Source organism: Pleurodeles waltl, chromosome 6 (genome assembly GCF_031143425.1).
Source record: "Pleurodeles waltl isolate 20211129_DDA chromosome 6, aPleWal1.hap1.20221129, whole genome shotgun sequence".
NCBI classification, from domain to species: Eukaryota; Metazoa; Chordata; class Amphibia; order Caudata; family Salamandridae; genus Pleurodeles; species Pleurodeles waltl.
Genome location: NC_090445.1, coordinates 773112256 through 773184344, shown reverse-complemented (window position 1 = coordinate 773184344; position 72089 = coordinate 773112256).

The window sequence follows — 72089 nt, the reverse complement described above, 5'->3', positions numbered from 1 at the left end:
GCGATAATTTTGACACAAATTCAGCTCAAACCTTACACCATATTTATACTATGTCGCCCGACCCCACAAACGTCAAAATTCCTCCGTGTGCGTCATTTTCTGGATGCGGGAAACAGCCTTGCGTTAATGACATGCAAGGTAGGCGTTCCCATCCAAAAAATTACTTTAAAGCCTGTGCGCCTTATTTATACTCAAGCGTCATTTTGACGCACAGGAGGGGGCGGACCTTAAAAAACATCACCCAGCCTGATGTGTGCCGTTTTGTAACGCCTGATTAAGGGACCTGTGGGATCCACAGGCGCCCTTCCCTGCCCCCAGGGACACCCCCTGACACCCCCACCCACCCCTGGAAGACACCCATGGATGGGGGACCCATTCCAGGTAAGTACAGGTAAGTTGAGGTAAGTATATTTATATTTTTTTTTAAGTGACATAGGGGGGACTCACTTGGGCCCCCCTACATGCCACTGTGCCAAATGGCCATGCCCAGGGGACAGAAGTCCCCTGGGCATGGTCATTGGGCGGGGGGGCATGACTCCTGTCTTTGCTAAGACAGGAGTCATTTCAATGCTGGTTGTGTGTCAATAAATGGCGCAAGTCCGGTTTGAGCCATGATTTTTTACTCTAACCTGACTTGCACCATTTTTTGACGCGCAACCCCCATTTTTCCCTACGCCGGCGTTGCCTGGTTAGAGTAATTTTTTTTTACTCTGACCAGCCCGCAGCGCCGGCTAATGTCAATCCATTAATAAGGCGCCCACCTAGTGCGTTGGAATGGCGTTAGCCGGCGTTAACATTTTTTACTCAAACCAGCGCCGGCGCTGGTTTGCGTCAAAAAGTAGAAATATGGGCCTTAATGTTTTCTAGTGCATGGAAACTAAGGGCCAGATGTATCAAGCTCCAGGTTTGCATTTCTCAAATAGCAAATTTTATGAAATCGCTATTTAAGTAATGCAAAATGGGATGTATGAAAATTGCGAGTCGGTAATAGCGATTTCTTAAAATTCACAATCGCAATTTGCGGGTTGCAAATACTGAATCGCAAAAAATATTGAATAGGTATTTGCAAATCGCAAATTGCGTAACCGGCAACCTGGAACAGCCTGCTGACATCACAACCAGGAAGTGAGTCAGTCCATGCTGTTTCCAGAAGTTCCACCCACGGGAGCAGGCAGGGAGACCCAGCCAAGCACCAGTCTTGAGAGCCAGCCAGGACCATGTAGGATAGTGGCCACTAATGGGAATGTGAAGGAGAAAGAAGAGAGGAAGAGCAAACTCAAATTTAGTGAGCAGGAACTGGAGGTGCTCACTGAGGAGGTGGTCAGGAACAACGACAAACTATTTGGAAAACACTCATTACAGGTACTTGAAAGTAAGAAAAGAAAACTGTTTTCAGACATCCAGACCAAAATATGCGCAGTGGGTGTTGCACAGTGCTCCATCGAGGAGATATGCAAGCAATGGTATGACTTGCGTTCACATGCCAAATAGAGGGTAGCAAGCAGGCTGAAGGAGGAAAGGAGCCTCGGAGGAGGACCACGCACCCAGCACCATCAACACCAATTAAAGACATGGTGGAGTCCATACTGCGTCCTGAAGCTGTCAGTGGTGTCACTGACAGCACAAGCAGTGGTGTCGCTGACATTGACGCCTCAGGCACACCCAGCACCAGCAAAGGTAAGGGCAGTAATGATGTGTTTCCCCATGTATGCATGTACAAATGACCCTTAGAAAATAGATATGGCACTATGCAGTGTGATAAGTAGTCCATGCCACATCTTACATACCACTGGTGGGAGAGGAGTAGAGGAAACTCTGAGAGGAAAGCTTTCTGTGACACAAAGAGATGGTCATGGCAAAAGGGTTTGGGTGTGGAAAAGGAGACATCATCTGAGTTGTTTTGGTGGATGTTTGGAGTGCATGTGTGTGTGCAAGGTATACTTGTGGGTGTTGGGTGTCTGTTGGGTGGGTAAGTGTGGGCATTTATGCATCTTGGGAAGAGGGGTGTGGAGATGCTGGAGAAGCCAGGGATGGATGGGTGACAGTCTGCTGGCGTGGTGAATCCAGGCATGGTGTATGTGCTGCATGTAGGTGTGTCTGTGGTTGTGGTGTCTGCATATGTGGTGACTGGGGTGGATGTCTGAGGGTCTGCTATTGTGCTGGTTGTTGGTAGGATAGGTGTTGTGGCTGGATCGGTGATTGTTGGTGTGGTGTCCGCAGGTATGTCAGATGCAGTGTCTGTGATGATGGGGGAGTCAGAGCAGGTAGTGACTGTTGATGTGTCTGCAGTTGGATGTAGCATGTGTGCATGCCTATAGTGGGTCTTGTGGTGCTTGTGTTTGTCACCACTACCCTTAGATGTTGAGGTGGATACATGCTTGTCTGTTTGTGTGCTGTGGCTGGGTCGGGGAAGAAATGTTTGGGTTTGGGAAGAGGAAGGTGGAGGAGGGACGGAGACATTGGGTGACTGGCTGCCGTCAGTGTGGAGGCCAGAGCCTGAATGGTCTCTGTAGGCCAGCCAGTGCACTGTGAATGTTCTCCAGGAACGCATTACTGTTGGAAAGTGTATTATTGGTAAGGGCAGGTAAGTACCTACACTTAGCAATAGGCCACCAACCCCCACTAGGTTCAGTTAGGTCTCAATAAATTAACTCCAGCTCAACCCTTGGTAGCTTAGCAACAAGCAAAAAGGCTTAACTTAGGAGAACATGTGTGTAAAGCATTCAAGTATCACAAAACAGTAATACAATAAAACACAGGAAACAGTTTAAAAAACCACAACCAATTTATAAAGATAGGAAATATTTTTATCTTTAATTTGACAACAAAACAAATAAAATTAGATACAGGAAACCGGGGATATTCATTTTTTTTAAGAATTAGGGGCATATTTATACTCAGTTTGCGCCAAATTTGCGATAATTTTGACACAAATTCAGCTCAAACCTTACACCATATTTATACTATGTCGCCCGACCCCACAAACGTCAAAATTCCTCCGTGTGCGTCATTTTCTGGATGCGGGAAACAGCCGCATACATACAACACAACAATGCATTATGGGAGTTGTAGTCCACACCCTTAAAGTGCAACTACCACATAAATAGCAAGATAGAGTAAAACCAAACACATACACAACACAAAAGACTCTCAGAGATACTATGCCAGGGTAAAAATGTAATCCTATTACACAACTGTGTGAGTACATATCCAAGAATGACATGCTGCACATTGTTGTTGCAGATGTTCTGGGCCCTGACACAGCAGAAGGTGGAAATGTGGGGGACAGCAAAAGCCAGCCACTGTCCGACTCAAACACCAGTGAGTCCTTCATACAAGCACCAACTAGACGCAGGACAAGAGTGCTACCCCTCCCTGAGTATAACCTGGACTCTGATGAAATGCCAGATGAAGTACCCACACCACCCCCAGAGGCTAGATGCACCGACAGACAACAGTACCTGCCCCAGCATCAGTCCACTCCCCTCAGGAGGCATCACGAAGAAGACAGACAGTGCACAGAGGGAGGTGAGGGCCCATCACTGTTTAGTGGCCTTGAGTTTTCCATGCTGAAAGTGCAGCGCCTGCAATGTAAACACAGGAGGTCAATGCACAGGTAGTTGGTGTCAATAGATCATAATATGGGAGCAATGCATAGGCAGTCTGAGTCTCACAATGAAAACATGGGATCAGTGCACAAGCAGATGGAGTCTCTCAATGAAAACGTGCAAGCTGCATGAGGGACAGCAAACAGCAGCAGAACATGCAAAGGAGATGACAAATGCCATTAGGAAACTCTGCAGCAGGAGCATGTCAGCCACCGTAGGTGCCATCACCAATTGATGGGCAGGTTGGATGGGTTCTGCAAATCTGTCAATCGGCTCACTACCACAACTGCTTGGTATCACAACGTGCTGTGGGCATGCTAGTGGAGATGGCACATTGCAGTCGGGACGTTGCACAAGGACTGGTGCAAGTCACCAATGTTTTTGAGATAATGCAGACAGCACGGAGTGCTACAAACAGCGAACTGGGTGGTGGGGATATTGAGGAGCTCTCTAGCCTCAGCAGTCTCACAGCCCCTGTGATGGATCCTAGGCGTCACAGTTCCTGACACAGTACTGTCTTGGAACCCGCAACAAGAGATGCCTTGGAGACCACTGAGCACTCAAGTGGAGTGCTTGGACGTAGAAAGTAATGTTGAGAGGTACAGGGGACTTGCATATCATGTAGCAATGCATTGATACTATGATGCTAATAGTGTGACACTGTAACTAACACCTGTTTCTGTATAGTCCTTACCTATGTCCTAATAACACATGTATTACCTGAAGTCAAGGCAATAAAGATGCAACCTACAGCAATACATAAATGTTGGGGTGGTGTTGTCATTACTTACAGCAAAAATAGTGGTGCATGATCCCAGCACGTCTTTGTCTGCCCTATGCTGCACTGCTTCTGTCTGCTGGCTGAAGAGGTGGCAAGGGATCATCATCCTCATCTTAGTCAGGCTCTGTGGCTTCCACTGGTATGCCCCTCGTTGTTGCGATGTTGTGCAACATAGCACAGGTAGCCACTATTTTGCAGGTGTTTTCAGGGCTGTATATTGCAGTGCACCACCACTTTTGTGCAGGCATCGGAAATGGCTCTTCAACAGGCAAAAAGGTCCTCTCTACAACACTGCATGTCATCCTGGGAGCTGCATTATACCTCCCTTTGCCTGGCTTGGCAGGATTCAGATAGGGAGTAAGTATGAACGCTCTCCTAGAATGACAGGAGAGTAAAATAAGTATTTGTTATCCGTTACATCACATATACATCAATGCAACATTGTCAACTATTACATTACCAAGAAGGTATCCGTCGTCAAACTCCCCAGAAGTAGTCTTGTGTGTATTCCACTGTGCCTGAAGATGTAGGAGTCATGTGTGCTACCTGGGTATCTGGCCACAAGATCCGTTATAAAGTTGGAGGCATTGCTTATGACTTGTATGTTAATGGAATGTGTACTCTTACTGTTCCGATAAACATACTCTGTGGCCGATGGTGGTCAGATAGCTACATTTGTCCCATCAATGCAGCCAATGACGTGTGGCAATTGGGCAATCTGTTTGAAATTGTATTTGGTTTGAAGCAATTCCTATTGTATTGGGGAATATTATGTGCTGATGGATTTTGCTAAGCATTGCATTGAGGAATGCATTGAAGAAGTGAGAAAGCACACTCTATGAGACACCTCCAGCTGCTGCTATGACCCCTTGATAGCTCCCTTAGGCTAAGAGGTGCAGGGAGCATAATACCTGCACATGGGTGGATATGCTATTGGTCCTGTGTGTGTTTCGCTGCAGTAGGGGTTGTAGATCAGCCATCAGTTCAAGTATCATGGTTGAGTACAACATGTACATATATCTCCTCCTCTGTCGAGTCAAAAATGGTTATGCACACTCTGAAAATGCGCTCCTGTCTCCTCCTTCTTCTCCTCAAACCTGACAGGATCCTCGTCTTCCTCACCATGACGAAGAGTGCAGCCATTGTGGAAAAGAGGCTGAGTCATTTGTATAGGTTGCACCTGTTTACCACCTGATTTCAATTCATGGTAAATTGCACGTGCAAAAAGCCATTCTGCGAATACTCGCAATTTGCGATTTGTTGGTGCATTGCATTGCGATACAGGATTTGCGAATTGCAGAATGCGATTCACAAATTCACATCACTATTTGCGACTCACAGATGTCGATTCACAAATTTACGTTACAGTTGCAAGGAATCGCTAATTTAGCGATTCTTTAAATTTGAACTGCGAATGCCTTTCATACATCGTTAAGGGCGATTTTGAATTCGCAAATGGTGTAATTTACCAATTCGCACTGTTTGTGAATGCAAAATCATTTGATACATCTGGCCCCAAAAGTGCAAATCTGGTCATCTGGTCCCACCTCAACCGTTATTCAAAGTTTCAGGCTGATAGTGATGGAGCCCTGCTTGGCTACAGCAAGCAGGAGGCCTCAGTCAAAAGTTTACCTTCGGACTTAATTGTTTTCTTGAAGATTTTATTCAGCGGGACAAAGTCACCACATCGATACAACCTCCCTGGAGCCCTCTTCAGATAAGAGTTGCAGGAGACCTAGGTGACCTGAAAAATCAGGGCAAAAATCTTTGTCCAGGCCAAAGTGAATCTTGATCCGACATCCCTCGAGCCCTCCTCAGATATGCTGCGCTTGAAGTCTGGGTTAACTTTTACCTTCGGACTCATTCACATTTTTGGAGCTTTTTCCCTCAGACGTCGGACGACCCTCCACACCAAGCCAATTTAGAGTCAACATCGTTGGATTACCTTTCCAAGAGCTACTGGTGAAATCCTGGACGTCCGGGGCTCCGGAGCGGGATGAACCTGCAAGTAAGATGTGCCCCTCCTCATGCCTTGGTGGCTAGCATTATAACTGGTAGCGCAATGCATACTGCGTAGGGCTGTTCCCCGTGTGTGACGGTGGTGTGCACACCAACGGTGGTGTTGGTACAGCCATTGACCCAGTGTATCCTTTTTCTCTCCCCCCCCCTTTTTGTTTTGTCACCCTGTCCTTATGTGCATTAGCATCATTTGGCCTAGGAGCAGAGGCACCGGCGATAGCGGGAGCTGCATCCCACAGGACCCAGGAGGCAGAGTCCTCCGACGCTTAGGACACCAGTGGGACAGAGGGCAAGGGGAACACCACGGCGGGGACAGGTGGGGACAGTTCGGACACAGATACCTTCTCCGATGGAAGCTCCCTGGTGGTGGCGGACACCTCTGTGTCCACCCCAGCTACAGGTACAGCTGCCACCCCCAAACCAGCACCACCCTCCCAGCTACCCCTCAGCGAGTTGCCCGTGCCCACTCACCCAGGAGGGTGGGCATCTCCTTCACCCCAGGCACCACAGACCCTGCCCCAGTTAGCCCAGCTGCCCTGAGTGAGGAGGCTATTGACCTTCTGAGATCCATCTCTGTAGGGCAGTCAAGCATTGTGAATGCGAACCAGATGCAACAGACTAATGCATTCCTGGAGGGCATTCACACTGGCTTGGCAGCCCAACAGAGATCAACCCAGGCTCTAGCCTCCTCTCTGATGGCAGCCATTGTCCCTGTTTCCACCCTCCCCCCTCCAACTGCCTCTTCCCAATACCATTCCCCTCAACCCCAACCTATCCCAAGCACACAGGCAGACGAGCATGCACACAAGACAACACACAAGAGTGGCACAAGCAAACACAAGCACCACACTTCATCCCACAGACACTCACACAAACTCCATCCAGATGCAGGCATACCAACATCCACTATTTCCACTGTGTCCCCTTGCTCCTTCTCCTCCACCTCCCTCCCAGTTGTGTCTACACTCGCACCTGCATGCACTACATCCTCATTCACTACCAGCATCACCACCATACCTAGCAGAGCACACACCTCACTGGTAGACACCTCCAGAACAGCAATGCACACGTCCCTTGTGTCCTCTACCACTGTGTCTGTACCCCCTCCCAAGGTACACAAACGAAAGCACTCAGACACCCAACAGCCATCCACCTCACAACAGCATCCAGCCCATGCACCTACACCCAAACATAGCAGACAGACACCTCCTACAACCACTCCCTCTTCCGCCACTCCCAAACTTTCTCCCTCTTCCCGCCCCAATGTCCCTAAGAAGTTTGTCCTCTCCACCATTGACCTCTCCCCTACCCCTTCTCCCCGTCCTTCACATCTGGCCAGGGTGGCAAAAACCCAGGCAATCACCTCAGCCACCCAGTCCATGGGCTGAGTAGTCTCCACACCCACTCGTGGTGGGAAAGGATCCAGGGCACCGGGCAGCCGCAAGAAAAGCTGCCTGCCCCAGCTGCTGCCCAGAAGGGCATGGAGCCATCCGCAGCTGTTGCCAGGAAGGGCAAGGAGCCATCCCCAGCTTCTGCCAGGAACGGCAAGGAGCCATCCCCAGCTGCTGCCAGAAAGGGCAAGGTGCCTGCCCCAGCTGCTTCTAGGAAGGGTAAGGAGCCAGCACTATCAGGCAGGAAGGATAAGAGCTCTGGTGCAGGGACCCAGACGGAGCCTCCACCACCACCAGAGGGGAGCCATCCAAGGCTACAGGTGATGGGCTTGAGCCACCCCCCACCACCACCAGCAGCAGCAGCACCACCACCGGTGGGCAGCCGTCTGAGGCTGCAGGGGATGGGCTGGAGCTTCCCTTCATCACCACCAGCAGCAGCACCACCACCAGTGGGCAGCCATCCAAGGCTGCAGGGGATGGTCTGGAGCTCCCCCCCACCACTACCAGCAGCAGCACCACCATCACCAGTGGGCAGCCATCCAAGGCTGAAGGGGATGGGCTGGAGCCTACCCCCACCACCAGCAGTAGCAGCAGCACCACCACCAGTTGGCAGCCATCTAAGGCTGCAGGGGATGGGCTGGAGCGTCCCCTCACCAGCAGCAGCCCCACCACCACTGAGCTGCCGTCACCGCCGGTGGATGGTATGTAGTCCTGCTTCCATGGGCTGCTGTGCAGCCTGTCCCTTGCAAATCTTTTGTGTATGACACCCAGCTGAGAGACTGTGACCTTGCACTCCCCAGGATGAAGAGCACAGGGCGTGATGCCCCCTCCAGAACCAGTGGGGAAGACATCCACCTGAGAGACTGTGGCCTTGCACTCCCCAGGACCGAGCACAGGGCATGTTGCCCCCTCCAGATCATGTGGGCAAGTCACCCACTTGAGAGACTGTGGCCTTGCCCTCCCCAGGACCAAGCACAGGGCATGTTGCCCCCTTTAGAGCATGTGGGCAAGGCACCCACTTAAGAGACTGTGTCCTTGTACTCCCCAGGACCAAGCACAGGGCATGTTGCCCCCTCCAGATCATGTGGGCAAGTCACCCACTTGAAAGACTGTGGCCTTGCACTTCCTAGGACCAATCACAGGGCGTGTTGCTCCCCCCAGAGCATGTAGGCAAGTCACCCACTTGAGAGACTGTGGCCTTGCGCTCCCCAGGACCAAGCATAGGGCATGTTGACCCCTCCAGAACCAGTGGTCTTCTTCCATCTGCCAGCTGAGGTGTCCCCCTGTTCCCCGTCCCCCTGAGGTGCCTGCCTATTTTCCAACTGATGCCCCTGCAGTGTTCTCTCCGTGTTGATGCAGGTGACAAGTGGGGCCTTGGACTTTGGCCTTGGGCCCTGTGGTGCATGCACAATATGGACAGGGTAGTGTCCGTTGAACTGTACATATGTATGTACCATTACATTGCATTTTTGTATTTCTACTGTGTTGTTTTTATTACACTCATTTTTGCACAATCCTGTTGTTCTTGCATTATTCCTCAGGGGTATGGGGTAAATATGTTTTATTATTGCAGCTGATTGTGTGTATGGTGTTGGGGTGGGGGTGTGTGTTGTGCGTGTGTGTGTCACTCTCTTTTTCCTCCCTGCCTCCCCTGTGTGCTGTACTCACTGTGGTTGTCTTCGTCGTCGTTGGTGTTCGTGGTGGAGCAGGACATAGAAAATAATTGGAAATATTGAAGTTCTGGTTCCATGGCAGTCTGGTTGTTCCCTGTGTCTCCAATGGTGAGTCCTTTCCCTTCTGATCTCTGTTTCCGCCAGGCTTTTGATGTTGCTGGTACTGCCCCGGAAAAGGTGGCGGTTTCCAGGGTCTTAATATGGTGGGCAGAACATTGACTTTCGCCTGGCTGTAGGCGGCTACCGCCGGTGTGGCTGTTGTATCTGCCCTGGCAGTTGGTGTGGTAAAGTGGCTGTCTATCTGAGTTCTCACCGCCATGGTCATAATTTGGCGGTAGTTACTGCCAGCCTGTTGGTGGTATTACCGGCACTTTATCACCGACCACGAGGGTTGTAATGAGGGCCTTAATCTTTAAAGATTCATATGTCCGGTTTCCCTTATCTGATTTTATTCATTTTATTGTCAGTTTAAGGATAAAAATATAGTCCCTCATTATGTCATTGGCGGTAACGACTGCCTACCACCTCAGCGACGGCCGCCAAAACACCGTTGCCATGGCTACCTACTGTTCGCCATATTATGACCATAGCCAGAATTCCACCAGAAGGCTGGGGGAATTCTGCCTGCTGCCATGGTGGTGGATGACGGTAAGGTGGCGCTGCTGCCAGAAGCAGCGCCACACCAGTAGACCGCCGCAGAGCATATCATGACACATGATATGGCCTGGCAGTGTTCTGCTGGTGGACGCTGCTGCTGACAGCAGCACCACGTCCCATCTCCTGCCGGAGGACCCCCTGCAAGCTGGTTAGACTGGTGCTCCGACAGGGGAGGGGGATGGGGTGTGTTGTGTGTGTGTGGGGGGTGTGGGTGTATGTTTGTGTGTGCGTGCATGTGGGTGTGTGGCGTGTGGAATGCGTGTGTGCGTGCATGGTTGTGAGTGTGCATGTATGTTGTGTTGTTTGAATGCTTGGGTGCTTGTATGTATGTCAGTGTGTGTGGATGTGTGTGTGAATGTATGTATGCATGCGTGCGTGTGTTGGTCCGTGAATGTCCGATGTATGTCGTGGGGGGGTTGGGAGGGGGAGGGTTGGGGAGGACTCTGGGGAAGGGGGAGGGGAAGACCCTTATCAGTGTCAGGGAAGGAATTCCCTGGCACTGATAGTGCCTACTGCCATGGTTTTCATGGCAGTAAGAAAGCCACAAAAACCATGGTGGTAGGCGGGGTCATAGTCCCACGGTTGGGACAGTGACAGCCGCCTGGCTGGAGACTGAAGTCTCCAGCCTGGCGGCTGTTACTGCCCTGGCAGACGGAGTGGTACATTGGAAGTTTGGCTTGAGCCAAACCGTCAATGTCATATTTTGGGGAGAGGTACCGCCAGCCTGTTGGCAGTACCTTTCCCCAAAATATCACTGTCCACCAGGGTCATGATGAGGGGCATAATCAATTTTTATAAATTGGTGTTGGATTTTTACTGTGTTTGTGTTTTACTTATTTAGTGTTTTGTGATTTTTAAATGCTTCACACACCTGTCTCCTAAGTTAAGCCTAACTGCTCATTGCCAAGCTACCAAGGGTTGAGCTGGGATAAAAAATTTGAGACCTGATTTGGACCTAGTGGTGGTTAGAGGCCAATTGCTAAGTGTAGGTACTGGCCTGCCCTTACAAATAATCTGTTTTCCAACAACCCCCTGCATTCAAATGTCACAATACCTCTGAAACTTGATGACTCATAGTTGAGTATATGATTTGTGGCACCTGGCACATCCAAATGACAGTGAAATCTCGTTTTACTCATCGGTACATGGCATACATACCAGATTAGACCTGTTCCTATGTGGTGAGATGCTGGGCGTGCAGATTGTCGGAACACAGTTTTTGGCATGTACCCTGTCAGAGCACTGTCCATTGCAACTGACACTGAGCTTGGGGAAATCGCGCCCTGGCGTACCAACATGGAACTTCCAGACTAATGCATTTTTAGACCCTCCCTTCAGGGAATCCCTTTTGACACATTTCAATCAATACTATCCTCAACAAGGACTGTACTCATTTCAGAGCAACACAATGGGATGCCCAAAAAGTGTGCATCCCATTGTCTACTAAATGGGGACCCCACCGAGTATTGAATAAGGAACTGTTAGCCCTTGAACAGGAGATGTGACTTCTCAAGCCTGGAGTGCTTGAATGACCAGTTGATCATGAAAGGCTTCAGCATTTGAGGAAGGAGCATAAGAAATCGGAGAAGTGACTGGGGAGCCATGATTATACATGCCAATTTGCCATCCGACATGCAGAGGGTGACCGTTCTGGAAGACTTTTGCATGGCTAGTGAAAGGGGAGCAACAGCACCCACCGATAGGAGCCATTAGATTAGAAAATAGCACAACTGCTAATTCACATACTTCCATCATCACTGCCTTCTGAGAGTATTAATAAACCCTATATGTGGTTGTTGATGCGCCACCCCTTGATGGGGTGTTAGGTTTCCTGAGTGGACTACCACTTACCAAGCAGACTCCACTTCAGTGATCTGAAATGCAGAATAAAACTCCGGGAACAGATGGTCTGCCAATCAAATATTATGCTACATTTAGCTCATACCTCTCCCAGAAACTTCTTGAAGTATTTAATGAGGCCAGGGTGCTGAGACCGGTCTTGGATTTGTTCTGTGAAGCGTTAATTGTGGTCCTCCCCAAGCTAGTCCGAGAACTCCTAGATGTTCGTTCCTTACACCCATTGTCTCTCTTAAATACAGACTATAAAATATTGGGAAAGGTACTGTCCAATAGGGTACTTCCCATAATTAGCACACTGCTGCACGAAAGCCAATCTGGGTTATAACTTGACGCAGCCCCTTTCTAAATATCTGTAGGTTATTACACCTGGTGAAAGATACACCTACTAAGACTCGAGGGCAAATTGCAGTGTCACTTGATATCAAAAAAGCGTTGGATACGTTGGGGTGGGATTACGTACTGAGGACTCTGGAGAGCATGGGTGTGAGGCCTGGATACGTCAGTTGGATTCAACCCGTGTACAAAAACCAAGCATAGGTCCGGATGGGTCAGCTGATCTCATATTGTTTTGCTAAACAGAGAGACACCAGGCAGTGCTTCTGTTGTCCCCACTAATCTTTGCCCTGGCCATGGAGCTCCTGGCCTGCTGCCTGCTCTTACATGCACAGCAATGGGTATTACTGTCACATGGTGAACACCACCTTATCTCACTCTAGGTAGACGATAACCTTGTTTTCCTGCAAGACATGACTGCCTCTCTTCCAATTCTGACGGCTGTGCTGGAGGAATTTGGAACTGTGGCAGGTCTCCCAAAGAATTGGGTCAAATCATGCATATTCCCCCTGTCCCTGATAGGGGAACTCTGCCAGAATATAAGCTCAAATGGTGTTATGACAAATTCAAGTACTTGGTTGTCCAGATTTATCAAGCTGATAGGGACCTTGAGGCAATGTACATAGGGAGCCAGCACAATTTGTAAATCCCTAACTTTTTGTGTGTTGCTTCCTCATTAAGATGCATGGCAAAATTCTAAATGCTCTTATTACCTTGTCTCCTCTATTTCTTTGTGCCACTACCACTCTCGCTTCCTAAGTGATTTGTCTGGGACCTTTGTGGCCTTTTGTTGGAACTGATCTGGCCAGCAGGAAGGCGGCAGGTGGCACTCCCCATACTTCAGTTGCCCTTGTTTGAGGGCGGACTCAGTGAACTATGAATTATGCTATGCAGCAGTACAGCTACAATGGCCAATGCAGTGACTAGGCAAGGATGGTAGCCCTAAAAGAACGACCATCAGTAGGATCCTTGGGGAGACTTGGGTATACAAGCGACTGTTGGATCCCAGTGTCCACCAGTGTCATGAGACACATAAGATAGCAGTGGCTCACCTCTGCTGGTGGAGAGATGTACACAACAAAGGGCCCTATTTACCATATCCCCATATCATTTCATTATGGCAACTACCGGAGCTCCAACAGGTGACCCGTGGGATTGATGTGGAACCTTCAAGGGAGGCGGAAATTGCACATTTGGGCGACCTATTCAACCATAAGACCTTCCTGTCCTTCCAGGACATCATGGATACTTACAACGTGTTGGTAGGGCAATTCTTGATTTATTGTGCATTACAAAATGCTATTCATACTACAGGGGAGCATCGGGGAGGGGAACTGCCCAAATCATTGACATTGCAGCCACTTCTGTCCTGTGGTGGCACACAACACGCTATATCTGTTTTGTACGCTACATCGAATTCAGGGCAGGAGGAAGCAACTGCTAAACCACGGCCCAAATGGACTGGTGACTAACCATTGACAGACATGCTATGGGACCAAGTGCTTTGACAAGTTAAGGAAGTGTCCCGTAACCCATGATTTTGTTTTACCCAGATTGGCATTTTGCATAATTTCACGGATTTACATGTAAGTTAATTTTGCACACCACTAATTCCAACCCATTATTTTTCATTCACTACAAAACTTTAGACAGATGTCCAGCAAATGGCAAACAGTACTGACCCTGTTCATCATGTGAACAGTCCATTCTGAACCTTGGCCCTCTCAACCGCCAAGCCTGAGACCCATCGCTATTTTAGTTGGGAAATAGGAGATTCACCCACACTCCCCCACGATGCACAAACTCCTGAATCTCACTGACCAAGCTAGGCCCTGTTAGTACCTCGCTGGTGACTCTGACCTGCAGACCCTTTGTCGCAGGATCTGTACAACATTGCAGGAGCAGCCCCTCCATGAGAGCGGAGGAGCGTCGTCCTGCTTAAAAAATGCACCTAAAACTGAATAATAAAACGGTAATAAACTTTATTTATTATTATTTTATTTTTCCGCACCCTGTCATGAACAGAGTGTCTGGATGGGGCAGAGTAATTGCTGCTGATTGGCAGCAGGGAGCTGTACACTGTATTTAAAGTGCACATGTTCTTTTGGCCGGCCGTCTTGTGACGGCCAGCCTGATATGCGCACTTTAAACTTCTATAACTCAGCTGTCTTCAGACAGCAGAGTTAAAGAAAGCACAGGCCTCCAGTGCTCTTGTGAGCACTGAAAGAGGCCACTCCCTCCAATCCTGTTGCTTCTTTCATGCTGGGTACCAGCATGAAAGCAGCACCAGGATTGGTTAGTGGAGTTTTCTGGGTCCCACGTTGGTGCTTCCAGTAGATAAGAGACGACGAGAGGACACCATAAGTTAAGTGCATTTTTTTTAGTATTACTACTGTATCACCCAGCTCCCACACCCATTGTAAATACAAGCCAGCCGCCATTGAACATTTCCCATCATGTGAAAGGAGTTACATCAACAAGACAGGTATCAGAAATTATATTATTGAGCAAGCAGGAAACTATCAAGAAGCAGGTTATTTGTGAATTTCTGTTCATAGGACAAGTCAGGAACAAATCACACCTGGACATGCAGCTCCATCTTCTTCACTTCCATGATACCCTGTACCACATGCTCAGAATAAAAGAAGAAAGAGTCTTTTAGAAAACGGTTTCACAAACCTTCAACCCGGAGCGCTTTTAACTTTTGTTGTGAAACGTTTTCACTGTTGTAGCTCCAGTCTTTCTGAAAACTCTCATTAGACCCAGTGACAAGCCTAAAAGCCTAATGATGCAGATTTTTATTATGAATATGCTTTCAAATCCCTTCGACAAACTACCACTGATGGCCATCTGCATCGTCCACACTGTCTGGCAATGCTTTAAGATTTGACTTTGCTGAAAAAGAATTCTAATGTGAGGATACATCGAGTATTATGGCATATTTCAAAGAACCAGTCGCGGCAAACCTGTGATCAACAGAAAGTCAACAAAAGCTTTTAGCTCTGCAATTTGAGCCTCAATGCTCAATGGTGTTTGCAAGGCGGTAATCGCCATCTGCCGGAGAATCTCTTCTGATGTTCCGTGTTCTTGAATCCCTGTGGTCGACTAAACCTCTTTAAAAAAAAATTCTCATGGGAAGATAAAAAGCACCAGCTCTAGTCGCTGGCTTCATGTAATAATATTTGGATCCCTAATGAGAAATTGATGACTCGTTGGAGGATTTAAGAATGTTGATTCCTCACAGAATCATTAAAGAGAGCGGGTAAGTGCCTGAATCCCTGGCATTATTGATTTTACAGCTAATACGCACTGTATGGCTTGCTTGCTGGTGGGATGGGTGATGGTTAATTATCCAAGCTTGCATCAGTTTAATAATGCATGCTTCGGTCGCTGCAGTCCTTCCTAGAGGGCTTAGTACACACTTCGATGCTACCATCGAAAGAAATGGACCAAATGTCATCAAATTAGCCTCTGACTCTTTGTATAAGGTAGCAATTTATGGTAAATTTGGCAAAGGAGCCCTACATTCTGTTTCTTGGAACTAGAACTAGAAACTTTATGCATGTTCACCCCCATGTGGTGGTAACTAATGCTGACTGTGCCCTGGCACTGCTAGCCAGGCCAGTGGTCTGATCAAAAGGTATATGATAATGTGATACAATTACAATTGGCAATGACAGACTCCTGTACGTCCCTAGTATATTATAGGGCAAGGGAGATTCAAACTACCTATGTGTCCTGTTATAAATGGAGTGCCTGGTGGGCTAGGGTAGACAACCACCACTCTAGCCAGGGCAAGGAGCTACATGCCCATGATAAACCCTGTTCACCCCCTTGGTAGCTTGGCACTAGCAGTCAGGCTTATCCCAGAGGCAATGTGTAAAACGTTTGCACAGCACACACATACACACTAGTGACACAATAAATATATCACAAAAAAGAGACTTCATAACAAGCTATATAAAAATTGACTGTATTGCATATACATAAACTGCAGACAAAAACAACATTAATCAGCACTACTCTACTGAACAAGCAGTTGTCAGAACTCCATCATTATGAATGCACATAGCAAGGAACTTTCCCATTTGTGTAGGTGATAGCTAAGCAAGCTATTGCCAGACCAACATAGTGCAACTCTAGCGAAATATTTATAAATACCCATGTCACATAAAACATTAGAAACCACACCCTCCCTATGCATGAAAAGCCAATCCTGAAAGTATGCATGTCACCCCCACCAAGGCAAATACAACATGCAACAAAAATCAAGTCATAAAAATTATTCAGCACAGCAAGGAGGGCAGAAATATAGTGGAAAGATGTCCCATCTGTCCCATCTCGCTATTAGCTAAGCAATTGTCCCCCACACAAGATGGCCCTCAACTCAGACCTGTCCCCTCTCAGGATGGCTGGGACACACACTTCTCCCATGATGGCAGGGAGGCCTCTCGGGATCTTCCCCACAGACAACAAACTACTGGACAGCAGCTAACAAACAGGTGGGGCCACAGCTGACACACATGTGGCCCGGCCTTCCTTACAACAGCCGGGCTGCTTGAGAAGGATTGTGGCAGGTGACCCGGTTCACTGGTCCCACAGTACCTCACATCGTCCTGGCCTGATGTAGGCTGCTACTTCAGCTGTGGCTTCTCTCCATGCTCCAGCACTGAAGGGGATGCCTGCTTTTCCCCCAGAGGCACCAAGGAGAGCACGTTTTCCCGTGCACATCAGGGATGACGGACGGCCTTCGTCGCACTTCTCCTTTCTCCTCTGACCCTCCTTGGGGGAGAAAGACAGCTTTGAACTTGCCCCGTTGCTGCCAAGAGGGACAAAATCGCAGGGGAGACAGGTACGCCCACCACGCGCTCCTGTCAAAGGAAATTACAGTGCTCTCCAAGCGCTACGAAGTAAAAAACAGGGGCAAAAGGGTGCACACCACCCAGCCCCCTGGACAACTGTTAGATCACAAGACAGGGGCAAGCGGCAGGCCAGCATGTCAGGGCCTTTGGAGTCCAATGGCAGTCCTTATTGTGACCTACCAGGTCAGCACAGCATCAGAGCAGTACCAATGGAGGTTTCCTGGAAAGTTCCTCCAGGAGCGTCTGGTGATAAATCCATGCAGTGTCCCCCAACATGGGGAACAACCCCTAAACGTCTACTTCTTTTCTCTTTCATCTCAGGGTGGGGCACTTCAAAGGACCTTCAGAAGTGCACAACATCCCCCTTCAGCCCCAACCCTGGTTCTAGAAATCAGTAGGGGGTAAACAAGCTTTTTGTGAGAGGGCATGGCACAGCCTATACGAATGTAAGGGCATTCCACCTCTCCCGTTCTCAGTCCAGGAAGACCATTTAGTGTGCAGATGTCATCTTATCACAACTCCACCCTCCCTGTATGATGGCTGTCTGGAAAGTAAACACAAAGCCCAGCTGTCATGCTATCCCAGGTGTGGATTGGAGTCAAGATGCAAAGCACAGGAGTCATAAGCACAGACAAATGCCCACTCTCTAAAAGTGGCATTTCAACAATGGTGATAAAAAATCCACTCACATCCATAAGCAGCATTTCTCACTACCATCCCAAACATACCAAACATGCCCACGCTGCTCCACATAGATCAGACGATTCCACTTAGACATATGGAAGGGCATTTCCTAAGCAGTCCTACGAGGGAGGCAACACTCACAGCAGTAAGAAACCAAATAGTCTGTTTGTCACTTCTAGGACAGGCCACACAATAAGGTACATGACCCACCTTTTACATAAGCACCACCCTGCCATAGGGTTAGCTAGGGCCTACCTTAGGGGTGCCCTATATGTAGCAAAAAGGGAGTTTAAGGCCTGGCAGGTACATTTAGATGCCAAGCCGTCGTGGCAGTAAACTGCACACACAGGCCCTGTGGTGGCAGGCTTGAGACAGGTTTGAAAGGCTACTTCTGTGGGTGGCACCAGCTGCGCTTAAGGCCCACTCTTAGCATTAAATTTACAGGCCCTAGGTATAAGGGATACAACTGTACAAGGGACTTACAAGTAAAATAAATGTGCCAATCAGGTGTTAGCCAATCATACCAAGTTTGGAAGGGACAGCACATGAATATTAGCACTGATCAGCACTAACAAAGTACCTAGAGCCAACAAAAAGAGGTCAGAAAAACAGAAGAAGGGAAAAAAAGTTTGGGAATGACCCTGCAAAAAGGACCAGGTCCAACAAGTCCCTAACATATAATAGAGCAGGGAGGTTTAGAGGCCCAGCAGAGTTCCTGCATTGGAGTGTGCACTGCTGTGTTGCATGCGGTCATTTTCAAAGTAAGCCCTGCCTTCCAGACTATCTTTAGTAAAATGTGTGCAACTTCGACTTTGGAATTAAAGGTACTTCCAAAGTGATAATCTACCTTATTTTTACATATGTCACCCCCTAAGGTCTCCCCTAGGTGCCCCAGGGGTGGAGTACCATGTAACTATATGCAGGGACATTATAAAAGGTTTTTAATATGCTGTGGGGGAGACTGACCATTTATTTTTTCCCTGTTAAAGTTACTTAGCTCCATAGGCTAAGATTTGAATATTTCATACAAGCATAAATATTGCTAGAAAGGAGCTAACTGGGTCCTTCAAGGGATCAACATATTGCTCATGATAAATCCGACAACGTGCACTGTTTGATTTATCCTACTAATACAGAAGAGAAGCTACAGGACTTTCATTTCTGTAACCCAAAATCCAGCATGCTACTAGCCTCTCCTGATTGGTCAGCCTTAACAGGACTAGCCAGGCCGCTTTGATTAGGTGATAAGTAGCCTGAAAAGAGCAGAGGTTATCTGGGGGAGGGAGTGCTGCAGCTGCAGGGCTCACGCCAGGAGGAGGCTGTGTAACTCAAACTGGGCTTCCAAGAAAGTAGGACAGCTCGGAATGCCAGCCAAGCCTAACCCCTCTTCCTGTACCACACAGACTGATGGCAGGCCCAGGAAAGGAATTTGCATAGGATCTGGAAGGGAGTGCTAATTAAAATGAGCCACACCAGTAGGTTGGTTTAGCCAGGTCTTGCTCTACTGGAGAGAAATCATCCATCTTGGATTTTAAAGACTATGCCACACTTTGGAGGTAGCTGTCATGTTTTTGGGAGGCACCCTGCATCTCATTGAACAGGGATGTCCACCTCCTTGTTCCCCAAAATGTTTGAATAAATATGTCAGAGCTACATTGCAACTCAGATCTCCTGCCTGAAGCCACAAGTTGAAGAAGAACTGCCTTGATGGAACCCTGGTCTGCAACCTAAAGGATTGCACTCTGAAGGACTGCTCCAGTTGCACACTGGAAGCACAGCCTTAAGGGCTTTTCCTTGCTTCCAAAATGACTAAGAAGTGGACTCACTGAAAGCAACAGGTTAACAGAGATTGCCTGCACCAACTGTCACAACATTCCCCAGCCTGGAGTGCGTTCAGGGGACTTTTAAGGATTTGGTAAGGTGTATTGTGGGGATTGAAGTCCCAAACTTCCAAGGACCATCTCAGTGCTGCTAGACCCTTGGATTTGTATTTTGGATACTTTGAGACCCAAAGGAGAACTTCTCTATGGAGATCCAGAAGTTTGGAGAACTTTTGTGAAAAAGCTCCATAAGGTGACCGACCTGACAACGAGAATCAAGCCAAACCGCGACCCAGCCTGAATTTTAAATTGACAAGACTACCAGGATTCTACCGGGCCTCACTGAAAATTAAGCTGATGATGTTGCTTGGGATCCTGTCCTGATGAGGAGTATCACCTGACAACGACTCAGGAGAAACCACTAGGTCCAAAGGTAACATTTTGAACGAGGTCTCCCGCTGAGTGTATCCAGGCAAGGTACCATCACGGTCATCCTCAAATTGTGACTTGGCCCGATCTAGCGTAACCACATGTCCCAGGTTGGCAGTTTTGAATTCTAAGCACTAGAAAGCACATTTTTTTATTTAATCTTTAAAAATTCATATCTTTGGTTTCCTATTTTAGATTTCTGGAATTGGATTGGGATTTTTATTGTGTGTTGGTTCTTGCTAATTTACTGTATTGGTGTATTTAAATGCTTTACAGACCTATCTCCTAAGTTAAGCCTGCCTGCTCGTTGCAAAGCTACCAGGGGTTGAGCCAGAGACTGATGTTCTGAGACCTTGACTTCACCTTACAGTGGTTAGTGGCCTTATTGCTAGTGGTAGGTTTCTTGCAATAATATTTTTCTCCCTAATGAGAAATTGATGACACTTTGGAAGAATTTAAGAATGTTGATGCCTCACAGAATCATTAAAGAGAGCAGAAAAGTGCCTGAATCTCTGACATTATTGCTTTTACAGACAAAATGTACTGTATGGCCTGCTGCTGGTAGGATGGGTCATCGGTAATTATCCAAGCATGCATCAGTTTCATAATGCATGCTTCGGTCCGCTATAGTCCTTCCTTTAGGGCTTAGAACTCACTTTTTTATGTTATCATTGAAAGAAATGGACCAAGGATGACAAATGTCATCAAATTATTCTCTGGCTCTTGGTATAAGGCAGCAATTTATAGACAATTTGGATAAAGAGCCTTAAAATCTCTAAGTATGTTGCTCATTTATTTCTTTTTAAAAATAACTAGAACTAGAATCACTTTTGCAAGGGGAAGTGGTCAAATGATTTTCATTAGCACAGCAAAATTGTCATAGAACAGGGCTGGAATTATTACAAATACTCAGTAAACATCATAGCCGGTTCCCTAGTACTTACTAAACAGGGTGCTTTGGATTTGCAATGGTCCACCAATATTGCAAGATCATTAATAAAAAGTGAAAAAGGGAGGTGCAAGGATACAGCCCTGCCTGACCCCCCTATTTACAGGAAATGGATTTGTCAGTTTCCCCTTATGCCAACATCTTACTTGGGCAAAGTTATTTTCATGCAACCTCATTATAATTTTCAGCAAATTGGAAAGGAACCTCCATGTCAAATAGAGCCTGCCAAAGTTTGGATGGAGGTACGAGGTCAAACGCAGACTTCATTCGACAAACACCACATAGAAATCCCCCCACACGAACTGAACAAACTTTCAGTATAGAAACTGAAGGCATAAAACCTGGTAAATGGTGCTGGTTCTCTCTCTAAAACCAGCTCCCAAGTGGGTTTGTATTTCTGCAGTTTTCATCTTTCCTTCAATTTGGGCAAAATTACCCTTGTGAAAAGTTTTTGGGTGCTGTCAATTAGGCTAATACGCTTATAATGGGCTGGATGATCACAATCACCCTTATTGAAAATAGGAATGATCTCAGCCCCAGCCCAAGATGGTGGGGTAGCAGCCGCTTTCATTATGGCACTAAACATTAAAGCAAGGTAGGGATAGCACACCTCTATTTTATCCAAGAAGAGATCCCCAGCAACTTTATCAAGCCCGGGGACTTTGTGAGGAATAATTTTATGTGTGGTTTGTGCAACCTCCTCAATGCTAATAACCAATAAATCAGAATGATCACCAAGCGACCCTTTTAGGTCAAGAGGCAGCACAAGGACTTCGATCAGCTCTGCAGTAAAATAGAAACTTGAAAAATGGTGAACCCAATCAGGCAATAAAATATGATTTTCAATAGGACAAAAGCCCTCCAGGCTGCCAGTTGCTATTATATTCCAAAAATAATTATGTTCACCTTGCCTTGCAGCTGCAAGCAATCCCTCCTATTTCCTCCTTTCCCACTCTTTCTTAGCTTCCTGGATGGCAAGCCCATAGGCCCTTCTGGAATCTTGGATAATCCAACTATCTTGTAGTTTCATGGCACTTGATAACGCTCTTCTTGCATCCCAACAATGGCTTGTGTGCCATGTGGGGGGTCCCCATATTTTACCAATGACTAGATTCCACATAGAACATCTGTTCCAAGTTTTGGAACAGTTCTGAGAGTATGCTTCTGCATTTGATAAGAGCCTGCTCCTCCAAGTCAGACTGGTCAAATATCTGCACCAGTTCCCCTAATCCGTCTGCAACCAGGTTATGTATTTGACCAACTGTGTACTTAGATTGAGTAACAAGGCTCCATTTAACCCTGCATCTATTAGTAGACAGGAAAAGCCCTATGTCAAAGGGTTCATTGCCATTATCCCTCGCAGTAGGGATGGGCATCTTTATCTTAAGGCCAGGGCATTATGGTTACTGTGTGACATGCTAAAACAATCATATTGGTTCAATTCCTCCACAGCCGGACATCAAGCATAAAATAATCAATAAGGCTTGTACTCTGCGGCTGATTAAACTGGTGAAATTACCAGTGTTCTCAGAGAATGCCCTCCCATTACAGGTTCTTAAACCATGATTCAATGTAAGCGCATTGAGTTGAACTGTTAAGGGGGACCATTTTCTTATAGGGGGAATGGTAAGCTCTGGTACAGACCAATAATGGTCTTCTTTGGATGTATCCAGCCTAAAATGGGCATCTAGGGGCTCAAACTGACAGTTAAGGCTGTCCCCGATTATCCTAATCACTTCAACCGAGTGTGTCGCCAGATGCGAAGACAGCAAACTAATGACCTCTGACTCTGGTTTGTTCCCAAATGCCTTTCAGTAAACATTGTATACATTACATGACATGTTACTTTGCATGGTGAGGTAAATACACACTAAATCTGGTGAGCCTAATTTGAGTTCCTTGATTTTACACATTAAGGAGGTTTTAGCCCAAGTTATTACACCTCCTGAGGGTCTGCCTCTCCCACAAGAAGTTGCAGCCAGACAGTATGTAACAAACCCAGTGCGAGGGGTGAAGGATCAAGTCTCTTGAAACAGACTTATATCAAAAGCATCTTTAAAAGCACCCCACACTGTGTTGGACAACTTGGACAAAAGACATTCCAAGATATGAACTTAAAGGTGAAATTAATGACTGCAGATTAATTACTGGGGCCAATATCACAATGGGGTCACTCCCTGCCTCATTAAGTCAGTCAATGTCAGCCAAAATATCAAAGCGATTATGGGTAGATGATCCAAGAGTTAGGGCAGGCAGGGGGCTCTAGGTAGACTCAGGGGGAGTCCCACTAGGTTACATATTACTAACTCTCAAAATACGGGGATTAGGCTTATACAAATACCCCAGTGACAATGCCACAATACTCAAGTTGACATTATGCTTACTCATAGAGCGAAAGTGAAGCTGTTGGTTAGGTGGGGCAGAAAAGTTTTGTAGCAAATCAGCCAATTCAGAGTCTTATTAAATAGACTGTCCTGGTATTCCTGTTTATCCAAACACAAAAGTGGTGCACCAGTCAACATAATTACATAAGGGTAGGAGGCATGAAGAATATTGATCACAGCTTGTGATACCAATTGGTCATTGTAAGGAAATTCCTTCCTTGGCATGGTTACCCCCTGACGTTTTGCCTTTTGTTGACGCCAGTTATGATTGAAAGTGTGCTGGGACCCTGCTAACCAGGCCCCAGCACCAGTGTTCTTTCCCTAAACTGTACCTTTGTTCCCACAATTGGAACAGCCCTGGCACACAGATAAGTCCCTTGTAAATGGTACCCCTAGTACCAAGGGCCCTGTTGCCAGGTAAGGTCTCTAAGGGCTGCAGCATGTCTTATGCCACCCTGGGGACTCCTCACTCAGCACATGAACACTGCCTCACAGCTTGTGTGTGCTGGTGGGGACTCCCCTCAGAGTGCCATGCCCACCTCACACTGCCTGTGGCATGGTACATCGACAGGAACACCAGCAACACTAGCAACAGCATCCCTCATTTGGCCACTTACCTCCTCCCCCTGGTCTTGCTGAGCCAAGGCCTCCACCCACATTGGCCAGTGGCCAACAAAGATGGCAAGATAGCAAAAATAGTGCAAGGTGAAAAGAGGCTGGTCTCTCTAAACCGTCCTCAATAATTGTAATACAAGTGCTGTATTCTGCCTCGTTATTGCAGACTGGAGAAAATCAGGGCAAACCAGAGTCCAAAAACAGAGTCCAAACAAAGTCAGAGAGGTTTTTGTAGACCAACAGAGGATACCAGAGGATACCAGGGGCTATGGAAGTCAGTGGGCAACACTGGTTAGAGCTCCACAGCACGGCCAGAAAAAAATGAATTGCATTTGCTGCAACCACACACACTACCCCCCAAGCTATCAACCCTGCCGTACACCCAGGACTGCCCGCCACCACTAGTGGGCCAGGTACAGTGGCAGCAAGCAGGGGCAGCAACTGCAGCAGTAACAGCACACATGCTGACAATTCTGCAAAACGCTGTGAAGAAATGAAAATAGAAGAAGAAAGTCAGCCCAGTTAGCCTTGGATAATTGGCTAAAAATAAAATAGTGTACAGCTTGCACCAACCTGACGTCCTTGGCTTTTGGGAGCTTCAACTCATGCACTGCAGCACACCATGGCGTGACTTCAAAGTGAGCTCCCACTGTTGGACCCACTGTCGATCCCCTGGCTGTCACTAAATGGCCCCAAAGTGCCTCGACACCCCATCACATGACAAACTCCAGTTGACTAGAGTTAGAGTGGGCCCCCTGGTGCTTTCTTCGGAAAGCTGTGCAGAAGGTAATCATGACTGCCTCCCATGGCTCCTACTCTGCTGACGGCGTGTGAGTGGGCACAAGCACAGCATCAGGGGGAGAGTCCTGAGACAGAGGAAGATTACAAACACAGGAGCAAAATACAATTGATGTTGCTTTCTCAACCTCTGTCGTCAATACTCTTATCAAAATGGTGACACAAGAGAATTTAGTTGCACTAATAGGGACATTAAAAAATATATTTACCCCTCACCCAAGTTAGTTGTCCTGAGCCGAAGGGAAGTGCACATAGTGAGGGCGAAGGGAAATTATTTTAATAATAATGCCCTATATGGTATTTATTAATGATATTATCACATGCTAACTGAAATCAGCAGTAATGTAAAAAACTCTACGCGTGGGTTTCATTTAAAAGAAACTTACATTACCTGTGTTCTCTCTGCAACTCAACATGCTAAAAATTGTTGGTTAATGGTCATCATGGGGCGTTATAGTGAGTACCTTAAGAGTTAAACAGTAGTGGTCCCTAAAGTTGAGGAGCACACTCTGATTGGCTTGCGGAACATTTCTATGATTCAAGTGTCAGAGGAGGGGCTGGAGAACAAACAGAAATAAGTTCTAAATCGTGGCCATATTTCTGAAACCACCTCACAAGGCAGTGGGAGTGATTTAGAGTTTTGCAGATGGATTGCTCCGTCACAAAGATGATGGATATCCCTTCCACCTTATTAGAAATTAAAAGTGCCATTAGATACAATGCACTTATAAGGCACATGGGATAGCCGTCACGTTTGTGATGGTTTAACCAGTCCACGAAACTATAAATCCATCCTTTCAGCCAAACTGGAAATGAGACTTATAGTGTCACTACAGAAAATGTCTAATTAGCATGCAGGTAGGGTGGGGGATGTAATAGTTAAGATTTTACTTACCATACCCCACCCTCACCCTCACCCCCATCACTCTAACACCTCACAAAGGTCCCACTATCACAACCCACCCATCCCAACACCAAGCCCTGCATGCAACACCAAAGCATGGACACCCATCACCAAAGCATGTCCACTACAGATACCCACACAGACCCCAAACCAATTATCACAAAAGGTCCAAGACAAGAATGCAAGCACTGGAGTACATGGTCACCCACCCATTGCACACAATGGCACACACAGATGCAATAATCATGCCTTTACACCCCTGCAGGACCCCTACCCAACGTCACCGGACAGGAGGTTCCAGACATGTCCACTCCCCCCACAGAGGAGGCCCACAGTGATGACAGCAGCCCTGTCCAACTGGATCAAGATGACCAGCCCGGCCCATCTGGGACCTCGGGACAGTCGGTTCCCCTGACACTGGCACATGCCACTAAAGAGCCTTCCCCTCAGGAAACACCAGCACAGCACCCACCCAGCGGGCCCATCCCTCTGTCCCCAGGACACGTCAAGCAGCAGTGTGTCCACCACTACAGGGAACCCAGGCAAACCCACCACCCCAAGAAAATCAGGGACCTAGGGGCAGTGGCAGTGGGCACACGGTTCAGGGGACAGAGGAACAGGAAAACAGGGGAACTGGGAGGACTGCTGTGCGACAGGGGGAGGACAGACCCAGGGAACCCACTCTCCACGAGGCCCTCTCCAACATCATGGTAGCGTACCATCATTCCCAGGAGACAATGGCAACGATACTGGCCACATTTCAGGAGACCCAGCGGCTGCAGGAGGAACAGTATCTGGGGATCAGGGAGGAACTCAGGTCCATCAACACCACCCTGGTCACCATTGTAGGGGTGTTGAAGGACCTTGTTAACACCAGGAGGGACACTGAGGCACAACAAGGGCCCCCTGATGCTAGCCTGGACGATGAACAGCCCACCACCTCCACCGACAATAGTGGACAGGAGGCACTGCCACAGGAACACGACACCAGCACCCCACCCCCTGCAGATGGAGAACCACCCCGCGAGCCGTCCCTGAGATCCAGGACAAAGACAGAGACCAATGCCAAGACCCCCCCCCCAGGAAATGAGACCCCCCTGAATGTCATCCTTCTGTCCCACTTCATCACCCTGTCCATCCATCAACTGCCCTAGCTCCACTTCCTATTCCCCTTTGGACAATGCACCTGTGAAAAAAATAGACTTGACTCATGGGCAATTCTCCACCATCACCCCTGCCCATTTTACAACCCCCTCCACTAATTTGCACTAAAATAAACACCCTTGAATCACAAAACAATCTGGAGTCAGTCTGTTCTTTCACAAATGTGTATTTGCAATAACTATGGAAAATAGCAATGTCAATTGTATTGTCAACATACCGATGTAACACAGCTCTAGTCAATGAGGTAATATAGCAGAGGTCACACAGTGGGACCCGCATCTGTGAAATGGAAAGGCAAAGTGACAAGTCAGGCTCCATACACGGGGTGAAAGTGACAGACATATGATAGGTCTAATAATTGTATGAGATGTGTGAGGCAGTGACATCTTCTTACCTGTGTCTCCCTGGAAGTATTGCTGTATAACGTTGTTTCTGTTGTTGATATTCTCTTCTTCTGCCTCCTCTTCTTCACTGTTCACAGGCTCCACAGTTGCCACAAGACCTCCTTCTGGACCATCCTCCTGCAGAAAAAACACCTGTCGTCGCAAAGCAAGGTTGTGCAGCATACAGCAGGCCATGATTATCTGGCTCACCTTCTTTGGTGAGTAGTAGAGAGAACCACCTGTCATATGGAGGCACCTGAAACTTGCCTTCAGGAGGCCGAAGGTCCTTTCTATCACTCTCCTAGTTCACCCATGTGCCTCATTGTAGCGTTCCTCTGCCCTTGTCCTGGGATTTCTCACTGGGGTTAGTAGCCATGACAGGTTGGGGTACCCAGAGTCACCTGCAAATGCACTAACCCTTAGGGACAACCCCAGACAACTTTTCACAAGTTATAGGGTCCTTGTCCTCACCTATTAGCCACACACGGTGCCTCTGGAGTTGCCCCATCACATAAGGAATGCTGCTATTCCTCAGAATGTAAGCGTCATGCACTGAGCCAGGAAACTTGGCATTCACATGGGAGATGTACTGGTCGGCCAAACACACCATCTGCACATTCATTGAATGGTAGCTCTTCCAGTTTCTGTTCACCTGTTCACTCCTGCGGGGGGTACCAAGGCCACATGTGTCCCATCAATGGCACCTATGATGTTGGGGATATGTCCCAGGGCATAGAAGCCACCTGAGGGAACACGATGTAGCTGCGCATGTGTTTCAGCAGTGCAGACAACACTCTGGACAACACGTTTGAGAACATAGGCTGGGACATCCCTGATGCAATGGCCACTGTAGTTTAAAAAAAAGCACTTGCCAGTAAAAGGAGTACTGACAGGACCTGCACTAGAGGAGGGATCCCTGTGGGATGGCGGATTGCTGACATCAGGTCGAGCTCCAACTGGGCACACAGTTCATGGATTGTTGCACGATCAAGTCTGTAGGTGACTATTACGTGTCTCTCTTCCATTGTCGAGAGGTCCACCAGCGGTCTGTACACCGGAGGATGCCGCCATCTCCTCACCTGCCACAGCGGACGTGCCCTATGGAGGAGAACAGCGAGCAGAGAGTCAGCCAACACTGAGGTATTCCAAAATGTCATTACCACACATTTGTAAATCTGCAATGTGCCTCTTACTGTGTTTATGCAAGGCCTAGATAGGTGTAACACAGTTATTATTAATGCCATGTGGCCCCCTGAAATGGCGGCTGCCTGACCTGTAAGGTGGGACAAGGGGATATGATGTAACTGTGCTGGTGTTCTACACCGTTGTGGTAGGCGGTCGAAGACCGCTGCGCAATCCTGCATTGGTTACCATTGGATCCTATGGGTCACAGCAGCCAATGACGATGTACGCCGGCGGTGACAATATGCACCGCCGTGGACGTGACCGCCATTTTCTCTCTGTTCACTCACTTGATACCTGACCTTCGACAGGAGAGGACGTACACTGCAAGTCCTGCTGTGACCTCAGTCTGGAAGCGATGATGGCTCATGCGTCTGGGGAAAGAGCCCCTGCCTTCACTTCAGAGGAGTTGGAGAAGTTAGTGGATGGGGTCCTCCCCCAGTACACACTACTCTACGGTCCTCCAGACAAACAGGTGAGTATACTGTGAGCATGCTGCATGGGCAATGCCTGTTTTGAGTGGTGTGGATGGAAGATACATGGGGGGATGGGACTGAGCCCTGCATGAGCGGACGGTGAGTGTATGTGCGTCAGGCAAGGGTGGGAACGTGTGCCAATGACTGTGATGGTCCGGACAGTTAAAGTTTTTCATTTTCCCCTGTACTAATCCTGTAGGTCAGCGCCCACCAGAAGAAGGATATTTGGCGTGCCATCGCCAAAGACGTCCGGACCCTGGGGGTCCACCAAAGACGGAGAACCCACTGCCGGAAAAGATGGGAGGACATTCGCCCCTGGAGCACGAAGACGGCGGAGGCGCAGCTGGGCATGGCTTCCCAACGTGGAAGGGGTGCCCGTTGCACCATGACCCCCCTGATGTTCCGGATCCTGGCGGTGGCATATCCAGAGTTGGAAGGGCGCTGGAGGCATCACAGCAGCCACAAGGGGGTGAGTACCGTCACATCCATCTGACTCTGCGCGCATTACGAGGTGTCAGGGTGGGGGAGGTGGACAGTGGGTTACCCTAGGCCAGGGCGAGCTTTGTAGGCAAGGACCCTTTGTGAGGCAGGCTATGTGGCACCCCAACCCCACCAGTGGTAAGAGTCATCTACACCTAGTCAGGCTCCTGTGACGTCCATGTGTGCAGCAATCGGGCATAGGCCTTGTACCCCATGGGCATGTGATTAGCTAGGAACTATAAGTGCATGACGTAGGGCAGAGGGCTGCTGTGTCTGTAGTGTCCGCCAATGGTAGTGGTGTTGCATGCACTGAACATGTCTTCCTTCTGTCCCCCCCCCCTTTTGTGGTCTCCCTGTCCTTGTGTGCAATAGCATCATGAGGCAGAGGAGCTGTGGCACCGGAGCAGGAAGGAGCTGCATCCCACTTGGCACTGGAGGGCGAGACAACGGAGTCTGAAGCCACCAGTGGGACAGAGGGCGAGGGGAGCTCCACGGCGGGGACAGGAGGTGACAGCAGCGACAGCAACTCCTCCTCTGATGGGAGCTCACTTGCGGTGGCGGGCCCCTCTGTGCCCCCGCATCAACAGGTACAGACGCCAACCCCCCTACCAGCACCGCCCTCCCAGCAGCCCCTCAGCGTGTGTCCCGTGGCCGCTCACCCAGGAGGGTGGGCATCTCCTTCGCCCCAGGCACCTCAGCCCCTGCCCCAGACAGCCATGCTGCCCTAAGTGATGAGGCTATTGACCTCCTGAGAGCCCTCACTGTTGGGCAGTCTACCATTTTGAATGCCATCCAGGGTGTTGAGAGGCAGTTGCAACAAACAAATGCATACGTGGAGGGCATTCATTCTGGCCAGGCAGCCCAACAGAGAGCATTTCAGCCTCTAGCCTCAGCACTGATGGCAGCCATTCTCCCTGTGTCTAGCCTCCCCCTCCAACTTCCTAAACCAGACCCAATCCCCTGTACCTCAGCCTATCACAAGCACACCATCAGACCAGCATGCACACACATCAACACACAAGAGTGGCCCAGGCAAACATAAGCACCACACATCTCACAGGCACTCACACAAGCATCATACCCATGCACACATACCAACATCCACTGCCTCCACTGTGTCCCCCTCCTCCACGTCTCCCTCCTCCCACCCTGTCTCGTCTCCACTCACTCCTGCATGCACTACATCCTCAGCCACTACCTCCATCACCAGCACGCCCATCACCACACACCACTCATGTGCACTCACCACCCCACTACCATTCACACATCCCATGTGTCCTCTCCCAGTGTTTCTGTGAGCCCTCCTCCCAAAGTACACAAAAGCAGGCACACACCCACCCAACAGCCATCCACCTCACAACAGCCTCCAACCCATTCACCTTCACCCAAATTCAGCACATGTACACCTCCAACAGCCACTACCTCTTCCTCCACTCCCAAACCCACTCCATCTACCCGTCCCAGTGTGTCAAAAAAACTTTTCCTGGCTAATATTGACCTCTTCCCTACACCTCCCCCGTCCGTCCCCTATGGCCAGGCTTTCCAGGTCCCAACCCTGCACCTCAGCCACCGCATCACCGGGCACAGTGGTGCCAGCAACTGCGGGCTTTTGGAGTGCGCCAAGCATCAGAGCTGCCAGTGTGCCACGGAGCAAGGGCAGGCACATTCCGCCACCTGCCAAAGTTAAAAAGTTGCCCACATCCCAGAGAGAGAAGGTGAAAACACCTGCCACCAAGGGCTCCGGGAAAACAAAAGGGGATAGTGACAAGACAGCTGCGCCACCATCCAAGGTGGGGAAGGGCCAGAAAATCAAGGGCAGGTAACGAGAGGGCATGGTGGCTCCGACAATGGGACCAGTGTCACACCTTCTGTCCACGTCAACACCAACATGTATGGCGGAGAAGATCACCACCTGCACCGCCACATGCACCGCCCCCAGCACCTCAGTCACTGAGCCCGCCACCAGCACCACAGTCACTGAGCCCGCCACCAGCACCGCAGTCACTGAGCCCACCACCAGCACCACTGCCACAGAGCCCACCGCAAGCACCGCTGCCACAGAGCCTGCTGCAAGCACCGCTGCCACAGAGTCCGCCGCCAACCCCGATGCCACAGAGCCCGCCGCAAGCACCGCTGCCACAGAGTCCGCCGCCAGCACCGATGCCACAGAGTCCACCGCCAGCACCGATGCCACAGAGCCCGCTGCAAGCACCGCAGTGACTGACACCGCCGCAAGCACGGCCAGCGGCCCCGCGACATCCTGAGCCTGTGGCACCAGCGCAGACATGGCTGCCATCCCCAGTGGTCAGTCTTCCGAGCCTGGTGGTCAGTTCCAGGAGCCTAGGCAGCCTTCAAATGCACCACCTTCAGTGGAGAAAGGCATCCACTCCCTCAGTCCTTGACAGGATGAAGCACTCTGGGCACCAGGCCCCCTCAAGAACCAGTGGAGAGATGCATCCACTACCTCTGTCCTTGGCAGGATGAAGCACTCTGGGCACAAAGGCCCCTCCAGACCCAGTGGAGAATCACATCCACTCCCTCTGTCCTTGGCAGGATGATGTACTCTGGACACAAAGCCCCCTCCAGAACCAGTGGAGAAAGGCATCCACTACCTCTGTCCTTGCCAGGATGAAGCACTCTGGGCACAAAGCCCCCTCCAGAACCAGTCGAGAATCACATCCACTACCTCTGTCCTTGGCAGGATGAAGCACTCTGGGCACAAAGCCCCCTCCAGAACCAGTGGAGAGTCTCATCCACTACCTCTGTCCTTGGCAGGATGATGCACTCAGGGCACAAAGCCCCCTCCAGAACCAGTGGAGAAAGACATCCACTACCTCTGTCCTTGGCAGGATGATGCACTCCGGGCACAAAACCCACTCCAGAACCAGTGGAGATCACATCCACTACCTCTGTCTTTGGCAGGATGAAGCACTCTGGGCCTAAGCCCCCTCCAGAACCAGTGGAGTATCACATCCACCTGAGAGACTGTGGCTTTTACTCCCCAGGATAATGCAGTGGGCAAACCACCCACTGGAGAGACCTGAGAGACTGTGGTTTTGCACTCCCCAGGATAATACAGTGGACAAACCACCCATTGGAGAGACTTGAGAGACTGTAGCTTTGCACTCCCCAGGATAATGCAGTGGGCAAACCACCCACAGGAGAGACTTGAGAGACTGTGGCTTTGCACTCCCCATGATACATCAATGGGCATGGAGCCCCCTCGTGCAGCAGTGGCGTTGTGCACTCATCCGGCTGAGGTGCCCTCCCTTCCCTTCCCCCTGAGGTGCCTATTTCATTTCGATCTGATGCCCCTGCAGTGTTCTCTCCATTTGAAGTGTGGTATCTAGTGTGGGCCTCGCCCATGCATTTTGGGCCCAGTGGTCCACGGACAAAAATTGGAGCACTATCCGGACTTGTGTAGTTGGTGTACATAATTGTATATACTGTATTCCGAGTTTTGACTACTGTTTTTTTCATGAATACAATTGTTCAACTCATTTCCTTTTGTCCTTGCGTTCTTCCAGGGGGTGGTGGGGGGTGTAAATGTAATGTTGCAGCATGTATTTGTGTGTATGTTGTTGTGTGTGAGGGTGGGGGTGGGAGTTTTGCGTGTTGAGTGTGTGTGTCACTCTCTTTTCCCTCCCCCCTCCCCTGTTTTGTAGATGCAGTACTCACCGTGGTCGTTGCCGCCGTCTTTGGTGCTCCTGATAGAGGAGCAGGAATACCATTGCAGGGAGTATCTTGAGTTCTGGCTCCATGGCGTCCTGGTTTCTCGTGGGGTGTGGAGAGGTGAGTGCTTTTCTTTCCAAGTCCTGTATCGGCCTTGTTTTTGTTTGCGTTGGTTCCGCCCCGGAAAAGGTGGCGGATTGGCCTCTTATAATACTGTGGGCGGTACATTGTCTTCCGCCTGTCTGTTGGCGGGGACCGCTGCGCTGTTTGTTTGTACCACCCTGGCGGTCGGAGTGTTAAAGTGGCTGTCTATGTTGGCGGTTTCCGCCACGGTCGTAATTCCATTTATTTTTTCCGCCGGCCTGTTTGCGGTATTACTGCCGCTTTAACACCGACTGCCAGGGTTTTAATGAGGGCCTTTATCTGCTAAAAGCAGGTGAAGTGGATAAGTGAAAATAAATAAGCTGATAATTAAATAGATGAAATAATCAGATCAGAAGCAAAGATCCCACATGACTTTCCCCCTTAACGACGGGTCAACTTGCAATGCACTATTATTCCTGCCTCTCAGGTGTAGAAATTCCATTGTAGGAGTTGTAATCGAGGCCTAAAAATAGACTGCAGCAAGTGAACGATCAATGCAACTTTCATGGTTGCAAGTGTGACAGGAATACCCTTTCTGTATTACTGAACCAGAACCTATAGATACCACAGACACAGGTACCTTTGAAGTACTTGAAACCTGCTATTACCTACATTCCTGGAAATTGGGCTGAATCAAATATTGCTCAAACCTTAGAATGGGTAGCTGTGAGGGCATCTCAAACATACATTCCTAGTTCACTGGCAAACTCTGCTGAAGTTAGATAATTTAATGGCTCACTTACTTAGTGGTAATCTTCATTACTCTTAGTCCTACTTATCCTTCTCCCAGTCATCAGCATGAGGTTTGCTCCACTCAGTACAGGAAACAAAAATAGGAAACACTAGCCCTTGACCACACAACTACCCTGGTTGGAAGCCATAAAAGGGCTAGCATACCCTTAGAACATCCTATATTACCGAGCCATGTCAAAGCCTGTTCCGGGGAGGGTGGATGGATTGTGTTGACTGGGATGTGGATGAGTAGGACTAAAAGTAATGAAGTTTACCAGTAAGTAATTGGCTCATTACCTCTATGTCCAACATCCTCTACCCTGTGATCATTGCATGAGATATAACAAAGCCCAAAAAGGCCTTTCACAACATAAAATATAATTTTCATGTTGCATTTTTTAATGAACTTATATTTTACATGTGCTGTTGAATATTAATGCAGTGAATAACCCACAAAATATACACATAACCTGATATGATGCTGCACTCATGGATTTCACCACCATTTATGTAAAATCAACTGAAAATAAATGAGAAAGGATGTGAAACTTGAAAGATTCCCAATTCCATATTAACATCAAGCATTACAAAAGTATTATTTTTTAAACAGAACGTAACACTCCTTCACTAAAACCTTTCTCTTCGAGGCAAATGTTCTGCAAACGATAGTGCTTAGAAAACATGTGTCCACATGCCCAGGTTCCAGTTCTCCATTTTCCTCCAATGGAACCCCTTGAAACTCTGCCCAAGAGACAGCCATTCCCCTGGCAAAGCGACTCTGAACCTCATTTGGGTATTGAAGATTGACTTGAATAAGTCATCGTAATTGTCTCTTTAATCTATTTGCTTATAGTTATTTTTTAAGTCTTTTTACATTGATCAAGTAAACCATAAGTAACAAAAAGAGAGTAAATTTTTCTGTACTTACTGGATCTGTCAATGTAAACAGGTAAGGCAAGTTTAGGGTATTCAACAAATGAAACAGTTTTTGACCATTAGACACAGGCATGGGAAAGAAAGAAGGAAAACTACTTTCTGAGATAAGTGAAATTTAGACTGTACCCTGGGTAGAAAGGCAGGATCAGTTTTCAGACCTACTGCATCCTCTAAAAATCTCAGAAAGGGAGGATGACACAATAGAGCCAAACGTTCCCATAAACAGCATGCAGATATGATCACCACAAGAAAAGAATCCTTGAGAGAAAGAAATTTCAGATCCACTGTGTCTAAAGATTCAAAAGAATGGTGTTGCAAACATGTTAAAACTAAAGGAAGATCCTAAGAAGAAGCCATATCCCAAGAAAAAGGTCTAGAAATAGAAAATCTTTCAAAAAGTCTAGAAATTAAAAAATCTGAATCAAAAGAAGAGAACTCATTCCCATCAAAGACTTTAAAAGAAAACCACTGTAACTTCAAGGTTGCTAAAAATATGCCTTGTGACATTCCTTCACCAAATCATTAGAATAGAAGGAGGATCATAGGAAACTGCAGAGATATTTTGAGATATACACCATGTATTAAATTTGGACCAGTGCCTGGAATAGGACTTTAAAGTTGAAGCTCTCCTTGAAATTTGCACAGCAGGAACTACTTTTGAGGGGAAACCTCTCTGCAGCAGGTTCAGTCTCTGAACCTCTAGACTGATCTTTAGTTAGCCGGCAAAGCTCTGTACCCTCAAAAGCCAAGGAACACTAGGAGAATCCAAGTAGGATACATAGCAATCCTTTTCAAGAAAAGGAACTAAGCACTGCGAGGCCAAACAGGAACCACCAGGATCACATTTGCTTTTTCTTTCAGACTTCTCAGGAATACCTTTGGCACCATACAAAAGAAGGTTGTTTGGCCATTTGATAAAAAATGCATCTGTTCCCCAAGAGTCTTTCTCTGGAAACCTGTAACAGACCTGTGGAAGCAGAGGATCCTTCCTTGAGGTGTAGACATCCAGATATGGTGCCTAGAACCTCACGCATATCCTCTCAAAAAGTTCCTTCCAGAGATGAAGATTCTGTGAAGAAGAAAATACTCTGCCTTGCTACTGTCTCCCCCTTTGATAGGAATTACTGATGTTAGATAGATGTTTCTCCACACAGTCTCACAAAGTGCATGCAACTTTGTTGAGGGAATAAGAATGTGTGCTGCCCTGGTGATTTATATATGCCACATTAACAGTATTGTCAGATCTTATCAATGCATTGCTGCTGCTATAAAATGATTGGAACTTTAAAAGAGTGCACAACACCCCTGTTAATTCTTTGCAGTTGAAAGACCTAACAGCTTCTAGCTTACTCCACCTTCCCTGTACTGAAAGGTTTTCCAGAGTCGTCCCCCACTCTATCTTGCTTGCATCTGGTGTTAGCACCGTTAGGGAAGGTGTATCAGGACACCACAGTCCAGATTGTTTGACTGCAACCACAATTTCAGATTGTTCTCGAGACCCGGAGGAAGCAGAATATTCAGATTTAAATCTTCACCTTTTAACTGCCAATAGTTTTTCAGATGCCACACCAAGGAAGGGAGATGGAGCCTTTCCCAAGGAACCGTGAACACACAAGGGCCATATGCCCTAGACTCTGCATCCATTTCCTCATGGGAACTTGTTTCTAATGAAGAACAGTAAGCAACAAGTGTTGCAAATGTAACATACGTTCCTTTCGCAGAAATGCCTAGTACAAGTCTGTTTGGAACCTTGTTCCTATAAATATCAGATGCTTTATGGGAGGCAACTGACATTTTGCAGATTTAAGAATAAACCATGGAGATTTTGCATAAGAATGGTCTCTTGCAATGCTTGTAATACCAAAACATGTGACTGGGCATGAATCAGCCAGTAGTCCATGTATAGGTAGACTGAAATGCCTTTGCTGTGCAGAGAAGCCAACTTTTGTAAACACTGTTGGAACTGAGCGAAGACAAAAGAGCAGAACTCAGACTTGCCAGTACCTCTTCTGGATGCAAACCTGAGGAAATATTGCTGATCTTCTGCCATAGGCGCTTGAAGATAGGCATCTGTCAAATTAATTGCGGTCATATATATTATAATGACAATTTTGAATCAAAGGAATAATTCTCTGCAATGTCTCCATTTTGAACAGGATCTTCTTGACAAACTTGTTCAGACATTTTAGGTAGATCACTAAGCGGAATCACCCGGACCATGAAGATGATTGGGTATGCCGCCTTCAGAAGAGGTGGTACTCGGACAGTTGTCCCCCTTTTCTGCAATTTCTGACTCCTGTTCAATATGGTGAACATCTTTTCTGAAGACTTTAGACCACAAGTTGAAATCATTCCAGTGTCCAGGGGAGTAGTAGTGAACACTATCTGGTACCCTTGCCTCACAACTTTGAGAACCAATGCATCTGTTGTGGTCAGAGACTACACATCTAGGAAATTACAGATCCTTCCCTCAACTGACCAATCCTGTCCAATCATCTCCTGCAACCCGGTATAGTCAGGATCACTGGTCCTTGACATTTCCACATTAATCCTGTTTCCTGGGTTATATCTCAAAAGGCTCTGAGTGTTTTCAACCATATGGCTATCATCTCAATTGCTGAGAAAAAGGAATTCCTGCCTTTCAAAAATAAAAAAGCACCATATGAACTATTTACTTTAGAATGCTGCCTTCTGAAAGAATAGGAATGTTTTCTTTGATTAAACAGTCTATGTAGTTTCTCTTCCAGAGACGAACCAAACAACCTTTTACCTTCAAAAGACATCCTTAATGCATTGCCTTTTGGAACCACATCCATATTCCATTCTTTCAGAAACAAATTACAATGAGTGACCACAGAAGCTCCACAGGCCAAGGCAGATGCTCTAACAGTATCAAAGGAAATTTCAACCTGTCGCTCTGCCTCCTCTAACAGTTCAGAAAAATCCTGATTTTCCTGCATTGCTTTTGAAATCACTTTAAAATCAGACAATACAGATTGAGATGTATATGGAAAATATACCACTGCTCCCGAAGCCAAATGGGCTCCTGAATATACTTTTTTCAGAGTGTCATCAACTTTATTCTCATCTGGATGCTTTAGAATATTTTCCTCTGACTTAGAATATCTCCCCTCCAAGCTGGTCACAACAAAGTCAATATGAATAGAACCTGGGAGAACCTCCTCCATGTTATCAAAAGGATTTATGCTTGGCATACACCTTAGCAGATTAATCTTGTCAGGGTCCTTCCACTCATTCAAAGCTACATGCATGAATTGTCTAAATACAGTGGCCCTCAATATGACATTGGCGGGAATTCCCACTTACTGCCACGCTGACGGTTGCCAACATACCGCTGCAGCAGATATCCGTTCACCACATTATGACACACACACACACCAATCCGTCACTATTCGGCCACAGACACAAGTCGCCACACCAAAGGTCAGTGATAAACTGGTGATATCAAAACCAGCACCGTTACACCAACAGAACTACGCCCACCACGAATCACCACAGCAGACAATCAATGTTTGTGAACCATTGGTGGTACATACCACCGCGCTCAAAATACACACACACACACACACACACATACAAAACAACACTACATTTGACAACTCAAACTACACACACCTGACACCCATACACACACCACACCCATACAGCCACACCACTATAAAACACACACCCACATTACCCACAACCCTTTACGACTAAAAAGTATTGCCAACAGAGAGAGAAAGCAAGAGCACACACACAAACAGAGCCACATACCACTCACACCTATACACCACACTCATGCACCCCATATCACACACCCCAACACATTACCCTACACACTCTCACCTACACACTTTACACCAACCATGGCACCACAAAGACACCCCCGATTCTCAGAGGAGGAGCTAAGGGTCATGGTGGAGGAAATCATCAGGGTAGAGCCACAGCTATTTGGAGAACAGGTGCAGCAGATATCCATTGCTAGGAAGATGGAGCTATGGTGGAGAATCGTGGACAGGGTAAATGCCGTGGGACAGCACCCAATAACCAGGGATGACATCAGGAAGAGGTGGAACGACCTGCAGGGGAAGTTACGTTCCATTGCAGCAAGCCACCAACTCGCTGTACAGAAGACAGGGAGTGGACCCCCACATCCTACCCCACAACTAACAACATGGGAGGAGCAAGTCTTGGCAATCATGCATCCTGAGGGCCTGGCCGGAGTAGCTGGAGGAATAGACTCTGGTAAGTCAACTCTATACTACTATCACCTCCCTACCTGCATGCCAACACATACCCCCAACCTCAGCCTCACTCCCATCACTCCACCACTTCCCACACCCTCCACTATCACATCTCACTCATCCAAATGACAAGCCCTGAATGCCATACCAATGCATGGGCACCACTCACAGACCTGCATGGACACCTGTCACTAAAGCATGCATGCTAGAGAGAATCAGCTAGCCCACCACATACCAACTTCCACAAGTAAAAGCTGCCAGGGCAAATATAACTAAACAGGGCAAACCACTGATGCACAATTGTCACACACAAAAACAATAACACTGCATTTACATCCCCACAGGTACCCCAGCCAATGTCTCCATCTCCTAGTCATATGCAGTGGTAGCAATCTATGGGGCAAAAGAGTGAGGAGACAAACTGAACATCATAGCCACAACAGTACAATGAATGATGTTAAATTTCAATGTGTAAGTGGCTTTTGTCCTGTATGTCAAAATGTGAAATGTGAGGCAGTTATTATCCAGGGCCTGCTACCCCCCCCCCCGAAATGGCATCCACCTGTCCTGTGTGGAGGGACAGGTGGAAGTGAGGTAATTCCACTGACGTTGTGCGCCGTTGCAGGAGGCAGTCGGGAACCGCTGTGCAACTCCTTATTGGTTATTATTGGGCCCTATGGGGTACAGTGGCCAATGGTGATGTACGCCAGCGGTGACGGTATGCACCGCAGTGGAGGTGGAAGGCATTTTCTATCTGATCACTCACTTGCTACCTGACCTTCAACAGGAGAGGATTTACACTGCATGTGCTGCTGTGATCTGTGTCTAGAACCTACCATGGGCCTCTGCCTTTACCTCGATGGAGTTGTAGTGACCTGGTGGATGGGTCCTACCCCACTATGGACTGCTGTACGGGCCTCCAGACCAACAGGTGAGTACACTGTGAGCACGATGCATGGGGCATGAATGCATGGAGTGGTGTGTGTGAAGGCCTCATGTGGAGGGGTGGGTGGATGTCCCCTGGGCGTCATGCAGCTTGTGTCCTGGGCCCTGTGTGTGCAAATGGCGATGTGAAGGGGTATGGTGGGCCATAAGTGTTACAGGCAGGACGGTCTGACTGATACCTTTTCCTGTGTGTATTTATCTGCAGGTCAGGGCCCATCAAAAGAAGGGTATATGGCGTGCCATCACCAACGACGTGCGGACCCTGGGGGTCTATGGCAGGTGTAGCACCCACTGTCTGAAACAGTGGGAGGACCTGAGACACTGGGCACGGAAGACAGTGGAGGCCCAGCTGGGGATGGCCTCCCAACGAGGAAGGGGTATCCGTCGAACCCTGACTCCCCTGATGGCCTGCATAATGGCGGTGGCCTATCCGGAGCTGGATGGGCACTTGAGGGAATCACAGCAGCCACAACGGGGTTGAGTACAGTTCCCATCATTACAACTTACACATGGTTGGGGATACCCGGGTGGGGGATGTGTGTCAGTGGGTGCCCCTAGGCCAGGTCTGATACTGCAGTGTAGGTCCCCTGGTGGCTAGGGTTCTGAAGGGATAATCCTGCTATCTAGCTGGTAGGCATCCACTACTGGTCAGGACTGTGTGGGTCCTAAGGGTGCTGCAGTTGGTGGTATGTGTCCCTCCCCATGCCCTGGTGGCTAGCATTATCACTTGTAGGGCATTGGTTTGTGCGTAGGGCTGTTCCCTGTGTGTGACTGTGGTGTGTACACCAACGGTGGTGTTGGAGCAGCCATTGACTTAGTGTATCCTTTGTCTCTTCCCCTCCCCTTTTTGTCACCCTGTCCTTATGTGCATTAGCATCAGCTGGCGGAGGAGCAGACGCACCAGCGATGGAGGGAGCTGCATCCTACAGGTCCCAGGAGGCAGAGTCCACCTACGGTGAGGGCACCAGTGGGACAGAGGGCAAGGGGAGCACCACGGCAGAGACAGGAAGGGACAGTTTGGGCACAGATACCTCCTCCAATGGAAGCTCCCTGGTGGTGGTGGACACTTCTGTGCCCACCCCAGCTACAGGTACAGCCGCCACCCCCTGTACCTGCACTGCCCTCCCAGCAGCCCCTCATCGACTTGCCTGTGCCTGCTCACCTAGGAGGTTGGGCATCTCCTTCGCCCCAGGCACCTCAGGCTCTGCAGCAGTTAGCCCTGCTGCCCTGAGGGAGGAGGCTATTGACCTCCTGCGATCCATCTCTGTAGGGCAGTCAACCATTGTAAATGTGATCCAGGGGCTGGCAGCCCAAATGCAACAGACTAATGCATTTCTGGAGGACATTCACACTGGCTTGGCAGCCGAACAGAGATCAAACCAGGCTCTGGCCTCCTCTCTGATGGCAGCCATTGTCACTGTTTCTACCGTCCCCCCTCCAACTTCCTCTTCCCAAACCCATTCCCCTCAACCCCCAACCTATCCCAAGCACACAGGCAGACGAGCATGCACACAAGACAACACACAGGAGTGGCACAGGCAAACACAAGCACCACACTTCATCACAAAGGCACTCACAAAAACACCATCAGGATGCAGACATACTAACATCCACTGCCTCCACTGTGTCCCCCTCCTTGTCCTCCTCCACCTCCCTCCCAGTTCTGTCTACACTCACACCTGCATGCACTGCACCATCATCCGCTACCAGCATGACCACCACACCTAGCAGAACACACACCTCACTTGCAGACACCACTACAACAGCCATGCACATGTCCCCTGTGTCCTCTCCTACTGTGTCTGTCCCCCCCCTCCCAAGGTACACAAATGCAGGCACTCAGACACCCAACAGCCATCCACCTCACTTCAGCATCCAGCCCATGCACCTGCGCCCAAACACAGCAGACACCTCCTACAACCACTCCCTCTTCCTCCACTCCCAAACCTTCTCCCTCTTCCCACCCCAGTGTCCCTAATAAGCTTTTCCTCTCCACCATTGACCTCTTCCCTACCCCTACCCCTGTCCTTCACATCTGGCCAGGGTGCCAAAAACCCAGGCAAGCATCTCAACCACCCAGTCCACGGCACCACTAGTCTCCACACCCACTCGTGATGGGAAAGGATCGAGGGCACCAGCCAGACTCAAAGTAAGCGTGCCTGCCCTAGCTGCTTCCCGGAAGGGCAAGGAGCCATCCCCAGCTGCTGTCCAGAAGGGCAAGGAGCCTGCCCCAAGTGCTGCCAGGAAGGGCAAGGAGCCATCCCCAGCTGCTGCCAGGAAGGGCAAGGAGACATCTCCAGCTGTTGCCAGGAAGGGCAAGTGGCCTGCACCAGCAAGCAGGGAGGACAAGGGGCCTGGTGCAGGGACTCAGTCAGAGCCCCTACCACCAACCATGGTTGTGCAGCAGTCCGAGGCTGCAGGGGATGGGCTGAAGCCTCCTCCCACCACCAGCAGCATACCTCCAACACCAGCAATGGGCAGCCGTCTGAGGCTGCAAGGGATGGGCTGGAGCCTCCCCCCCACCACCAGCAGCAGCACCACCACCATTACCAGCAGTGGGCAGCTGTCCGAGGCTGCAGGGGATGGGCTGAAGCTTCCCCCACCCCTACCAGCAGAAGGAGCAGCACCGCCACCACCATTGGGCAGCTGTCCAAGGCTGCATGGGATGGGCTGGAGCCTCCCCTCACCTCCACCAGCCCATGGACAATATGGACTGGGCAGTGGCCCTTGAACTCTACATGTTTATATACCATTAGTTTGATTTTTCATATTTCTACCGTATTTATATTATTACACTCACTTTTCATCAATTTTTGTAGACCTTGCATTATTCCAGAGGGGTAGAGGGTAATTATGTTTTATTATTGCATCTGATTGTGTGTATAGTGTTGGGGTGGAGATGTGTGTGTTGCGTGTGTGTGTCACTCTCTTTTTCCTCTCTCCCTCCCTCCCTTGTGTGCTAGGCGGCTGTACTCACCGTGCTCATCTTCGCAGTCGTTGGTGTTCGTGGTGGAGCAGGACGTAGAAGAGCATAGGGAAGATCTGAAGTTCAGGCTCCATGGCGGCGTGGTTGTTCCCTGTGTCTCCAATGGTGAGTCCTTTCCCTTCTGTGCAGTGTTTCTGCCAGGCTTTTGATGTCGTTGGTACCGCCCCGGAAAAGTTGGAGGATTGGGTTGTCATAATATGGTGGGCGGAACATTGACTTCCGCCTGGCTGTAGGTGGCTACCGCCATGGTGGCTGTTGTTTTTGCCCTGGGTGTTTGTGTGGTAAAGTGGCTGTCTTTGAGAGTTCTCACCGCCATGGTCATAATTTGGGGGTAGGTACCGCCAGCCTGTTGGCGGTATTACCGCCACTTTAGCAGCGAGTGCCAGGGTTGTAATAAGGGCCAGTGTCTTTAGAAGAGCTGTGAGTTTCCTCCATAATGAAACTCATATTCTCCTTAACAGGACTCAAAATATCAGACAGAAGCTCACTAGAAATGTACATGACTTTTAAATCAGGAGATTGAGTCATCCGAACCAGCACACACAGAAACATCAGAGTAAATGCCTTTGTCTACAGAGTCTTTGATCTCACGATGTTCTTTCAAACAAGTACAAATTTCTAAAGTCAGTTTCTTTATCCTTTCATACTCCAAATCCCTTTTCCGTGATCATTTAAGGGATGAAGAACAAGAATTTCCAGATAAGTCAAGAGCTGCAGAGTAGGAATTAAAACGTCTCCTTTTATCAGCATGCTTTATCATTCTCAGCCAGTAGACACCATTACCACAGCAGAAACTAGTGTCCCTGAAAACAAGGCACCTTAACATAATGCTCCCAACAAAAGCAAGCATTTGCAATGCAACGCGTCTCGCATTTCTCAGAGTTAGAGCTATTAGCAGTTGTAAACGCCCAACCGGACTTTTCTTGCCACATTAAATAGAAAAAAGAGCGCAATCGCACTGCTACAGTTCACTCGTAGTGAAACCTATCGGTAAAAGTGCAATTATCTACATAACCGGCAAAAGTACAATTAACTATGTAACAGGGTCGATGTCATGGAAAGCGCTCGACTTCTGCCAAGCGAGATCGCGCTGCGAACAAAGTAAAAAGTAGTCCATAAACCGGACGGAAAACAGCGAGCCTCGCATGTTTTCTGTACTTGGTCGCTGCCCTTGAGGAGGGCTAACCACCGGAAAAGGCATGACGTATGCATGCCTTCCACTAATAAAAGCAAGCAGATTTTAACAGGTAAGCCCACGAACCAATGAAAGACACTGATGTGACATGGACAGGGCTGCGAGGGCTGCACATGCGACGCAGGCTCGACCCTAAAAAGAAACCATGTGCATGCGCTAAGCCTCACTTGTGCATGTACTGACTAAAAAAATAAACGCTAGAGCAGGACCGTGACTAGAAGCAGTCCCGCTCTATGCGTGCATCATAGACACGAGTAAACCTCTTCTGTATCCCGGACCAACAAGAGAAAGAGAGCTTATGTATGTGAAAAGCCCTGGTAGCACATGCCCAACTACAATCATTAACAGAGCAGGACCGCAATTACAAGCAGTCCCGCTTATATTCTCCCTTGCAAAATAATAGCGACAGTTGCACCTGCTGAAGTGCTCACAACTCGCAGCCCCTACTCTTCGAGTTGCGCATCAGGACCACTTGTAGAGGAATGTCAAGGACCCGTTCTGAAATCGGTATATGAATTTGAGGGAGAAGGGAATACTTCCCCGTATTTCCATGCTCACTTTTATGTAGCAGGCCAGGTGATTCTTAAGCTGCGTAAGGGGGAACTCTGACCCCCTGTTGGTGGCACCAAGCACGCTGATACTCGTCCTAATCCAATGCTTCCATTCCTGACAGAAAATGAAAAAAACAGGACGTTCTAAGAGTATGCTAGCCCTTTAATGGCTATTAGCCAGGCTAGGGTGTGGTCAAGGTTCATCATTTCGTATGTTTTTTCCTGTCCTAAGTGGAGCAAACCTCATACAGTAATGACTGGGGCGAGGGATGTAGACGTAACGTCTGTTAACACTTTCTAATGTATCGTTTACATCTAGTGCATTAATCACAATCACAATGCAGCTTTAATGTGAGGTAATATAATGCTACTAGAACATTTAACTTTATTAGGTGAAACCTCTTTAAATACATATCTAGAAAATATGTTCTTCCATTTTCCAATACACTTCTAGAATAGTCTAACTTTTTTTACATTATTTGGAGAGCGGCGTGATCTGCTTTGTAGTGCCAGCATACATGCAAAATGGAAACCTGGTTCTTATAGGAAACCCTCTTTATCAGTGAAACGTTGTAACTTAAGAACAGGAAGATAACATCCCAGTTGTTCAATGTAGTGCCAATACAAAGGGTTTCACCTGTGTGAGCTGTCACCTGATTGTTCCCATTACTGTGGGAATTATGGTTTGTAACCTTCTCCTATGAAATAGTTCAATTAATCTTTAAAATAATTGCTTTCACAATGCACTTGCCTGATTTCAGTTAATTTTCTGCTGTATGTGCCAACAGAGCTACTTCAGGTGAGGCAAGAACTACCGATTCTGTAGAGCTCTTATCCTTCAGGAGAAGCATTCCTGTGCTTAACTCCAGTGAAGTATTTATTTGGCGTGGATCATGGCTTTTCTGAAGGAGACAAGTGTTACAGGAAGTATTTACCAGGGCAGCCACATTTTCTCAACGTAAGCCTATTACTGGCTTCCTTAAAGGGACTCAGAAAACGGTATTGGAAACAGTGAGGTAGGTGCAATGAAGCAGTTATTAGAGGCTCGGGTTTTTAAAAGATTTTGAACTTAGTCAAAAAGGTATTTGGTTGGAGTGCTCTGTAATCTGTGAAGCAGTGGTGGACCATGCCAGTGTAAATCAGGATTCCTCCTAATTCTTTAGTTTTTAAGGATTGAATTCCGGTGTTCGAAAACTGTAAATGACCCAGACCAGTTGTATAGTTGTGTACGTTTACCTCTAGTATATTAGATACGTGTTAACAAATATATTAATTAAAATGTATAAAAAATAGATTAGTTTGAAGTAACAACAATAGAATGTCCGTTTTTATTTGTCAGAAAGAGCTCCTGCGGCTGCTAAAATGCTATTCTAAAGTGACCTGACATATCTTTGTTAATTGCCTCCAAAGGAGCATCCACACATAACTTCGTCAATAGAAACACTGTTTTAAAAATAATAAAATGTTTCGAACCACCCGCCTTAATCTGCATTGAATTTAATCCAAAAGAAAATCCATCATAAATTGAGAGCATGCTGGTGACTGTGTCCTCTGAGTAGGTTGCAAAAGCACTGTGACAACTAGTGTATATGAAGTGAGATGTCTAGGTGCTGTCTAGGATTAGTTATTCAAAATATTGTATCATTTTCAGGGAAACCACTAACAAGTTATCTCACTACTCAATAGCCAATAGCATGCTGATAAATGAGAAGAAAACTAAGGTTATGGAAGTGGGCAAAAAAGCCCAGAAAAATTACAAGTGTTACCTGCAAGGCCAGTATCTGGAATCGGTTAAAACCTACAGATGCCTTGGAGTACTATTGGTTGGATGACAAGTGCACCTTCTTCCAGCCCAGGCAGGACCTGCAGAGGAAGGGTAATGCGCTACTCCTAGCATTTCATACTTTACAGCAATCACTAGATGTCCCTAGTTACCTGCCACTGCTAAAAGTAATAGCAGCTAGATTACCAAGGAGTATAAGTTACGACAGCAAAGTATTACAAGGTAGAGCCACAACACCTCCAAATGGGACCTTTACAAAAAATTCAGAACACTTCTCCGTCTTCCCCACTATGCTATCCAGTTTGGCCGACTGAACCAAACAATTGCAAGGAAAGGTATTTTTTCACATTTGGGTCTGCGAGGACATACTATGTTATGAATGGCTCCCCATTACTCCTCTGCCCCCATGTAGCAATTCTTTTGGGGGCCATGATGAACCTAAAAAGTAGATTGCAAAAAAGTGAACCACGGGATGATTTTAAACTTAGGGTTCTGAGTAACATCATAGATAACTAGAGCCTCACTTTTGTTGTCTATTTAATGTCACTCAGAATCCCTTGGTGAAATACAGCCCTTTAATTCACTGTTACCAATCTATAATTCTGTATGTGGATGTCAAAATGTGACATGAATGACTTTTGTGCATGAGGGATTAGCAAGCAGCTCAAAATCCACTTTTGCTGTGAGGACTACTGGCCTGATTTAGATCTTGGTGGTCGCACCACCAAGTTGAGTTGTGCGCAGACCTGAAAAGACGATCCAGTCGACAGTCTTTAACCCACCATATTTAGATGTATTGTAGCTGAGCTGAAGACCGCCACAATGGAGTCCACTCTGTTGTGGAACTTGCATCCCGTAGTCAAAGCTGTGGACTACAATGCTCTGTCGCCGTCTTGTAGGCGGGATCCCGCAGAGACTATTTAGATCACGTAGTCGTGCTGTTGGTGTTTCAGCAGTGGGCCCATGACGGTCCGAGTCGTTGTGGGACCCATTCAGCATAGTACTATGTCTGTTGCTATTCATTGGTTGGCTGCTAGTAGCCCACACCTGCTATATATTGGACAATTGTGAACATTGGAAAAAACACACTATAAAACACACTCCTTTTCAGACCATGATCCTTTGCCATTCCACGGCAGCAAAGCATTTTCAATCTGAGTCTCACAACAGGGTCGCAGGATTTTTAACACAATTTGTATTGCCCTCCCTTTTTTGTATCCCATCTGCTCACTCTTCTAATTTTCACAATGGCAAAGAGGAGAAATCCCCATTTTTCAGAGAGAGAGTTGTCTGCCATGGTGGATGAAACCATGGGAGTTGAGCCAAAATTGTTTGGAGCACAAGTACAAAATACATCCATACCCCAGTACAAGCAAATGTGGTCCACAATAGTTGACAGAGTGAATGTTGTAGCTAACAATCTGCAAGCAGAGTAGAAGATTAGGAAGAGGTGGAATGATCTGCGGGTAGAGTCCATTCACTGGCCTCCAAGCTTCAACTGGAGTGCCAGAGGATTGGGGGTGGCTCTCCCCTCCCTCTATTACAACTGTTTCCTTGGGAGGAGACGGTCTTGCAGATTCTGCATCCTGAAGGCTTGACTGAAATCCATGGTGAAGTGGAGTCTTATAGGTCACACTTCACAATGTTCCAACAATCATAAATGGAGTCCTACCCTTAAGTTTGATGTTTAGAATGCTTCAACACCCTTGTGAAACAGATATATCTAAACTTGACTCCACCTATAATCTTGTTTCATACCAGTTACTAGCATCATGTTTGTATCTCTCCTTATCACAGCGTGCAACATGTTTACTCCAATTGTGTGTTGTTCTTCATGTATCATCTCTTGTATTTGCTCAGCCCCTTGCTTTCCATTAATGTATGTTGTTCTCCCAAAAACAGGTCCAAAACTCCATCCATTTGTACGGGACGGTATACTGTTTGTAAGTGGTGTTTCCCTATTCACATAATACCCATATGTGTGTGCATGTTGCAAATGTGTGTTCATCACAACTATAGTCATTAAAATAGATATGTGTAGCTCACTTCTCAAACAAGTATTGTCTATGGTGTCAACAGATGACTACAACTACCATGATGTTTTTCAACCTGCAAACAATGGTGCAAAGTGATGTTGTTCCACCTTCCTCAACTCCATATGTCCACACATCTAAAACACTAGTGAATTTGACAGTCACAATGTCATGCTATGGATTAAAATGTCACTATTTTGTGTATGCCAAGCTAGTTTACACCTTCTCATAGTTATACTGAAGGAAAGGGAATACTTACAAAATTCATTGACTTTTGAATCCAAGATGTCCAATAATGAGTTGGGGCATGCTGAATAGAAGTAGTAGCCACAAACAAGTTAATTTGCACTGTTCATATGATGACCGATTACAGTTTTATTTGTAAGTCAAACCACTTTGAATCCAATGTTTTGTAACCTACTAGGCCTTGGAATGTGTTGGGTTGAATGTCTGCTACATGTAACATACAATTCTGAAGTAACACCTGTGTGTTTCAGGACATCTCTACAACGTCAGCACTGGAGTTGTCATCTGTGTAAATCAGGCTTGATTTAAAATAATGAAAATCACACAAAGGCCTAATCAGTCTATCACTGTGTTTCTATTTTTTAAAGTTGGCCTATTTGTGGACAAAGACACATACAATATACAAACTATATATTAATCACATGTTCTCTGCAACCTTCACAGGTCCAACCACGCGGACCAGTGGACCACCATCTACCAGCCACGACACCTTCACTCTAACCCAGAAGCAAGCCTTTAGTGAGGACCCCACTCCTGCAAGCCCAAATGATCAGGGGCTGGCTGGTCCATCTGGTCTGTCTGGCCAGACAGCTACAGTGATTCACAGTCAGCCCACACCTCTACCTTCCACCACAGCTGTAACACCATCTCAGCAGGAGAGCATGTGCATGTCCTGTATACCGAGGCGGTACACACCAATCCTGTGCCCCCCAATCCTGGCTGCTGCTGAGACAACACCAACACAGCTGCCATTTCTGCTAGGACCCAGTGGAATGGGCGCACTTCCTTAGGTGCACAGGCTAGTAGGGGTAGGGGTCATGGGAGAGAATCTGTGGACCAGAAAAGTTATGCCAATGGGGTCTTTTGTCAGCCAGACCACCATTGACCAAGTCTTGTGAGTAATACAACACTCCCACAAAGTTATGGCCTAGGTTATAACTGAGCTCTGGGAAACTAAGGAGGTACAGAGTGAACTCATCTTGGAAATACTTAAACACAAATAAAAATGAGCCCCCTGACTCTGATGCTTTACTACATCTACCACCATGTAAGAAGGGCTTTCCCATTCCATCTGCCCCTGTCTGTGGTACCTTTACATCTTGGCCAATTCTATCACTGCCAGCCACAGACAGGGAGGTTCTACCACATGAGGAGCTTGCTCCTCATACCCTAGTCTTTGCACCTGTTCCTTCCCTCATCTCCTGAGGAGACAGTCATCCAGACCGCCAGGAGAGGATGGGAAGACAGCCAACACGACCTTTCACAAGACGCAGATCCTAATTTGTGCCAGAATGTGTCTCCCATTCACTCTGTGGACTATTTCATGGACATGTTTACCTTTTCTGAGGACAGCTGACTTTGTACATTGGACTCCAAACTGTTTTTGGCTGTACTACCACACTTCTATCCACCATGATAGACTTTTTTGGTTAATTTCCTAATTTTTTGTTTCAGCTTTTTATTCTTTGGTGTCATGTAAATAAATTGAATGGACACAAACTACAACATACTTGTTGGATTTTTGGCAGCCCTTCATTTGTCATACATGTCTTTCACCATCATGATGTCAATTAATTTGAACATTTATTTGCTTAAGAAAATTAGAAATGACAAAGTGGCAAAGGGTTTCCCTTTTTGCATAGACCAAATAAACACAATTCATAATGTATTGGTAACAAACATATGCAGCTAACAAGTCTTTGAGAAAACCAGATCTGAGTTTCACTAACCATGCCTAACCCCAATAGTCTGTGATATTCATGGTTGGAAACTTCATGACCTTGACACCATGGAGGAAAGGGAATATTCGATGGGATCAAATTAAATAGGAAACAAGATGCATGCCATTCAGCTAGAGCCAAACACCATGCCCTCACAAGAGGAATCCTAAATCAATAACACCAATAGTATACATCATGACAGTAAGAACATTTGAGACCACTTGACAATTACAGTGCACAGTGGCAGTTTCTGGTGCAATTACATATTCACCATTCAGTGGTGTACTAACAGAAAGTTCTACAAGCTATGAGGAGACACATAACAGCTACCTCTACCATCCATAAATTGAAGATTTGGGTACTGAGAAGGAAGAACAGTATGCTAGGGCTTGACATACACATGTGGTTTGAGCAAGCTAAGTGGCCATATGGACTTGATGGCACCATCACACAGAAAACAGGTCTGATACAATCCCCTGAACTTCCACTCTATCAGAGTGTAAGTTGTGTTTGTAAACAATCTGTCCCCTCCCAAGTGGGTGTCTGTCCCAGGATCAACAAGTATTCACTTTGTATTTTCAAACGGCAGCATATCACTGTGAATGTCACAGTTTTGAAATGTCCAAATGAAGATGACGTGGTGAAGGACCCTGAAACAGAATAACAAGGGATAATTAATGATTTCACATATTGCAGCTGACTCAAATGGCAAGTTATGAAGACACACAAGAAAAGATAATTTATGTAAATGATCACAGTATTCAATGTAGGGAAACTCTGGCTCACTAAAATCTTTGGTTTGGACTCTCCTGCACTCACCATTCCTAACAACTTACCTTTGCAGACCGATATGTTCCCTATGTGACAAGTTGTTCTGACATTTGAGGTTACAATTTGTAAAGGTAAACTTGCACTCAGGTGAACATCAATGGATTACTTGCATATCTAGCCATTGTCCCTTCCTAAACTAGGATTCAGGCAAAAGATCATCAGGTCATGTTGTACTTACCAACAAGCCAGGTCCTCTCTGTAGTACAAATTAAACGTGTTGACCCAGGGAAGTGGGCACACATGCTTGAGATGTATAAATCCGATAAGAAGACAACTTCAACACTGATAACATGGAATTTCTTTTGATTGCAGTATACCTGCTCACTCGCATGTGGTGGCACCAAGACAATATGATTGCCATCCATAGCTCCAACCACATGTGGTAGTCTATCCAAAGCATAATATTCTCCCTTCATGGTGGCCATATCCTGTTGACATGGGAACTGGATGTAGCTGTTGATGGGTCTCATCAAGGAAGCAAGGAATTCTTGTAGCACACAACTGAAAGTTGGTTTTGACATGCCCCCAGATACTGCCACAGTGTATCGAAAAGAGCCAGTGGCCTCAAAATGCAGTACTGCCATAGGTTTCACTATTGGTGTTATGGCTGTTGAATTCGTATTGTGAGGCCGGAGATCAGATTCCAACTGCTGACACAAATTCAGGATAGTTTGCCTATTTAGCTGAAATTGTTTTATGACATCCCTTTCCTCCATGGTGATAAAGTCTGGAAATGGCCCGAACACCAGATCTGTATGGATGGAAAAGAAAATATCAACTGAAATGGTCACACCATACTTTTAACATCAACACACATCTTAATTCTTGGTAACATTAGGGACGTCATTGTGTAATACATGTACACACATTGTTGTCACATTTTTGAAACTTCAAAAAAACGTTTTTACATCTAATATTTTTTTCTATTTATGTGCAAATAATACATTCCAAATGCATTATTCGAACATTTTTTCATTTTGTTTTTTAAAATACCTTCAACGGAGGAGTTACTTCCCCAGCAGAACTACTGGGGACACACAGTCATGGTTCACATTTGATTGTCTCATATCTAGCCAAGATTAGTGTCATTCATATCTTCCATTTATAAATACTCTAGCCTCCATTTTGAGTGCTGGTGATGCACTGACAACTGAAAAATACCCAGCTTCACACCCTAAAATTGCGGCTGCCTGATCTTGCTGTCAAAACATTGGCTACCCAACGGTGGAAGTTGACCAGGCAGTAGGTGGTATTTTCCAAGACGTTCTATACCATAGGCTAACATGTGTGCCAGCTACGCATGATAACCAATGGCTGTGTCCATCTTTGTCTCGGATCACGTCCACCATGTACTAGTACACAGCATAGTGAAAGAAGCTCACTTGCCTCCTAACACTGCAGCTCCTGATGTTACCGACTTCTGGGAGCCAGGATGCCAGGCAAAGCAGGTGACAGAGACCCTGCTTCAGCACAGAGGAGCTAGAGTTCTTCCCAGGAAGGTCCTGTACGTGTACAGCCAACTATTTGGGAGCCCAGATAAACAGGTACGTTTCTCACTGGGGAATGTCTGACTGAGTAACTGATCTACAAGCTATTTTGTCTCTTTTTGTTAATGGAAGAAGTGTTGTGATAGCAGTCAACAGAATGATTTACCTGAAACAGAATGTTTTTCTTTGATACTGCCTGAAGTCCGTGCATGGGAGTGTTAAGTCACCTGAAATGAGAATCTGTAATATGTGTCTATGCAACTTCCAATCCCTGTTTCATCATACAAACTGCAGGCCGCTGACTACCAGTGGCCAGGGGGCAGTATACCAGTAGTATGAGTGACAACATACAGCCACTGTGAAAATGATAGTGATGTGTTAAAACAATGGAGGTTCTGGAGTTGCCTGATGATGTCCTGTCAAGTGGGATTCCAGCTCATATAGCGTATTAGGCTGCTATGTATGGTTTCAATAAGTCACAGACCGCCATGTAAGTAAAGTTATACCCTATGCTGTAAATTCAGATTACACTTTTCACAGTAATACATCCCAGTATGTACTATTCCAACATACACTTGTTCATACATTCCCCAAATCCCTGCTCTCTCTGACACTGTATGCAATGCAGACCATGGGTTCTGACTCTTGGGAGTTTAGGCCTGAAGCCAATGTAGCTTTTTGTGGGGTTATGTGCATGGAATGCACACACAGATTGCTGAGTCTTTAGTAGCTCAAAATGATTGTGAATAATCAGGGGTGACTCTCACAACAGACCAGGTTTCATAGCCCTGGTCTAGATTATGTGTAGGCAGGATTTGATAACATGAAGAGCTAGAAACTGTGAGGGTGCTCAGAAGATCCTGCAACTCAGTATTTCCAAGCTACCTCTAAATGTTTTGAAATAATGGAGTTATTGTTTGGTGGATGCATGTGTACAATGCCAAATAATTATGTCACAGCAGTACTGACAAACACAATCATTCACAATTTCTTTTCTTGTTCTTTTCTGTATCCATACAGGTCAACTTCCATCAGAAGTGTGAGATATGGAAGGCCATCACAAAGAAGGTGCAGACCCTGGGGGTTCATAAGCAGAGCAGCCTGCACTGTCAGAAGAGGTGGGAGGCCCTGCATTGAGCTACTAGATAATCTGCTGAAGACCAAGTTGGGCAGTCATCCCAGCAATCCAGGTGGGTGCCCCACACCCTGACCCTCCAATGGCCCACATTTTTGCGGTGTCTTACTCTGAGCTGGATGAGCAGTTGAGGTTCCAACAGCAGCATCAAGGGAATATGTGATTGTCTGTAAATACTGTTGTATGTCATCATCATTAAGGGTGACACACATCTAAAGCCCATGTGGATTTCTGAAGGTGTAATTTAGTCAGACTGTGTCTGATGCTGTGTGTAGAGTATGTGTTTGTGCATAAGTTTGCCTTTAGATTCCTCATCGTAAGGCAAGTGCTGTTGTGAGCAGACACATGGCTGTATGCAAGAAAACAGGGTACCCGCATTTTCTCAATGTCATGAGGGACAGTCGCACTAAACATGCCCCATGTCATGACTGGTCAGGTGGGATGCTTTAGATGTATGAGTAGGTAATGTAGGCCATATTACTGGTGACTATGGCAAACTGTGCAATTATTATGCCATTTTTATATCAAACTTTACATTGGTAAGTTTGTGTTATGACAATATGAAAATGTGCATCTGCCCCAAATGAGTTGGAATTTTGTTCTAGTCAGTTCATATGCACAGTAGCAGGTTGACCTGAGGTCTTCGTCCCTTACAAATGTGCCAGTAAGCCAGTCTGTGTCAAACAGGGTAAGTTTGTTTGTCAAATTGTATTGATTGCAATAGGTAGGAATGTGCCCAAATTGGTGTCACACATCCTCCAAACAACATTTTGGTGTCCTTAGTTCTGTCCAGGGGAGAAATAAATGATGGAGAGCAATGTGATACTTTAAGGGGCATTTGCAGATAGAAGGTTACATCATATAGATGTAGTGTCCCATCTTGAGAAGTCGATTTCAAGCCCAACACCTGGCCCTTCGGAAAATGTGAATACATTTTATCTCTATACTGCATTGGTTCAGAGGTGTCCAAAGGCCTATGTATTTTCTCGTGTGGTCAAAATGCTTTTTCCTGGAGGGACCTACAAATGTTCAAGTGACAAAAGCATGCATGACATGAGAGCTGGCATGGGGGATTACTGAACTTTGCGCAAATGTTGTGTTATGAACATGAATGTCCAATTGTATTTGCACAGTTGCCCTTAAACTGTTATATTTGTGTTTTCAGTATCATCTGAGCAAGGCGAAGGTGACAGTGTCCATATCGGTGGGTAGGAAGCAGCTCACTGAGTATCAGGTGTGGACACCACTAACACCGAGAAACCCAGTGGCATTGAGGGGGACGGGACTGGCAGGGAGGCCATGATTGACTTCACATCTTCTTGGAGTCCTCCAATGAAGGCCAATTCCCAGTGGTGGCAGACTCTAGAGCAACTGTGACACCTGCGTCGTCGTCCACCCCCCACATTCCAAACTCCACCCTCCCTCTTGCTATCCACTCAGTTGGACATAGGCCACCCTCTAAAAGAGGTGGTGTCTCCTTTGCTGCAGGCACCTCCACTCCTGCTCCAGTGTCCTAGGGTACCCTGGCTGGCCAGAACGCCCAGATGCTGGCATACCTGGTTGGTATTCATGGTGCCCTGTCTGGCCTGCAATGGTCATTTTAGGGTCTGGCCTCCTTTTTGGGTACAGACTCCCACCCATCTCAACCACGTGCCCAGACTCCCACCACTTCCCCATCCAAAATCCTTCAACCAAGCCATTTCCCCAGCACATGCAAACATTTGCAGCATATCCACTACAACACCCAGAAGAAGCACATTCTCACACCGACACAGCAAAAACCACAGACACAAACACACACACATGCAGACACCACACACCACCACCACAAGCAAACCCACAGTCACCCACCACGACACAAACACACACACATACCACCAGCACACTCACTGACACAACACCCACCACTACACCTACACCCCGCACACCACCAGCAAACCCCGAGTTTGCATACCCACCACTACACAAACATCCACACACATCACAAGCACACCCCCAGTCAGCACACCGACCACCACCCACACAAACACCAACTCACGCACAGACAGTCCACCAACATACACCACATCCACAACACATACATCCACACACTCATACTGGACCCAAACACCCACCCTTACCAACCCAACAGACAATCAGTAAGAGACACAAATCTAAACACACAGCACACACCAGACCCTCCGACACCCACACCTTCAACACACACACGTACAACAGACACAGACACCCCCTCTACCTCCTAAACCAGACTCTCTGAAAACCACTCTACCCATTTTCCTAAGGAGGCCCTACTTTTTCCCCTGGTCCTGATCCCTTCCAAACCCTAAATCACCCCTCCCAAATGTCTTTCCAGCCCGTCCACCTCTAAAACCACCCTTTCCACATCCCAAACCACCCTGTCCACATCCCAACCCACCCCTTCCAAACATAAATTCACCCCTCCCAAATGTCTTTCCATCCCTTCCAAATCCCAGCCCATCCGTTTAAAATCTCAACCCACCCCACCCAAACCCACTCCTCCCAAGGTCCCTCCTCCCGCCCAGTGAGATCATTGAGGTGCTTGCTCTCTGCCCCATAGATGCCCCTTCAAGAAGAGGATTATTTTGACAGTGACAATAGGAGGCAAGTTGTGGGCATGACCCGCACTCTGGACTATAGGCCTAGTGCCTTGTTTTCCTAATGTGCAGTTTCCTAAATTTGTTTTTGAGAGAATTATCTCATCTTTATAAAACATTTTTATTTTGAGACTATCTTTGTCTTGGCCTTATTTGATGAATTATTCTAATAATGTCACTTCTGCTAATGTGTGTGCCATTCACTTACTCTCATTGGTGACAGTTACCAACACAGTTTGTGGACTGTATATACATTTTAAAACTGCATAGATTAGTGTTATACATTTGTGATGGGCATATTAATTTTGGTGCAAACATTCATGTTGTTACTGGACACACACCAAAATTAATTGTGTTTCTCTTTTTGTGACTGGATAATGTGTATATGTTGGCATGATGTGTCAGTGATATGTACATATGTATTACACAGGTAACCTGGCACTTTACAGCTAAGTGACATCTAATGTTTGTGATATATTGCACACACCAAGAGGACATGTGACCTTCATACATCTCTGCCATGTTTGTAGTTTAGAGATGGCATCAGTAGTACATTATGTGGACACCCACCTGCAGCATATTGTAGTGTCATTGCTATATTATCATTGTATTGTTGTGTTCTGATAGGGTATACTGTGTATGGAGATGCTTTTGATATTTTGGAGGAATTGTTGCCCACACCTGTGTGGGCACATTTCTCTCTGTGATTGCTGTGATATTTTGTCAAGGTGTCTTTTGCCATGAAGGGGGTTCATACCAGATTGGTGGGTGCTACTTATATCTCAAGGTCTGTTCTGATACATTTTCTAACTACAACATTACACACTTAAGGATTGTAATTCATTATGGTGTTGTTTGCCCAAAATATTTACCCATGCATGAGTCCAGTACTACTGTGAAACAGCAACTCTGAGGCTAACAGGAATGACAATGACTTATCTTCTGTTCCGGCGACAACAGGGTTGATTTCCATCTTGGACCTGGTCCAGGAGCAATGGAAGAAGTAGTATGAACAGGTACATGGCAGCAGGAATTGTGGAAAGTGTAAAAAAGGTGAGTTGTGTGCTTATAAACCTCCCAATCTGCCAACTCAGGTGTGGAGGTTCAGCCACAACAGTTACATTGGCAGGAATGCACATCGTGATTGGCTCAGAGGTAATAGGTGTTGGTGTCCCTCTACTTTAACCTATGGTACCTTTGACAAGGGTGGTGATTCTTTGCAGTGACGGCGCACCCTCAGCAGTCCTTCACCTATGCTTCCACTAACATTTAAATAGGGTGGGTGGACCATCACGCCAGCAGATGGGTTTTCAATGAAAAACTCAACAGCGGGACTGTTACAGCCAACATCTAAACCAGCTCCTATATTCGTGATAAAATATCCTGGTTTGATTTAAAAATTAATTCTATAAAAAAAACACAATACGTCAGGCATTTTAAATTCTCACCAAGAAAGGTAAGTGCTCCAGATTTCATTACGCTCAAGAAGATAAACACACTTTATACATTTTTTATTCAGATAAATGAGAACCTCAATGGGCCAAAACAATGCACATTAAGAGAGATTAGTTTGGTCAAATTACATTTTGGCACACAAGTAAAATTACACATAATTGCACAAATGCAAATCTGTCATTTAGCACTATATTTTAGCACAAACAGTGTCCTTGCATCAGATTTTGACATGAGAATGCATTTCTTGTTTAAAACTCTGGCAAATAACAAAACCACTGAGAACCACAGCAGTTCATTTTCTGTTGTTACCATGCATTTGTGGTAATTGTTTTTACTGCAAATGGCATGTTCCCATTTGAATGATGTGTGATTACACAAAGTGGTGCATTTTCAGGAACTCTGCTTAAGTGTGATCAGACATTCCTGAACTTATGCAAACTATCCTGATGAAATTTACAATGAAGTTTCTGTCCTGCCCAGGAGGCCTGTAAATTAAATGGAAGGTCAAAGTTTGAGTTGCAGGGAAGTGGCATGTCAAGAGCTCCTTAAAGTTGAGTATCACTTACTGTCACGTAGTTCCCTACGGTTTTGGGCCGGGATGACTTATGGATGACAGCAAGGCCTCTTCCCTTCTTATGTGCTTGGCCCACATGATGGATGCTGCAATTTGTGTAAAGACGGGCATCAAGGATATGTGATGGTGAAGTGGTGAACATTGTTTATATGATGAAAAAGTTGTCAAGCTTGTGATAGGCAGTGGGGTAAATGATGCCTAGTGTGAGGAGTACTGTTAATCCACCATTGTGAGTTGGAATGTCTGTTGGATACAAAGGCAGTCATTGAGCACACATTACTACGGATGGAAAGATTCATTTGTCTACATTAGAGTAGTAGTGCCTTGCAGTATGCCCCTAAGATGGAATGCAAACACATTATCTGTTGCAAAATGTTGCCCATCATTGGCACCTAAAAAGGACTTTCAACAATCCTATTTGATGACAATTTAGATGATGAGTGTGACTCGCAACACCAAACTCTTTCAACAATGAAGCAAGGACAGGTGAAAGAAGGACACACAGAACAGACATCACAACCACCTACTTCTAAGGTAAGCGCATTCTACTTTAAATGAAGTACTATTGAGAAAATAGGCCGGTGTGCATAAAAATAACTCATTTTGTGTGTAATCACTGGTTTGGATTTCAAAGAAAAGCAAAACAGTTGTCAAGCGTGGCAGGTTTTCAGTGATTATCTCTGACAATGGAAAAACAAATATGAACTAAACCCTAACATTAGTATAAATAAAGGTAATGTTTGCCTCTGCTTAGAGATTCTTTTTCAGCACTGCAAAGTATATGGGTTCCTATCTGTATGCTTGCCACACACAGACTGTTCAAGTTCAATGCCTCTTTGCTCTCAAGTCCTGGCTTTCGTTGTTCAGGGTCTACAGCACCTATGGTGCTGTAGTAACCTGCAACAGGCACTTGGAAACAAACTGGATGCAGTGTGTCATTTCACTCTGCATGTTAACAGTCCCATGTAAGTGGATTACAGTAACACTAGCCACTTTCTCCACAGCCATCTCATGGGTTTGTGATCAAACATGTTTAAGTCAGACTCTCATTGTGCAGGACACCACATAATCAGTGGTGGTTAGCAACTATGCCAGGGAGGGAGATGAGGAGCATGCACACACACATGCACAAACATACGCACCTATTCACAACACTCACTCACAAATATACATACATATTCATTCAGTTGATTTGTAGAATGTGACTTGTCACCCATGAGGTATCTGGGCACTGACAGGGTCCAGGGCCTCAGTCAAAGAGCCAGGTTTTCAGCATCCTTCTGAACTCCTGTAGAGTAGGGAAGGTGTTGAGTTACAGGACGAGGTTGTTCTAGACTTTGATAGCGAGGTTGGAAAAGGAGTGTCCTCCTGCTCCACTGCATTGTATGCAGGAGCATAGACCAGTGGGAGGGAGGCAGAGCAGAGGTATCTGGAGGGTTTGTGGAATCCCAGGTAGTGGTTGATGTAGGTGGATATGGATTTGTGCAGGACCATCAATGCATGGGTGAGGAGCTGGAACTGGCATCAATTCTGAACCAGGAGCCAATTAAGTCTTTTGAGGTAGTGAGTGATGTGGATGGGATGAAGGCAATCCAAGATGAGTCTTGCAGTAGTGTTCTGGTTGGTATGTAGTTTTGCACTAGGTGGGCCTTGATTCCCACATAGATGGTGTTTCTGTGGTCCAGATGACTGGTGAAGAGGGCTTAGGAGATGGTGTGTCTTATGTTTTGGGGAAGCCACTTGAAAATCTCACATAATATGCACAGGATGATGAAGCAGGAGGATGACACCACCTTGACTTGGGACCTCAAGGTGAATTTACTGTCCAGGATGATACCAAGATTCCTGGTGTACTCAGCTGGGGTTGGAGTGGAACTCAGTTCTGTGGGCCATCAGGTGGTGTCCCGAGGGGAGTTGTTGCTGCTGAAGATCAAGCCTTCTGTCTTGTCTGTACTGAACTTGGGGCAGTTGTTCCTCATCCAATTAGCAATGTTGGTCATTCACTGGTGGAAGTTGGTTCTGGTGGCAGTGGGGTTTTCAGAGAGGGAGAGGATGAGTTGTGTGTGGTTGGTGTAGGATATAATGTTGAGTCCAAGGGATCTGCGAAGTTGCCAATGGGGAAAAGAAGATGTTGAAGACTGTGGGGTTGAATGATGAGCGATCAGGGACTCTGCAGATGAATGGTTTAGGTTTGGGGGAGAAGGGTGGAAGGTGGACTTGTTGTTTTCTGTCAGTGAGGAAGGAGGCAATCCATTTGAGGGTAACTCCTTGGATGCTTATGTTGTGAAGTCTGGTGATGAGTGTGTGGTGAGAGTCGGTGTTGAAGGTTGCTGATCGATCTAGAAGGATAAGGCCTGCTGTCTCTCTTTTGTCGAGGAGGGTCTGAATGTCATCTGGGACCATGATCAGGGCTGTCTTGGTGCTGTGATTGTTGTGGATTCTGGATTGAGAGTCATCCAGGAGGCAATTGTGCTCCAAGACGATAGTGAGTTGTTGGTTGATGGCTTTTTTGATAACTTTGGCCTGTAAAGGGAGCAGGGATATGCATCTGTAGTTTCTGAGTTTGTTGGGGTCTGGTGAAGGTTTCTTCAGCAGGGGTTTGATTCCTGCATCCTCCCATTCTTCTGGGATGGTGGTAGAATCCAGTGAGGTATTGAGTATGGTGGGAAGATCCTGGATGCTCTTAGGTTGAAGATGTGGTTGGGGCATAGGTCAAATGGGTCTCCTGAGTAGATGTATTTTATAATAGCGATGCTGAGTGGTGAGATGATTCCAACTCTTTAGCCTGCGGATGGCCAGGTGTGTGTGTGGAGGTGTGGCAGTTGAAAATGTATTGAGTCTTGAGTTGGGGGTTGACGTTTCTGGAGATTTCAGTGATTTTGTCATGGAAGAAATCGTCAAAGCCATCACAAAGGTCCTAACAGGGAAAGATGTTGCCTTTCGCCATTGCAGGGTTGGTGAATTCCTTGACTATGCAGAAGAGTTCCTTACTGTCATTGGTGTTAACTTTTATGTACAATGCCAGGGCTTTTTTTTCATCTCACATGGATGATGGTGGTATAGGATGAGTGCAGATTTGTAGGCAGTTCTCTCAGCTGGGTCTTTGTTGATGTGTCACCTTCTCTTGAAGTGCTTGTAGTGGTGCTTGGCTGTACTGATGAGGTGTCATTGTTTGGCTGTCGGCCCTGGTCACTTTAGGGCTTAAAACCGAAGTGCCCAAGTCTGAGGCAATCACTGACATCTTCCCTCATCATGAGGAGGAGGGCCTTTAGGCACTTTTGCTAGGCTAAGAGGTCACACCTACAGGGCTGTGAAATCCTCAGCCTGGCAAAGTTCAGCTCAGGCTTTCAGGTGTCTGTGCATTTAGCACATCTCTAGGTCCTGGCTGCCTGAGCCGAACAAGAAGTGTTTTTCATGCTGACATTTGTTCAGCCTTACAGACACTCTTAGTTCAGGAAAAGGGTGGAGTGCTGGCTGCTGCACATATTGTTGTAACAGAGTTTTGTAAAGAAATCCATGATGAGCATGTTTTGTAATGAAACCCTGTTGTATATAGGAGCCATCCCTGTTGAAAGCTGCATTTGGATGAAATAAAGGTTGTGGGACATGACAAGGGTGCTCTTCACAGAAATATTGAGGACCAGTGATCTCATATGAACAGTACTACAAGCCCCAGAATGCATTTCATTTGGCTCATAGATTTATGGTATGTATGTTTTCATGGCTTTTGTGGCATGTGTGTCTTCACTGCACAACACCATCATCCACAGTGAAAGAATGTTATTTTTGTTAGAAAAAATAACATATGGATTGTTATGTTACAAATATATTGGTGGTGGATGATTTGTTGCAGACATGTCAGTTTGACTCACTGTTGTCATAGCCTCCAGAATCCAGGTCGCCTCTATGATATCTTTCATCCCAGTGGGTTGTAGATCAGTGCATTATCCAAGTCTAGTGGCAGCTGTTTCCCTTCTCATGTTGGTTAACTTCTTAGCCCTGGAGCACAGATCATGCTGCTGTTTGTAAATTCCTTTGAGTAGTGAGTCCAAAAGCATTTGTGCCTTCTTGCAGTCTCTGAAATACTCTAGACCTGGCTGGAACTGGTGGAGTTTCACTCCATGGCATTCTACAAAGGTACATAAAAACTCTGCGAGATTTAGGCCTAATTTGAGCACATGATACTTCTGGCAACAAATGTTTTGCTCTTGTTCCTCGCTGTAAAATCAGCATGAACATCACCACCTGGTGCACCAGAAGGTGCTGCTGCTTTCTGCCATTTGAGTAGATTTTTTACTCAAGCTGCAACTTTCTGATCACAAACATCTGCAGCCTGCAGCAACCACCCGTACAGGGAAATCTCAACTAGAGGCATTCTTGCACCTGAAAATTATGGTAGGGGATGCAAAGTCTTACTCACAAAGTTAAATTGGTGAACCACACATGAGAAAAAACTCCACCACGCAGCAATTGGCAGAGTTTTCCCAGAACTCCATGCACCAAGCAGAACGCTAAGTGGGTAAAACTCCACAAACTTCACCAGCTTTGCAGCATTTTTAACCCACTCCTAAAATACTCATCTACTCCTGTCCTCTAGGACAACTAAGGACTCATTTCAGAATAGTCTATTTTGATTGGCTAAACACTACTCTGTTGATATTTCCAGCTCTTGAACATTGACATTTTCTTTTCTTTTACTTCCTTCCTCTTCTCGTTCTGCTACTAGCTTGCCATTGTTAATGTTCTTCTCACTTGTTTTAGGCTAATTTGCTCACTTGTGACTGCCTTAAGTTTCAGTGTGGAATGTTCGGTTGCCTCCATTTTATGATGTCACCGGTTGCGGTCAGTGGTTAATTGAACATTTTTGACACCCCAATTCTACATTTTCAATCAAATTCACAACTTAATTGTGAATTGGAAATCAGTAATTGCTATTTGGGACTGATGGTGCTTTGAATATTGAAACTGCAATTTGGTAATTGTGATTCACTATTTTTTGTAGTTTCCAAATAGCAATTTCAAAAGTTAGTACAGGTGGCCCTATGTATTTAAGTTGGCAAGAAATGGAGGAAAAATATTTGTAGTAGGTACATGCTGTTTCATCTGAACTTTACTTTTTTGGCACAGGACTAATAGGCACACTGAATAATAAGAAAAATATTTGGAAGAGGAGATGCAAGTGGTGATAATAAAGGTTGGAAGAGGCAAGTTCAGGGATGGATTCTGCAGACCGCTCTTGTTTACCCTTGATTGTCCTTGTACTGTTACTTATGACCCCAAATCTTTTTATCCATAACTCTAAGCTTCTAGCACTTGAGAGATGATGACCTAACATAGGCATATTGCTGTCTCTCTCGTTGTAGGAAGTGCAAGGCCATCTTTCTCCTCAGCCATAGAGCACATCTCCTGTTGCTGCTCTCTTGCTGGTTTGAACAACCATGTGGCTCAACATTGTCCTGATCTACCTCAAATAGAGGAAGATATCCAGCTACACAGGACACACATATGCAGTTTAGGCACTGGCCCTAGGCCATGCAGTGACATTACACTACCCAAAGATTAGAGTCTGCCTTGAATGTTGGGCGAAGTACAGGAAGTTGAGTCTGACTTTTTAGTCCCCACTACAAGAGAGGAGAATTGAGCTGCCCCAAAACAAAGGCAGTTACTATTTTAACTGTGATAAATATCTGCCTGAATTACCACAAAAGAAGTACTGATTCTCATTCATCAGAAGGAAACTGCCTCCATGAATGAACACTTTATAAGGTGAGGGTACATGTGTTCAATTCCACCCGTCCTAGGAGCCAGCTTGTAATTGATCCCAGTGACATTATGTGCCATTTAGCCTGCAACTAGCTTCATCTTCAATTTGTGCTCTCTGCATTAACCTCTTGATCCAGTGTCCCATGTGGGAATCACAAGCAATATTCTTTGGCTAAAATGCTAACGCCACACAGCAAGAAATAGAGTTGTATGGCACCTACTATTGATTCTTCAATTGTAAGCTTTCTCCCAACCTCAAACAGAGTCACCAAAAGGGTTTGGATACATTTTGGGAAGCTTGTCAGAACAAGCTCCTGGACCTTATGGGTCACTCACTAGGATACCTAATAGGCTGTGGAGGTTATGAGTGAGGTCTTTCCTGTTGATCTGCCTCTTCCCAAGATGGCCACAATATTCCTTTTGCCTTCTTTGGAATGAGAACAGCATTTATGGCTGAGAGTCACTGTGGAACTGTGATGAAGCTCTGCCCACAAATTAACTCTGCTAACTCTCACTGAAGCTGCTTCGAAAGAAAATAGCCCACTCTCTGAAGACTCCTTTATGAAGTAGTTAGGAAAATGCAGAGGTGAAGAGAGTCTTCACCTAGAGTGATGTCTTCTATGCCGTAGGATGCATAGGTCATTCTTCTAGTAGAGGCTGTTTTAGGGAACTCAAGGCTTAAACAATCTCCACTCTGATGTAATGTTATTCTCCCTTTGGCTGTAAGGGCAAATGATCTAAGGGAGCCCCAGTAATCCATAATCCGCTAAGATCATATGAGTCTAACATTCTTGAAGTTAATAGAAGAATGCATATAAGACACTCCTTCTGAAACAGTGATTGCTTGGCTTATTGTAAAGATTTCTGTTCCCTCCTCATGCTATAAGACCATGTTGCAAACCTTATCATTTTAAGGTGGGTAAATCAGGAGATTTATGTTATGGATATCAAAGGGACTAGTGTTCAACCTGAATCATTACCAGGCATTTTCTTTTTTATTTAAAAAGTAGCTTTGTAAGGAAATTGTCACTTAGGTTTGTTTGTGGTGATGTGACCTGCAATACCGCCATATGTATGTGAGGCATTCATGTGTTAAGAGCACTGGCCTACTGCTTTCACCTTTCCTTATCAATGAACCTTGGACCTTTACGCTGATCACTACCTTCAATGAAACTTTGACATTGGCAGAGCTCTTGACACAGTTTCTTCTGTGAAATTTGAAACATCTTGCACCACATATTTCATAGGCATTGTAGGGTCACTACCTGATTGTTGCTTGATCATTTGTTCTGATGCAGACTGACATATGAATTGTGTTTAGGCTTGAAATATAGACTGTACAGTTTTGACTATCTAGATTGATTGTGGCAAGAACCCGAACAGATAATTGAAATTTGACTCACTTTAAATGAAATCACTCTACATGTAAACTATATTGTTATGATTGCTGATCATTTTTTTATGTATGTTTTCAGTATTTGAGCACTATCAATCAATCAATCTATCAATCAAGGATTTATAGAGCGCATTAATCACCCGTTAGGGTCTCAAGGCGCTGGGGGGGAGCTACTGGTCGTAGAGCCATGTCTTGAGGCGTTTCCTGAATGTCAAGAGGTCTTGGGTCTGGCGAAGGTGGAGCGGTAGGGAGTTCCAGGTCTTGGCGGCTAGGTGAGAGAAGGAGCTTCCTCCGGCGGTGGTGCGGCGGATGAGGGGGATGGAGGCGAGGACGAGGCTGGCGGAGCGAAGATTGCGGGTGGGGGTGTGGAAGGTGAGTCTGTCGTTGAGGTAGGCTGGGCCTGTGTTGTGGAGGGCCTTGTGTGCGTGGATGAGGAGTTTGAAGGTGATCCTCTTTGATACTGGTAGCCAGTGAAGGTCTCTGAGGTGGTGGGAAATGTGGTCACGGCGTGGGATGTCCAGCATGAGGCGGGCGGATGCGTTCTGGATTCTTTGCAGTTTTGTTAGGAGTTTGGTTGTTATTCCTGCATATAGGGAGTTTCTGTAGTCCAATCGGCTGTTGACCAGGGCGTGGGTGACAGTTTTCCTGGTTTCGACGGGAATCCACTTGAAGATTTTGCGGGAAGAGGAGATGGCATTGACCTGCTGAATCATGCTGAGTGTGGAGTCCAAGATGAAGCCTAGGTTGCATGTGTGGGTGGTGGGTGAGGGCGCGGTTCCTAGGGAGGTTTGTCACCAGGAGTCATTCCAAGTTGAGGGGTTGGTGCCAAACATGAGGATTTCTGTCTTGTCTGTGTTTAACTTGAGGTGGCTTGATTCCATCCAGCTGGTGATGTCATGAAGTCCGTTGTGGAGGTTGTTCTTTGCAGTTGTAGGGTCTTTCGTGAGGGAGAGGATGAGCTGAGTGTCGTCTGCGTAGCAAACTATGTTGATATGGTGGGTTTGTGCGATGTTGGCGAGGGGGGCCATGTAAACGTTGAAGAGCGTGGGGCTGAGCGAAGATCCTTGGGGAACGCCACAGATGATTCTGGAAGCTTCTGACAGGAACGATGGCAGGCGGACTCTCTGGGTTCTGCCTGAGAGAAATGACGAGATCCAGTCGATTGCCTTGTCGCGGATTCCAGCGTTGTGTAGGCGTGTGCGGAGAGTGTCATGACATACCGTGTCGAAAGCTGCAGAGAGGTCCAGGAGGATGAGTGCTGCTGTTTCTCCTTCGTCGAGCATGGTCCTAATGTCGTCTGTGGCAGCAATGAGTGCAGTCTCAGTGCTGTGGTTTCTGCGGAATCCGGATTGGGAGGTGTCGAATACCTTGCTGTCTTACAGGAACCGGGATTGTTGACTGTTTACAATTTTTTCGATGACCTTGGCTGGGAAGGGGAGGAGGGAGATCGGCCGGTAGTTCTTGGGGTCTTCTGGGTCTGCCTTTGGTTTCTTTAACAGGGCGTTGTTTTGTGCGTGCTTCCATCTTTCTGGGAAGGTGGCTGACTCGAAGGAGCTGTTGATGGTTTTGCAGAGGTGGAAGGCGATGATGATGTTTGCCTCATTGAAGATATGGTGTGGGCAGGGGTCCGATGGTGATCCGGAGTGGATGGAGGCCATGGTGGTGGCGGTGTCCTCTATGTTGACTGGGCTCCAGGTGTGGATGAGGTGGGTGTTGCTTGGAGCGTTGGGTTCTTGGGTTCTTGGGTGTTTGTAGTCAGCTGGCAGGTCTGGGGTTTGAAGCTATTGTGGATTTCTTCTATCTTTCGATGGAAGTGGGTTGCCAGTGAGTTGCAGAACTCCTGTGATGGCAGGGGTTCGTTGGAGCAGGTCCTGGGGGTGGAGAGCTCATTGACGATGCCGAAGAGCTCTTTACTGTTGTGAGTGCTGGCGTTGATGCGGTTTTTGAAGTGGGTCCTTTTGGTGGTGCGGATCAGTTGGTGATGTTTGCGTAGGGCATCCTTGAAAGCGATGTGGTTGGAGTTGGTAGGGTCAAGATGCCAGGTTTTTTCCATTCTGCGACATAGCCGTTTGGATTCCTGTAGTTCTGGGGTGAACCAGCTGGCCTTGATTCTGTGGGAGGTGTTTGTTTTTTTTTTGAGTGGTGCGAGGGTGTTGGTGCAATCTTCTATCCAGCGATGCAGGTTGGTGGTGGCTATGTTGGGGTCCGGGGTCCCAGGGGGTGGGGCCCGGGCGAGAGTGGAGATCAGTTGATCCGTTGATATTTTGCTCCAGTTACGTCGGGGGGGTTGTGTGCGGTGGTGGTGATGTGGATTTTGAAGTGGAGGTGCTCGATGGAGTTGATGGTGTCGTTGGAGTTGATGGAGACTCTTATGGTGGTTTTGTGGACTAAGGCGATTCCTCCTCCTGGTCTGTTGATTCGGTCTCTTATGGTGATCTTCTATCTCATCACCTGATTCACTGTAGTGACAATAGCTATCACTGAATGATATTAATATACCTACAATTACTAAAACAACACTTTGATGTATTCTACTGTTATGGTTCAAGTTTTTTTCTCTTTGTTGTTACAAATAATTGATGGAATATCCCTATTTATCTAATTCAAAATACACACTCTTGAAACATAGATATTTAGCTCTACTTGTCTTCTCATGAAATGTGTTGCTAATTATACCCATAAGAGTTATTATTTTTAGTTTTTGCCATGCATTTCCATGCACGATTGCAGAGTGAGTGACAATCAGCATGAAGTGCTATGCAACTTGCCTGGTTTTCTATCTGAAGTGATGAGCTTAATATTTGCTTGTGTAGGGGATAGTTGAGATGGTGCGTAAGTGATACATGGCAGCATACATGGGTTTGATGGAAGAAGGTGCTGTAATTTGCATACACATGAGGTCAATAGAGGAAGCTTGGTCTTTGTAAAGTCTTAGCGCAAGAGGACTTTTGACATTTAGATCCACAATGAAAAGATTTGTGAGTGGGAGCTGGGGAATCCTGATTGGTTGCCTGGGACTGACAGCTAATTGAGAAGCTTGTGCACTCCAGGGGCTAGATGTACGAAAAAATGGGATTGCGACTCGCAATTTGCGAGTCGCAAACCCGGATGCTGGATGGTGTTCCGTAACACCATCTGCGAATCGGAAGGGGGTCGCAAAGACCCACCCCCTTCCGATTCGCAGCACTCACAGGGATGGTGGCTTAAAGGAAAACGAGTTGAAGTACACACAGAAAAATTAAACGTTTTTGTTTCATTTTTTCAGAGCAGGCAGTGGTCCATAGGAACACTGCCTGCTCTGAAAAAATGTTTTCCGAGCCATTCACAAAGGGGAAGGGGTCCCATGGGGACCCCTTCCCTTTTGCGAATTGGTTAGCACCCATTTGAAATGGGTGCTAACTGCAAATTGCTTTGCGACCGCGGTCACAAAGCAATTCTACATCGCGATGTGAATCGCAAATAGGGAGGGGAACACCCCTTCCTATTTGCGAGTCGCATTCCCATTTTGCGAGTCGGTAACCAGGTTACCGACTCGCAAAATGGGAATGAGCATCGCGATGTGCATTTTGCATGGCGCAAACAGCGAAATTTGCTGTTTGCACCATGCAAAACGCTTTCTACGTCTGGCCCCAGATGACTTTGCTTTGCTCTGGCTGCAATCTAATGCTAAAAGGTATGCTTGTTTAGGTCTGGCATTAGCAAAGACCTTTTGATTTTACTAAAATATAATATAGTTACATATTAGGGTCATTCAGCTACCTCTCATCATCCATTGGTCTGTTGTGTAATTCCTATTTTACTTCCACACACTACAGAATAAAGGCACGGGCAGTGGGTCAGCCTACTTATGCTACTGGTTAACTTCACTTTGTGTGACTGAATTTTTCCCTCTCACAAGTAGCACTTCCACACAAAAGCTAGTTCTTTTCAATGCCAGTGTTTTCGTTTTCACTTTATAATTACTTTAGTGTGAACTTTGTGTTTAGAGCCTGATTCTTTTTGGAGTGTTTTGCCTTTCTGACTACTGCTATTTCACAGCACAACAGATCAAACTGTGTCTATTTGAAGCTGTTCCATTTTTATTTTTTTATTCCTTTCCTTTCTTTCCTATTTTTTCTTTAGTTCTTTCCTTCTTTCTTTCTCCTTATTTACTTTATCTTCTTTCTGTCCCTCCTTTCTTGCTTTTTCACTCTTGCCTTATTTCATTTTTTTTTGTTCTCTTTTTCCTTCTCTTTTCTTCTTTCTCTTTTCCCTTTCTTTCTCTCAATCATTTTGCCTTGAATTATCACTTTCTTTTTTCGGTCCTTTCTTTTATACTTTCCATTTATTTTATTTCCTTGTTTTCCTCTTGCTTTCTCCTGCCTTCTTTTATGCTTGTTTTCTTTCATTCTTTCATTATTTTTCCTTTTCTTTTCTTTTTCCTCTTTCCTCCTTCTTTTCCCTTTTCTACTCTTTCTTTCTATCCGCATTCCCTTCTTTCCTTGTAACTTTCTTTCCTTTCGTTGTCTTCTTTATTTCCTTCTTTCTTTGCTTCCATTTTTTCCTTTTCTCTTTCCTTCACATCCTTTCCTTCTTTCTTTTCCTCTCACATTTTTTCTTTTTTCTTTCCTTCTATATATCTTTCTTTCATTCCTTCTCTTTTCTCCTCTCTCTTCTCTATATTCACGTTCTTTCTTTTCCTTCTTTTGTTCTTGCCTTCTTTATTCCCCTTTTCTCAGTGTTTCTCCTTCCTTTGCTCTTTGTTTTTCCTTCTCTTGCCTTCTCTTTCTTTACTCTTTTCCTTCTTTTGTTCCTTCACTTTCTTGCCTTCTCCGTCCATCGCTCATTCCTTCTTTCTGACAAACTCTCATTTGTTCTTTCTTTGTTTCCTTCCTTCCTTTTTTCTTTCTTTCTTTCTTTTCTTTCTTTCTTTCTTTCTCTCTCAAAAGCAAGGGGAATGCAGCCAATTTCAGACTGATAGACTTTTTATGTCAGTATCAGCCAAGACCTTTTGATTTTACTAAAATTCAGTGCATAACATAGTAACTTATAGGTGGTTTCAGTCTGATTTTATCCATTAGCATGTATTTGTTGTCATTAAGGGCCAGATGTATCAAACTTTTTTGCATTCGCAAACGCTGCGAATCACAAAAATAGGCCGTTTGCGAATGCAAAAATGCCTTCCTTGATGTATGAAAGGCATTCGCAGTGTGAAAGTAAGGAATCACTAAATGTGTGCATTTTTGTGAATATTACATGATTTTGCATGTCGCAAACAGCGTATCGCAATTTGCGACATGATTTACCGAATCGCTGTTTGCGAGACTCAAACTGTGACAAAGTTTTGCGATTTGCAGATAGCGATCTGCAAAATCTTGGCGCAATTTGCGAAACGCCGATTGCAACATGCAAAACCATGTCACAATGCAATGCATCAAAAAATCGCAAATTGCGAATATTTGCAGAATGTCCTTTTGCACATGCAATTTACCACGAATTGAAATCAGGTGGTAACCAGGTGCAACCTATATAAAGAGGCCCAGAATGACTCAGCCTCTTTTCTACAATTGCTGCACTCTATGTGATGGTGAGGAGAATGGGGATCTTGGCAGGTTTGAGGAGAGGGAGGAGGAGACAGGAGCGCATTTTCAGAGTGCGCATAACCCTATTTGACCAGACAGAGGAGGAAATCTATGATAAGTACAGGTTAAGCTCAGCCATGATACTTGACCTGATAGCTGATCTACAACCCCCACTGCAGCGCAACACACACAGGACAAATACTATTCCCACCCATGGGCAGGTATTATGCTCCCTGCACCTATTAGCCTTAAGGAGCTATCAAGGGTGCATAGCAGCAGCTGGAGGGGTCTCACAGAGTGCCCTCTCACGCTTCTTCAAAGCATTTCTGAATGCCATGCTTAGCAAAATACAAGAGCACATTAGATTCCCCAACACCCCACAGGAATTACAAGAAACAAACATCAATTTCTATCAGATTGCACAATTCCCACATGTCATAGGTGCTATCGATGGGACACAGGGAGCAATCTGTCTACTATTGGCCACCGAGTATGTGTATTGCAACCGTAAGAACCAAAATTCACTGAACATAGAGGTGATTAGCAATGCCTCTGATGTCATTACCGATCTCGTGACCAGATACCCAGGTAGCACACATGACTCGCACATCTTTTGCCATAGCGGGATT